This window comes from Loxodonta africana, chromosome 8 (assembly GCF_030014295.1).
Source record: "Loxodonta africana isolate mLoxAfr1 chromosome 8, mLoxAfr1.hap2, whole genome shotgun sequence".
NCBI classification, from domain to species: Eukaryota; Metazoa; Chordata; class Mammalia; order Proboscidea; family Elephantidae; genus Loxodonta; species Loxodonta africana.
In genome coordinates this window covers 278,211-335,172 of record NC_087349.1, presented here as the reverse complement: position 1 = coordinate 335,172, position 56,962 = coordinate 278,211, and the positions used below count along the sequence as shown (strand labels likewise).

Below are 56,962 nucleotides of genomic sequence, written 5' to 3'. Positions count from 1 at the left end.
ATCTAGAAAATAGATTAATAAAGATTCTTTGAGAGGTGATGTCCTAGTGATGCCTGACCTCTGTAGGGATTTACACTTTACAAATGCTTCTATAGACAATAACACATTAGGAATCCTGAAAAATCCTGTAAGGCATGTAGGTAACTAGAGAATTATTAACTGTTTTACAGATGAATATGTCAAAGTCCAGAGACAGTAAAGTGTGTTTTGTAAAAGTTGCACGATGTTAGTGACAAAACAAATTAGAATCTTGGTCCCCCAATTCTTAATATGTTACTGAGGCCTAAATAGAAGCTGGACCTATGGAAAATGCTAATAGGTAGTTGCTGAATAATTAAAATAGGGGCCTCTACTCTGCCATAAGCTTGACAGACATTTTAGGAAGTCTCAGAGAAGGGTCCCGGCCCAGGTTCTGTTTGTGTTAACCTCACATCCCAAAAGTAGTTCCTAAGCTGCTCTGGAGGGAATTCTGTCAGTGGAAGCTGACCCAGCTGTGCCTTCTTTGGGATGGAAGTGTGAGGAATTTCACTGACATGGAGAATTCCTTCCAATCAGGTTCTCTATCCTGAAGGTCTTTGGGAAGAGAAGGCCCTTTTTGGCCGTCTGGACCAGGCTGGCATCTAGGAGAGGACCCCACTCATAAGTAGTGACTCCCTACCTCTAAGTCAGCCCTGAAACTTGGCCATAGCTCAGCCTCCTAGACCGCTGTCTCCTCAACTTGGAAACGAAGGGGTTGAATTTCATGATCTCGAAGGAGTCTTTAAGGGAACCCTAAAATTCTCCTGTAGCGATCCCTAGTGGGTACACCCCACCCACCATCCCCAGGAGGCCTTACACACCCGCTACGTGCCCACTGCTGTCCTGGGTGCTAAGGGGGCACCGCAAGTTCTCTCCCCGCCCACATCCACGCGACGGTCTCTTCACCAACGTGCTCTTCCTGCCGCCACGGGATGCACAGTAACGTGCTGACTGAACAGCAACTCTCAGTGGAAGAACTACCGCCGTGTGAGACGTGCCCCAGCCCGCGCTCGGAGCAGGGGCTCGTGTTCTTCAGCGCACGAAGGAGGGTCGGCGTTCGGGGGTTATCCGGGGGACAGTCGCTTCCAGTGCAATATGCGTCCGACCTCAGAAACGTTTAAACCTTCAAGAGACTCCAGGAGTCCCGGGGACGGAGACCCAGGCGGGCTGCAGCCAGGACCGCGGGCAAAGGAAGACACGTCCCAGCAGCGTTTTAATTCTATTATGAAAACATTCTGCATCCACTCTGAAATGTGGTGTCTGGGGTCTTAAATGCTAACAAGTGGCCACCTAAGATGCAACAATTGGTCTCAACCCACCTGGAGCAAAGGAGAATGAAGAACACCAAGGCCACATGACAACTAAGAGCCCAAGAGACAGAAAGGGCCACATGAACCAGAGACCTACATCATCCTGAGACCAGAAGAACTAGTTGGTGCCCGGCCACAATCGATGACTGCCCTGACAGGGAGCACAGCAGAGGACCCCTGAGGGAGCAGGAGATCAGTGGGATGCAGACCCCAAATTCTCATAAAAAGACCAAACTTAATGGTCTGACTGAGACTGGAGGAACCCCGGCGGCCATGCTCCCCAGACCTTCTGTTGGCACAGGACAGGAACCATCCCCGAGGACAACTCATCAGACATGAAAGGGACTGGTCAGCGGGTGGGAGAGAGACGCTGATGAAGAGTGAGCTAATTATATCAGGTGGACACTCGAGATTGTGTTGGCAACTCTTGTCTGGAGGGGGGATGGGAGGATAGAGAGAGAGGGAAGCCGGCAAAATTGTCAAGAAAGGAGGGACTGAAAGGGCTGACTCAAGAGGGGGAGAGCAAGTGGGGGTAGGGAGTGAGATGTATGTAAACTTACATGTGACAGACTGATTGGATTTGTAAACGTTCACTTGAAGCTTAATAAAAGTTAATAAAAAATAAAAAATAAAAAAAAATTGGAGGCCCGCCCCCCCTTTCGCGCCCGGCGCCGAACGGGTTAATGCCGGCCCCGCCCCGCTCGGCCCGTAGGGGCGGGGTCAGCCCGCCCATTCGACGATTGGCTCTGGAGAACAAAGGGACCGCCCCTCGGGCTTCTCCGACGGGTTCGAACTGGTCATGTGAGCTGTATAGCCAATCAGATGGCCAGAAAGCCCTGGGGATGGCCAGGCCTACCAGCCAATCAGGGGTGTCTTCCCGCCCCACCTGCCCCCGGACTGGCCCGGCCGCGGCGGCGACCGCTGGCGGCTGGTACCGTCGACCTCGGCTCCCAGGCCCAGGTATTTCTTTCCAGGTGTCACTTGCCCCGCCCGCCCAGGCTCTGGGTTTCGGGCTGGGGAGCAGCGGGGCTAGGGCGCGCTGTTGCTGTAGGATCAGTGCCCAGCCGCGCGCCTCGCCCTTGTCCCCCTCAGCCGGGGTGGGGGAGGGTGTTAGGGCAGGGGTCTCCCGGTTCCCTCGCTCCGAACTTTCCCTTGTCCCCCTCTCCCGGAACTCCCCTCCAACCTTCCCACTCCCCCTTCCCGAACCTCCCCTCTCCCCGCTCCAGCCTCCGCACCCTCCTCTCCCGTACCTCCCCACTCTTCACTCTCTCCCCTCCGATCTCCCTGCTTCACCCCAACCTCCCAACTCCGAACCTTCCCACCCTCATTCTCGAACCTCATACCCCAGCTCGAACTTCCAAGCCCCCCAAACCTCCTCCCTATCCTCCCTCCCCCAAACTACTCTGGGGCAGGGACTGGAGCGGGCTGTCGGCAGGGGCATGTGAGGGGGACTGGGAGTCCCCTGAAGGCGGCATGAATTGGGGAAGCGGTGTCCATGCCCTTCCCGAGGTCTGGAAAGGGTGTCGAAGTTGGTTTTCAGGTGTAGTGATGCACATAGAGTTGTTCAGAGGCAGCCGAAGAGCAATCCCCATTTTTCGACAAGCATTCCCGAGGAAGGGAAAGTTGAATGGTAGATTCAGGAGAGATTTGAGGGCTGGAGGCCCGTGGGTGCTCTCTAGGGCTTCCACTGGCCCTTCTATAAACTAAATGGGAGAATGACTGAGGTCCTGGTGGCATCTCGGGGAGATGCTCTGGGCAAGCTGAAATTCAATTCCGTTAAAAAGCACTAAGTCAGATTTGGATATGGTTGTGCCCTGTGGCAAAACTTCGGCATATTCTTTGCCACTCACAATCTGGTTTGGAAGACAAGAAGCGCAAGAGGCAACACCAGGAAAGTAAAACAGGAGATGTAAATATAGGTTCAGCAGCTCAGGCAGACCCTAGCAGGATGTGTGGCCTTGGTGGTGGAAGGTTTTGGGAGGTGGAGATGCCAGAAGAGGCATTCCAGGTGAGTAACAGCTGAAGGACCAAGGACACCCCCCATGGAGGTGGCTAGGGGAACAGGTGGCTGGAGGCCTGATGAAGACCCACTGTATCCCCTGCAGAAGGAAGGGAAGGAGGTGGTCCCGGGTGTGGGTTATGCTGAGAAATCCAAGGGCCAAGCGAGGGTGGCCTGGAGGGAGGAGCGCGGTCAGGGTGGTACATTCTCATCTGCTTTGAGGCAGGGGTATGCCTGCGCTATCAAGGGGGAAACACTCCTTTCCTTTTCCAGGTCCTTTGAATGCAGCAAGGGGGTGGAAAAGTTTATAAATTAAAATGTGACAGCTGTCCAAAGAGTTGTTAGCAGTCAGGGTTGCCCTTCATTTTTAGAGATTATGGGGACCCCCAGGCCCAGCAGATCAGGTGCCCATGAGAAGGAGTCTTGGGAGGAGGTGCCTCAGGACCAGGCTGGGTGAATCCAGGGACCTCCAGGAGGTGGGCAGGCACCAGGGGTGAGGCCATGAGGTGCTGACCTGTGCCATGTTGGCAGTCCCCAGTGAGTGCTGGTGGAGCTGCGCACACCAGGGAGACCCTGAGTTTCAATTCTTAGGATGTAGGGGTGGTGAGAGGATGATGGCAGCACTAACCTGAAAAGAATTTGTCTTGTGCCCTTGTGAACATTTTCCAGAGCACTTTCCCACTCCCCCCCCACCCCACTTATCAATACTATACATAACCCTGGTGGCGTAGTGGTTAAGTGCTATGGCTGTTAACCAAAGGGTTGGCAGTTCAAATCCGCCAGGCGCTCCTTGGAAACTCTACGGGGCAATTCTCTGTCTTATAGGGTTGCTATGAGTTGGAATCAATTCGGCGGCACTGGGTTTGGTTTTGGTTTTATACATAAGAGTAAGAATTATTATTTCAATTTGCAGTTGGGGAAACTGAGGCCCAGAGGAGGAAGGTGACATGCCCAGAGTCACACAGCTAACCAGAAGCAAAGCCAGCCCTGGGTCTTGGGCCTCTCAGTGCTGAGCTTTCCCCTCTACAATGTGTTTTTTTTTTTTTTTGGAGTGATGGGATGCTGTCTCAGGCTTTTACTATTAGGCACTTTAAAACTCTTCCAGCCTCTACCCATATGCAGTTCCCAAACCACTTCCACATTGTAGGTATCTGTTAGAGCAGCACCCCACTCCTGGTACCAAATTCTGTCTTAGTTATCTATTGCTGCTATAACAGAAATTCTGCAAGTGGATGGCTTTAACAAACAGAATTTTATTCTCTCACAGTCTAAGAGGCTGGAAGTCTGAATTCAGGGCACCAGCTCCAGGGGAAGGCTATCTCTCTCTGTCGGCTCTGGTTAAAGGTCTTTGTCATCAATCTTCACCTGGTCTAGGGGTGTCTCAGTACAGGGATCTCATACCACCAAGAAGGAATAGCCTGGAGAAGAGCACATCCTTTGGACCTGGGGTCCCTGCACTCATGCAGGTGGCCTGACAGACCACCATGCCCCTCCAGGCTGACCCTGTCATGGCTGTATGAGTCTGTGGCTTCCATTCCCACTACCCGAGCAGGAGGGCCTTCGGTGGCTGAGTATGAGGACATGTGTGTTGTGCTTTGTGCTCCTGCTCTCATGAGCATGCTGTACTGTCACTATGTTCACGTGGCAACATCCACATGGATGATTCCTTTGTCCTTTGCATGTACAGGTTTGCAGATGTTGTTACATGTAGGTGTGCCTCTGGATGTGTGTGCACTTGGCTTTGATACCAGGTTCTTCCTGCACATTTAGGACTTACAAATCCAGCATCAGCAGCTGCTAACTGACCTGTTTCCCAGGAGAGAATATGATTCCATATGTGGCCAGAAGAGCCACTGCTCCCAAGTCCTCCATTCATCATTTGCTCTGTATTGAGAACCTTCTGCATACCAGGGCAGGGCAGGGCCCCCGTCTTCCTTACAGTCTGGTACCATGCTCTCCAATAGAATATTCTAGGCTTTGGGACTGGGAGTGTCATTCCCACGAGGTGGTCCATGGTTGTGTGCTCGTCCTGGCACAGCATGTCCCGGCCATGTGGCCTGAGCACATGGCTCACTTCTCTGCACCACAGTTCCCTTCACTGTGAAACAGTGACAACATTAGCACGCCTCATTGTGAGGAGAAAGGGTGGTGGTCCTGCTGCCTTCCGTGTCCAGATCTGCAGATAAGCAAGGGTGGGAGCAGTGAGCGCACACTCAGACCTCTGTGGGCAAGCTGCTTGTTTCATTTGGGCTAGACAGCTGCCTCCATCCTGGTTCATCCCTGGAGACATTGTCCTGGGCCCAGCCCTAAGTCCACTTCCTATGAGTGGTCAGGGAGGGCTGAGGAGTGGCAGCCAGCCCAGAGCTGCCATGTGTGACCAGACTCTAGGAGCAGGTGAAACAGGGGCAGAAGTGGCCAAAGTCAGGAAGGAGGTGGCTAGGTAGAAGATGCAGGCCCTCCAGGAAGCACGGGGCCTGCTCCAGTGTGGGTGGGGTAGAGGGGCCAGCCTTGCCTGCCTGTGTTTCCCAGGAGGGGAGCAGTGGCAGAGAGGTGTGGGCTAGTTTGGGGAGGTGTCAGCCCTCAAGACCTCCTGTCCATGTGAAGGCACGGGGCAGCCCCAGCCCCTGTTGCTCCTCATCCCCACCTGTGCCCGAGTCTGTGCATGATGAGAATGTTCCAGAGGCTGAGACTTGGGAGGGTGTGAGGAGACCTGGATATGCCCCAAACTGCTTCTCCATGGCCTGTGCCCCCTTCCTCTGCTAAACCCAACCTCTGCCCCCCCAAGCCTGCCACCTGCCCCAGAGGCTGCGTGTGTGTGGGCACTGTCTGTAGGCATGGCAGCGTGTCCTGGGCCCAGGGCCTTGGGGTGGGCGTGGGGCAGTGACTGCAGGGTGCGTCCTGCTTCCCCCAGACCTTGCTGGGCAGCAGAGGTGGATGAAATGGCCTGCAGAGGTCTGGGTGCTGGGAAGGATGGTGACTCTATCCCCACAAACGCTCTTTTATGATGAGGGCGTGCGTGATGTTTTGCTGGCAGCCTCTGTCTGGTGTCCTCTGGCAGTGCTGTGGGGGACAGGGGGACAAGGAGGGCATGTGGGCAGAGCAAGAGAATGGGGTGTGGGCAGTGCCAGCCAGCAGAGAATTGTCTGCCCGAGGGCATTTCCTGGGCCTGGCTTTTCTCAGCATTCTTGTCCCCAGGACACTGGGCAGCCATTTTCCCCAGTGGAGCATACAGATGGGTATGGGTGCCCCAGGCGTGGCCTGCCCCCTCCCCCATTCCTGTTCCCCTCCATTGCTGCCCCTTTCCTATGCCCTCCATCACTCTTGTGCTCCTGGCCTCTCATTTCCTCTTCCCCTTGCTCTGTTCCCATGTCTCCACTCTGACATGGGCCACGCCCCACCTCCCTGAGCCCCGCCCCCCAGCTGGGCTGTGGCCTGTGGCAGCAGGATGCGTGGGGTGACTGCTCTGGGCAAGTGGCTGGGCATCTGTCACTCTCTGCTGCCAAGACAGGTGCCTCAAGTAGGAGTGTCTCTGCTCTGGCTCCCGGAGCCTCTAGCTTTGTTGTGGGGCGTTCACCCCGACTTCACCCTATGTTTGTAACCTGCACCTCCAAACCCCAGTCTGCACTCCACATTGCAGTGACCTCTGAGCCTGTTCATTGGATATCACACCTCCAGTTCTGTGAGGGGTTCCCTGAGGCACAGAATGACCTGGTGGGAGAGAGGGGTGCAGGGCTCCCTAGCATTCATGGGGCCCTGGTAGGTGGGTGCTGCCCTCTCCTGAGCTGTCCCTGTCCTCAGCAGCCCCACCCACCTCTCATCAGGACTCAGGTCCCCAGTCTTGTCAGAAGGTGGAGGCATCTTGGGCCTCTGCAAGGCTCCCGGGCTGACTGATGGCTGCCTTCACAGCAGGGCATGGGTGCTCACATCTCTAGACAGACAGACAGACAGACAGACAGACAGACAGACAGCCAAATTCAACAGGGGGCTAGGGGATGTGGGTGCCAGACTGTGCAGCCCAGTGTCTGGGCATGTCCTGTCAAGACAGGCCTGATCCAAGCTGACACATGAACACCACGCCAGGTATGCAGTGTTATGTGAGATTGGGGTTGTTCCCTTATACCAGGGCTTCCAACTGGTTTTTATGTATACGTAAGCATCACCTGGGAGTCTTGTAAAAATGTAGATCCTGATTCAGTATATCTGGGATGGAACAATAGCATCACTAGAGGAGTGTGGGGGGTGCAGAGCGCACTGGGTAACGTTATTAGAGGGGTGACAACAGAATGACTGTCTATAAAATTTTTGTACAGTGCTTCAGCAGTGACTTTTTTTTTCCAACATCTGTAGTTATGACAACAAAAATATTTTTCTAAGCCCAGCTCACAAGTATCGGTATACCTACAAGGCTAAAACTCTATGCTAATTTACTTTAGAACCTTTTAACGCTCTCCAGTCAGAGCTGTCATGATATCCAATTAAAATGATGCTTCAGGTCACATGGTCTCATCTGCACAGGTTGTAAGCACTGCTCTTCTTTTGTGGCTGCCGGTGTTTTTTTAGTTGCTGATTTTGTCAAATTTTCTGGTGTTTTAGCCACAATATGGTGGTAATTAGTATTTGTGAACCTGTATCAATAACTTTTTTTGAGAATGAAGTAGAAATTAAAGGAAAAGAAGAAGAAAAATAAAAAAAGACTTCTGCACAGTTACTCATAGTATTGTAACTAATGTTATAATTAAATGTAGAAAGATTTTACAAAGCAGATTTGTTGTTAGTATTCATATAATCTAAGAAATACACATTTAAGCAATTCATCACTTACTATTTTTCACCATATCACATATTATTTTATGATTAAAATTGATAATAAACATTAGTAAGGATTCTGAATGATCTGGTATGGGAGGAGGTCCATGGGGGAGAGTTACCGCACTGGGTGACACCAACCCTAGTGACAGCACTGGGTGGAAATGCAAATTGTCAGCAGGGGTTTGAAATGGAACCAACTGGTTTGAAGCCCTGCTTTATACAGATGGTCGAGGCCTCTGAGAGGGTGATGTTTAGTAAGGGCCCAAGGAGGTGGGAAGCGAGTTACGCAGACATCTGGGGGGAGCATTCCACCAGGGGTCGGCCTGCATGGAAGCCTAAGCAGGAGGATTCTTTAAGCAGCCAGGAACCAGGGGGACAGGCCCTTGCCCAGGGCAGCTTCCCTGTTCCTGGCATGCCTCCTTGCTCAGGGCACCACCCCTGGGCCAGGCAAGTCCCTTGCCTGGGACACCTCCCCTCTGCCCACCACAGCCTTACCATGAAATGTTCAGGAGACATGAGCGTAAAGAGACAAGCCCCAGGTTGGGTAACTAGGGATTAGTTATCGAGTAACCAGAACAGACTAGTCCATGTGGCGTGGGGAGAGCTGGTGTTAGCCCCCATGAAGTTTGTATGGGAATGTGGGAGAGGACTCTGAGGGCATGGAGGCTAGTGGTTGGGCAACCTTCCTTTCTTTGGGTGGCTTTGTGGTTGTGTCTTCACGACCAACCATACCAGTGCCAAACGGACCTCTAAATGTGCTTGCGTTTCCTGGACCCCATATGAGCATCCTGCCAGTGTTCGGGTGTGGGGCTGAAGCACTGGCCTGTGGGTTGGGAGGCCTGGGCTCTTGCCCAGCTCGGCCATCTAATTACCTGTGACTTGGGGCAGGTTAATGGCCTTCTCTAGCCTTAGTTTTCTCTTTATAACACAGGAATTATGCCCACTTGCCTAGTGGTGAGTTGAGTGTGCAATTAAAAACACCTGCAAATTTTCAAATGAGGTACTGGACAGAAAAGCTCTTGGAAGAAGAGTGTGCTGGCTGGGGTGGGATGAGGACTGGGTAACACCATTTTCTTCCTTGTCCCACAGGCCATTGCTCTTTCTTCCACTCCCGTTGCCTACAGGTGCAGGGCAGGGACCCATCCATAGGGGAGGGATCTGCCTGTGGGCACCGTGGGGCTCCAAGGAGCGAGGCCTGGCTGGCAGCAGCACAGGTACAAGGGAGGAGGGGGCAGGCGGAGACCAGGGATGTGGTGCCTCCATGGGGGAAGGACATGGAAGGCCATATCAAAGGGTGGGAAAAAGGCCATGGAGGCCACAATAGGACATGGCAGGGGAGGGGATGGAGAGCCTATGCTGTGCTCATCAGACATCGAAACATGGCATTCAGCTGGTTGAAACCAGCCCTATGGTCCTTGGTCAGAACAGTGTCGCACTTAGGGTCACTCAGAGTTCATTGATGGTCTTTATCAGGAAAGCTGGTGTGGGGCTGATTGTGATGAGATCAGCAGTCAGTCCTTTGCAGTCATGTGACCTTGGTGCAGTCCTCCCCACATTCCTACCCCATGGCCACCAGCCTGGGCCCTCAGAGAGGGTAGGTGCCCCAGAGCAGAGGCCCCATTGCCCTTGTGGGGGTCTTCTACCTAGTCATTTCGATGATCTAAGACAGAGACAACACACAAGCCATGACAGTATGACAAAGTGACACACTGGAGTTCTGCTGCTATTCATAAGGTTTACACTGGCCAGTTTTCAGAAGTAGACTGCCAGGTCTGTCTTCCTAGACTGTTTTAGTCTGGAAGTTCTGCTGAAACCTGTCCAACAAGGGTGACCCTGCTGATATTTGAAATACTGGTGGCAAAGCTTCCAGCAGCATAACGACAAGCAACAGGTTTCAGCAGAGCTTTCAGACAAAGACAGACTAGGATGAAGTACCTGCCAGTCTACTTCTGAAAAAATTGGCCATTAAAAACCTTATGAATAGCAGCAGAACATTGTCTGTGTGGATGCAGTCAAGCATTTGGGACCTTCATTTGCTGATGTGGCAGCACTCAAAATGAGAAGAAACAGCTGCAAACATCCATTATTATTCGGAACTTGGAATGTACGAAGTATGAATCTAGGAAAATTGGAAGTCGTCAAAAATGAAAGGGAACGCATAAAGATTGCTATCCTAGGCTTTAGTGAGCTGAAATGGACCAGTATTGGCCATTTTGAATCAGATAATCATCTGATCTACTATGCCAGGAATGACATATTGAAGATCAATAGTGTTGCGATCATCATCAAAAAGAACATTTTAAGATCTAGCTTGAAGTACAACACTGTTCAGTGATAGGATAATATCCATACACCTACAAAGAAGACAAGTTAATGCAACTATTACTTAAATTTATGCACCAACCACTAAGTCCAAAGGTGAAGAAATTGAAGATTTTTACCAACTTCTGCTGTCTGAAATTGATCGAACATGCAATCAGGATGCATTGATAATTACTGGTGATTGGAATGTGAAAGTTGGAAACAAAGGAGGACCAGTAGTTGGAAAATATGGCCTTGGTGATAGAAATGATGCCAAAGATCACATGATAGAATTTTGCAAGACCAACTAATTCTTCATTTCAAATACCTTTTTTCAGAAACACAAATGGCAACTAAACATGTGGATCTCACCAGATGGAATACACAGGAATCAGTCTCACTACATCTATGGAAAGAGACAGTGGAAAGGCTCAATATCATCAGAACAAGGCCAGGGGTCGGCTGTGGAATAGACCATCAGTTGCTCATGTGCAAGTTGAAGTTGAAGAAAATTAGAACAGTTTCATGAGAGCCAAAGTACGACCTTGAGTCTATCCCACCTGAATTTAGAGATGATCTCAAGAACAGATTTGATGTGTTGAACACAAATGATTGAAGAGCAGACGAGTTGTGGAATGACATCAAGGACATCATCCATGAAGAAAACAAAAGATCATTAAAGACACAGGAAAGACAGGACCAAAATGGATGTCAGAAAAGACTCTGAAAGTTGCTCTTGAACATAGATTAGCTAAAGCAAAAGGAAGAGGTGATGAAAGAGCTGAAGAGAAGATTTCGAAGGGCAGCTCGAGAAGACAAAGTGAAGTATTATGACATGTGCAAAGATCTGGAGTTAGAAAGCCAAAAGAGAAGAACATGCTCAGCATTTTTCAAGCTGAAAGAACTGAAGAAAAAATTCAAGCCTTGGGTTGCAATTTTGAAGAATTTTAGGGGGAAGATATCAAACAATGCAGGAAGCATCAAAAGTAGATGAAAGGAATACACAGAGTCACTGTACCAAGAAGAAATTGTCAACGTTCAACCATTTCAGGAAGTAGCATATGATCAGGAACTGATGGTACTGAAGGAAGAGGTCCAAGCTGCACTGAAGGCATTGGCGAGAAACAAGGCTCCAAGAATTTACAGAATACCAATTGAGATGTTTCAACAAATGGATACAGCGCTGAAAGTGTTCACATGTCTATGCCGAGAAATTTGGAAGACAGCTACCTGGCCAACAGGCTGGAAGAGATCCATATTTTTGCCCATTCCAAAGAAAAAGGTGATCCAACAGAATGTGGAAATTATTGAACAGTATCATTAATATCATACATAAGTAAGATTTTGCTGAAGGTCATTCAGAAGTGGTTGCAGAAGCACATAGACAGGGAACTGCCAGAAATTAAAAGCCAATTCAGAAGAGGATGTGGAACAAGGGATTTCATTGCTGATGTCAGATGGATCCTGGCTGAAAGCAGAGAATACCAGAGAGATGTTTACCGGTGTTTTATTGACTATACAAAAGCATTTGACTGTGTGGATCATAACAAATTATGGATAACATTGTGAAGAATGGGAATTCCAGAACACTTAATTGTGCTCATGAGGAACCTGTACTTAGATCAAGAAACAATCATTCAGACAGAACGAGGGGGTACTGCATGGTTTAAAGTCAGAAAAGGTGTGCTTCAGGGTTGTATCCTTTCACCATTTTTATTCAGTCTATATGCTGAGCAAATAATCTGAGAAGCTGGACTCTAAGAAGAAGAACACAGTATCAGGATTGGAGGAAGACTCATTAACAACCAGTGATATGCAGATGACACAACCTTGCTTGCTGAAAGTGAAGAGGAGTTGAAGCATTTACTGATGGAGATCAAAAACCACAGAAGGTGGAGCCAAGATGGCAGAATAGACAGATGCTTCTGTCAAGCCCTCTTTACAACAAAGACCTGAAAAAACAAGTGAAATGACTATATTTGTAACAAGCTGGGAGCCCTGAGCATCAAAGGCAAGCTTAGACAACGAACTGAGGGGCAGGGGAAGGAAGAGACCATTCAGAAGTGGAGAGGAGTTGCTGGACCTGAATCGCGGGGAGCCCTCAGGCACCACTCTTGGAGCTTTGGCGGCAGCAGGCTGGTCCTAGTGTTGGGCCGCAGTTTCCTCAGGGAGAAGCAGCCAGTCACACAGCCCTCTCACACCTCCAGAACCTGAGGAGAAAGGCGCTCCCGGCAAAAGCTAAGTACTTGCGTATATTTTACCGCGCCCCTCCCCCACCCCCAACCCAGCTTCAGCGGCTGAATCCCTGGAGCTGAGATAGACCCTGGTGAGCACCTGGAGCTGTCCTCCCAGCCTTGGGGAAGGAAAAAAATTCCAACTGGGGGAAAAGATAATTTGCTAGCTCCATTAACTGGGGGAGCTCAGGACAGAAGCGGCTCCTGTCCAGGCATAAACCATCCATGGACCTTGAGCACCTTTCCCTTCTGCATGGACCTGTGTGGACCTATTTCGGGAGAATAGGCCCTTGTTGGCAAACTCCGACCATTTCAGCTGTGAGGTGGAGAGGTGGGTGTTTGACGTTTGACATTGCTTTGCCTATTAAACAAGGTCCTCAGCTACCCACAACAGGGACCTAAGGACTGGTGGCTCCATTTGGGTCGCCCGGCCACCCAAAAGAGGGGCCCAGGGTTAACTGGCACCTCCCAGTCCTTACAACAAAATCTTTGGGTGCCCGTGGTCCCTCTGCAGAGCCCATCCACCAGCACGCTCTAGGGAACGGAGACATGTTTTCCTCAGAGACGTGGGGGATGATTCTCAGCCCCCTGCCTTGTTCAGAGCGTGACCCCCAGCTGCAATCAGATACGGGTATATACGCCAATCACCCCTGCCCCTCTAAGACTGTAGGACAGAGCCTGTACCACACACTTGATATCAGCAACCTGGAAACCTGAGCTGAATTCATACAAGAAAACTGAATGGACTCCTAGACTAATGTACCTGATAACAGCTCTAGCCATCTGGGGACAGGACACCAGAGCTCCAAAGGCAAAAATAAGCTAGCTCACCCAAGCAACCCATAGGGGTATACCAAAACAAAACAAAGCAAGCAGCTACGACACAGTGAGCAAGCATAAACTAATACAATAACTTATAGATGGCTCAGAGACAACAGTCAGTATCAAGTCACATAAAGAAACAGGCCATGATCACCTCAACAGTCTCTCAAAACAAAGAATCCAGGGATCTTTTAGATGAAAGTTCATTCCTGGAAATACCACATGCAGAATACAAAAGTTTAATATACAGAACCCTTCAAGACATCAGGAAGGAAATGAGGCAATATGCAGAACAAGCTAAGGAACACACAGATAGAGCAACTGAAGAACTCAGAAAGATTATTCAGGAACATAATGAAAAGTTTAATAAAGCTGGAAAAACCCATAGACAGACAGCAATCGGAAATTCAGAAGATTAACAATAAAATTACAGAAGTAGACAACTCAACAGAAAGTCAGAGAAGCAGAATAGAGCAAGTAGAAGCTAGAATCTCTGAACTCGAAGATAAATCACTTGGCACTAATATATTTGAAGAAAAATCAGATAAAATAATTGAAAAAAATGAAGAAACCTTAAGAATCATGTGGGACTCTATCAAGAGAAATAACCTATGAGTGATTGGAGTACCAGAACAGGGAGGGATAACAGAAAATACAGAGAAAATTGTTGAGGATTTGTTGGCAGAAAACTTCCCTGATATTGTGAAAGATGAGAAGATATCTATCCAAGGTGCTCATCGAGCTCCACATAAGGTAGATGTTAAAAGAAAGTCACCAAGACATACTATAATCAAACTTGCCAAAACCAAAGATAAGGAGACAATTATAAGAGCAGCGAGGGATAAAAGAAAAGTCACCTACAAGGGAGACCCAATAAGAATAAGCTCGGACTACTCTGCAGAAACCAGGCGGGCAAGAAGGCAATGGGATGACATTTAAAAAATTGAAGGAAAAAAAATTGCCTGCCAAGAATCATATATCCATCAAAACTGTCTCTTAAATATGAAGGTGAAATTAAGACATTTCCAGATAAACACAAGTTGAGGGAATTCGTAGAAACCAAACCCAAACTACAAGAAATACTAAAGGGAGTTCTTCGGTTAGAAAATCAATAATATCAGGTATCGACCCAAGACTAGAACACTGAGCAGAGCAACCAGAAGTCAACCCAGACAGGGAAAAAAAAAAAAAAAAAAAAAAAGCCCAGCACAGGGAAACAGCGATGTTATTATATAAAAGAAGACATCATTAAAATAATAAAGAGGGACTAAGAAATGTAATCATACACCTTCCATATGGAGAGGAAGATACGGCGATACAAAGAAATAAAAGTTATAAATTTAGAAAAATAGGGGTAAATAATAAGGTAACCACAAAGGAGACAAACTATCCTACTCATCAAAATAAAATTCAAGGGAAAAATACAGACTCAGCAGAAACAAAATTAACAAGAAATATGAGGAAAGGACAATATATAAAGAAAATCTCAGCACATAAAATCAAGTGGGAAAAAGAAGCTGTCAACACACACAAAAAAGACATCAAAATGATAGCACTAAATTCATACCTATCCATAATTACCCTGAATGTAAATGGACTAAATGCACCAATAAAGAGACAGAGAGTGGCAGAATGGATTAAAAAACAAGATCCATCTATATGCTGCCTACAAGAGACACACCTTAGAGACACAAACAAACTAAAAGGATGGAAAAAAGTATATCAAGCAAACAACAATCAAAAAAGAGCAGGAGTGGCGATATTAATTTCTGACAAAATAGATTTTAAAGTTAAATCCATCAGAAAGGATAAGGAAGGACACTATAAAATGATTAAAGGGACAATATACCAAGAAGATATAACCATATTAAATATTTATGCACACGGTGACAGGGCTGCAAGATACATAAAACAAAACTCTATCAGCATTGAAAAGTGAGATAGACAGCTCCACAATAATAGTAGGAGACTTCAACGCACCACTTTCGGTGAAGGGCAGGACATCCAGAAAGGAGCTCAATAAAGACACGGAAGATCTAAATGCCACAATCAACCAACTTGACCTTGTAGGCATGTACAGAACACTCCACCCAACAGCAACCAAGTGTACTTTCTTTTCTAGTGCACATGGAACATTCTCTAGAATAGACCACATATTAGGTCATAAAGCAAGCCTTCACAGAATCCAAAACATTGAAATATTACAAAGCATCTTCTCTGACCGTAAGGCCATAAAAGTGGAAATCAGTAACAGGAAAAGCAGGGAAAAGAAATCAAACGCTTGGAAACTGAACAATACCCTGCTCAAAAAAGACTGGCTTATAGAAGACATTAAGGATGGAATAAAGAAATTCATAGAATCCAATAAGAATGAAAACGCTTTCTCTATCAGAACCTTTGGGACACAGTAAAAGTGGTCCTCAGAGGCCAATTTATATCAATAAATGCCCACATCCAAAAAGAAGAAAGGGCCAAAATCAAATAACTATCCCTACAACTTGAACAAATAGAAAGAGAACAACAAAAGAAACCCACAGGCACCAGAAGAAAACAAGTAATAAAAATTAGAGCTGAACTAAATAAAACAGAAAACAGAAAAACAGTTGAAAGAATTAACAAGACCAAAAGCTGGTTTTTTGAAAAACTTAACAAAATTGATAAACCATTGGCCAAACTGACAAAAGAAAAACAGGAGAGGAAGGAAATAACCTGAATAAGAAATGAGATGGGCGATATTACAACACACCAAACTGAAATTAAAAGAATCATATTAGATTGCTATGAAAAACTATACTCAAACCAATTTCAAAACCTAGAAGAAATGGATGAATTCCTAGAAACACTCTACCTACCTAAAGTAACACAAACAGAGGTAAAACAACTAAATGGACCCATAACAAGAGATTGAAAAGGTAATCAAAAAGCCCTGGTCTGGACGGCTTCACTGCAGAGTTCTACCAAACTTTCAGAGAAGAGTTAACACCACTACTACTAAAGGTATTTCAGAGCACAGAAAACAACGGAATACTACCAGACTCATTCTATGAAGCCACCATATCCCTGATACCAAAACCAGGTAAAGACACCACAAGAAAAGAAAATTATAGACCTATATCCCTCATGAATGTAGATGCAAAAATCCTGAACAAAATTCTAGCCAATAGAATTCAACAACGTATCAAAAAAATAATTCACCATGACCAAGTGGGATTCATACCAGGTATGCAGGGATGGCTCAACATTAGAAAAACAATTCATGTAATCCACCACATAAATAAAACAAAAGACAAGAATCACATGATTTTATCAATTGATGCAGAAAAGGCATTTGACAAAGTTCAACACTCATTCATGATAAAAACTCTCAGCAAAATAGGAATAGAAGGAAAATTTCTCAACATAATAAAGGGCATTTATACAAAGCCAACAGCCAACATCACCCTAAATGGAGAGAGCCTGAAAACATTCCGATTAAGATCGGGGACCAGACAAGGATGCCCTTTTATCACCACTCTTATTCAACATTGTGCTGGAAGTCCTAGCCAGAGCAATTAGGCTAGATAAAGAAATAAAGGGCATCCAGATTGGCAAGGAAGAAGTTAAAGTATCTCTATTTGCAGATGACATGATCTTATACACAGAAAACCCTAAGGAATCCTCCAGAAAAGTACTGAAACTAATAGAAGAGTTCAGCAGAATATCGGGATACAAGATAAACATACAAAAATCAGTTGGATTCCTCTACACCAACAAAAAGAACATCGAAGAGGAAATCACCAAATCAATGCCATTTACAGTAGCCCCCAAGAAGATAAAATACTTAGGAATAAATCTTACCAGAGATGTAAAAGACTTATACAAAGAAAACTACAGTACACTTCTGCAAGAAACCAAAAGAGACTTACATACGTGGAAGAACATACCTTGCTCATGGATAGGAAGACTTAACATTATAAAAATGTCTATGCTACCAAAAGCAATCTATACATTTAATGCAATTCCGATCCAAATCCCAACGACATTCCTTAATGAGATGGAGAAACAAATCACTAATTTCATATGGAAGGGAAAGAGGCCCCGGATAAATAAGGCATTATTGAAAAGGAAGAATAAAGTGGGAGACCTTACTTTACCTGATTTTAGAACCTATTATTACACCTCAGTAGCCAAAATAGCCTGGTACTGGTACAACAACAGATACATGGACCAATGTAACAGAATTGAGAATCCAGACATAAATCCATCCACATACGAGCAGCTGATATTTGACAAAGGCCCCAAAACAGTTAAATGGGGAAAACAGAGTGTTTTTAACAAATGGTGCTGGCATAACTGTATATCCATCTGCAAAAAAATGAAAGAAGACCCATACCTCACACCATGCACAAAAACTAACTCAAAATGGATCAAAGACCTAAATATAAAATCTAAAACAATAAAGATCATGGAAGACAAAATAGGGACAACGTTAGGAGCCCTAATACGTGGCATAAACAGGATAGAAAACATTATAAAGAACGTAGAAGAAAAACTAGATAACTGGGAGCTCCTAAAAATCACACTTATGCTCATCCAAAGACTTCACCAAAAGAGTAAAAAGACTACCTACAGACTGGGAAAAAGTTTTTAGCTATGACATTTCTGATCAGTGCCTGATCTCTAAAATCTACATAATACTGCAAAAACTGAACTGCAAAAAGACAACCGAATTAAAAAATGGGCAGAAGACATGAATAGACACTTCACTAAAGAAGACATTCAGGTAGCTAACAGATATATGAGGAATTGTTCATGATCATTAGCCATTAGAGAAATGTAGATCAAAACTACAATGCGATTTCATCTCACTCCAACGGGGCGGGCATTAATCCAAAAAAACACAAAATAATAAATGTTTGAGGTGTTGTGGAGAGATTGGAACACTTCTACACTGCTGGTGGGAATGTCAAATGGTACAACCACTTTGGAAATCGATTTGGCGGTTCCTAAAAAGCTAGAAATAGAACTACCATATGATCCAGCAATCCCACTCCTTGGAATATATCCTAGAGAAATAAGAGCCTTTGCATGAACAGATATATGCACATCCATGTTTATTGCAGCACGGTTTACAATAGGAAAAACATGGAAGCAACCAAGGTGCCCATCAACGGATGAATGGATAAATAAATCATGGTATATTCACAAATGGAATACTACGCATCGATAAAGAACAGTGAGGAATCTGTGAAACATTTCATAACATGGAGGAACCTGGAAGGCATTATGCTGAGTGAAATTAGTCAGATGCAAAAGGACAAATATTGTATAAGACCACTATTATAAGAACTTGAGAAATAGTTTAAACTGAGAAGAAAACATTCTTTTGTGGTTACGAGGCGCGGGGAGGGAGGGTGGGAGAGGGGCATTCACTAATTAGATAGTAGGTAGTTTTAAGAGCTACTTTAGGTGAAGGAAAAGACAGCACACCGTACAGGGGAGGTCAGCACAGTTGGACTAAACCAAAAGCAAAGAAGTTTCCTGAATAAACTGAATGCTTCGAAGGCCAGCGTAGCAGGGGCAGGGATCTGGGGACCATGGTTTCAGGGGACATCTAAGTCAATTGGCATAATAAAATCAATTAACAAAACGTTCTGCATCCCACTTTTAAGGGTGGTGTCTGAGGTCTTAAACACTAGCAAGCGGCCATCCAAGATGCATCAATTGGTCTCAGCCCACCTGGATCAAAGGAGAATGAAGAACACCAAGGACACAAGGTGATTACGAGACCAAGAGACAGAAAGGGCCACATGAACCAGAGACTACATTAGCCTGAGACCAGAAGAACTAGATGGTGCCAGGCTACAACCGATGACTGCCCTGACAGGGAACACAACCGAGAACCCCTGAGGGAGCAGGAGAGCAGTGGGATGCAGACCCCAAATTCTGAAAAGACCAGACTTAATGGTCTGACTGAGACTGGAAGGACCCTGGAGGTCATGGCTCCCAGACCTTCTGTTGTCCCAGGACAGAAACCATTCCTGAAGCCAACTCTTCAGATATGGATTGGACTGGACAATGGGTTGGAGAGGGTTGCTGGTGAGGAGTGAGCTTCTTGGATTAGGTGGACACTTGAGACTATGTTGACATCTCCTGCCTGGAGGGGAGATGAGAGGGTGGAGGGGGTTAGAAGCTGGCGAAGAGGACACGAAAAGAGAGAGTGGAGGGAGAGAGTAGGCTGTCTCATTAGGGGGAGAGTAATTGGGAGTGTGTAGCAAGGTGTGTATGGGTTTTTGTGTGAGAGACTGACTTGATTTGTAAACTTTCACTTAAAGCAAAATAAAAATTATTTTTTAAAAAAGGATCAAAAACCACAGGCTTTCATATGGATTACACCTCAACATAAAACAAAAATCACAACTCGACCAATAAGGAACAATCATGATAAACAGAAAATATTGTACTTGTCAAGGATTTCATTTCACTTGGATCCATAATCAACACCCATGAAAGCAGCAATAGGGAAATCAAAGGACATATTGCATTGGGTGAATCTGCTGCCAAAGACCTCTTCAAAGTGTTATAAAGCAAAGCTGTGACTTTAAGGACTAAAGTTCACCTGATGCGAGCTATGATGTTTTCTATTGCCTCATATGCATGTGAAAGCTGGACAGTGAATAAGGAAGACAGAAGAAGAATTGATATCTTTGAATTATGGCGTTGGTGAAGAATATTGAATATAGCATATAGAATGGACTGCCAGAAGAACGAACAAATCTGCCTTAGAAGAGCTACAGCCAGAATGCTCATTTGAAGTAAGAATGGCGACACTTTGTCTCACATTCTTTGGACATGTTATCAGGAGGGACCAGTCGCTGGAGAAGGATATCATGCTTGCTAAAGTAGAGGGTCGGGGAAAGAGAGGAAGACCCTCGATGAGATGGAGTGACACATTGGCTGCAGCAATGGGCTCAAGCATAACAACCATCATGAGGGTGGCCCAGAACTGGGCAGCGTTTCATTCTGTTGTACATAGGGTAGCTGTGAGTCAGAACTGACTGGACGGCACCTAACAACAACAACCACAACAAGACAGAGACAAAAATCATCCATAGGGCAAAAGAGAAATGAAGCTGTGTGCTCAAAGCAGCAGCATGATGTAGGAGAAACACTCTTGGGTCATGAGGAAGCCTAGGCATTCCTGAAATCTCAAGCGAGCGAAGCCAGGCTACTCCCTAGGCTGGGCCCTTTTCCCCTTGGAGAAGCCAGGGTAGGTGACTGGAACACTGAACGCCCTCTGTATACTCAGACAGGTGACGCAGACATCACAAAGGGCTCCAGACCATTAGTAAAGCAGAAAAACTAAACCCAGTGCCGTCCAGTCGATTCCGACTCATAGCGACCCTAGAGGACAGAGTAGAACCGCCCCATAGGGGTTCTGAGGAGTGCCTGGTGGATTCAAACTGCCGACCTTTTGGTTAGCAGCCGTAGCTCTTAACCACTATGCTACCAGGGTTTCCAGACCATTAGTAGACCATTGATAGACTGTCCTTTTTCCTGATAAGAGCTCCGGGGAGCCCTCACATGGAGCCAGGTGGCTCTGCGTGGGGTGAGACTTGGCTTGGACACTTAGTGGCATGAGGCACATGGGAGCTGGGCCAGAGCATTTAAACCTCCACAGCAGGAGTGATGCCTTGCTGGAGGTCCCCTGCACAGACACTGCCCTGCTGGCTGTAAGGAGTGACTCGTTCTGGATAGTCAGATTCTGTGGACAATTCAGAGTTTACCTCTTTTAAGCACCTTTTTATTTTATCTGAACTATTTTGAATTTGAAAAAAAAAAATCCTTTTTGTGATGACTGAGGCCTTCTCCCAAAGGACAGGTGTGAGGCCTCTTTTCTTGATACTAGCACCTATAGAGTTGCTATGAGTCGGAACCCACTCAATGGCACCTAACATCAGCAACAACAATGGTTAAGGAGCTGTACCCGTGTGACAAACACAAGTTCAGGGGCACCCTTGACAAGGTCAGCACTCAGCATCCCCAGGTTTCAGGGCCCTTGGGAGTGTGCAAGTTTGAAGCCTCACACACAATTCTTTTATCCTCTCCTGGTGCCCTATAGCTGGTGGAGGTGAGAGGACTCTGACCTGGCCTTCTGGGGCATTCAGGCCTGGGGACGGCAGCCTTCCCAGCCATTGACACCTGTGGGGACTCAAGGTGAGTTTAAGCAAGGCAGGCAGTGCCACTCAGGGACAGCCGTACCCTCGTCCTGGAGTAAATTTTGGATTTGCTGCTGACTGCCGATTGGACACTGTAATGGATTGAATTGTGTCCCCCCGAAAACAGGCTTATCAATTTGATTGGGCCATGATTCCCAGTATTGTGTGGTTGTCCTCTCTTTTGTAACTGTAATTTTATGTTAAAGAGGATTAGGGTGGGATTGTAACACCCTTACTAGGATCACATCCCTGATCCAGCGTAAAGGGAGTTTCTCTGAGGTGTGGCCTGCACCACCTTTTATAAAAGGAAAGGGAACAAGCAGACAGTCGGGGGACCTCATACCACCAAGAAAGCAGCATCAGGAGCAGAGCACGTCCTTTGGACCCAGGATTACTGCATGGAGAAGGTCCTAGTCCAGGGAAGTTTGATGACAAGGACCTTCCTCCGGAGCCAACAGAGAAAGCCTTCCTCTGGAGCTGATACCCTGAATTTGGACTTGTAGCCTACTAGACTGTGAGAGAATAAATTTCTTTCTGTGAAAGCCATCCACTCGTGGTATTTCTGTTATAGCAGCACTAGATAACAAAGACAGGCACCTAACCCGAGTGCCATTAAATCCAGTTTTTTACTGCATCTGAAGAAACACAGTTAAACTCATCACACCTGGGTATGCAATTCCTGCCAATATACAATTTAAATCACCACTTCAGAATATATTCTGGATATAATTCACTGTCCATTAAAAATCTGCATTATTTTAGAACTCTGCTGTCCAGTACGGTAGCCACTAGCCACATATGGGTTTTAAATTTAGATTTAGATTTAAGTTATTTTACATTAAATTGAAAATTTAGTTGCTCAGTTGCAGTAGCCACATTTCAAGTGCTTGATAACCACATGTGGCTAGAGGCGACCATACTGGGGAGCTCATTTCCCCTGTTGCAGAAAGTTCTATTGAAAAATACCCTAGACTGTCATTTCTGTTTTACTTATGTTTATGGTATCTTTTTGCATGCGAAACCTGGACAATGAATAAGGAAGACCAAAGAAGCATTGACGCCTTTGAATCGTGGTGTTGGCGAAGAATATTGAATATACCACGGACTGCCAAAAGAATGAACAAATCTGTCTTGGAAGAAGTACAACCAGAATGCTCCTTAGAAGCAAGGATGGCAAGACTATGTCTCACATAGTTCGGACATGTTGTCAGGATGGACAAGTCCCTGGAGAAGGACATCATGCTTGGTAAAGTAGAAGGTCAGCAAAAAACAGGAAGACCCTAAACGAGATGGATTGATACAGTGGCTGCAACAATGGGCCCAAGCACAGCAACAATTGTGAGGATGGCACAGGACTGGGCAGTGTTTCGTTCTGCTGTGCGTAGGGTTGCTGTGAGTCGGAACTGACTTGATGGCACCTAACAACAACAACATAGTGTCTTTTTGTCATACAGGTGTTTTAAATTTACTTTTAAAGTCTGTATCTTGTTTAAGAAGGTTTTATTTTTTCTAGAATCTAAACATTCTTGTGATTCTTCTAATGTGTATTGTCTTTTTCAATTGGCACTTAAATACATCTGGATTTAATTTTTATAAATAGTATTGCCTCAGTGATCTAGTGCAGCTGTAACAAAAAATACCACCCATGGGTGCTTTAAAGAACAGGAATTTATTTTTTGACAGTTTAGGGAGCTAGAAGTTCGGATTCTTGGCATGACTGTAAGGGGAGGACCTTCCTTGTCAGTAGTCCTTCGAGTTCCTTGGCGTTCTTGGCCCCGTGTGTCTCGGTGTCTATTCTGTTCTTTTTATAACCAAGAAGTGATTGGGTTTAGTTCTCACCTGGCTTAGGTACAACCTAATTAACATCACAAAGAAAACCCTATTTCCAAACAGGAGTATATCCACAGGTATACAGGCTACGACTTCAATGCTCCAGAACTTCAATTTTGGAGACACAGCTCAATCCATAACAGGTATGAAGTAGGAATATAACTGTGAAAATGGCACGGCGGGGCTTCTGACCTCTTGTAACTTCACAAGGGGGGAAGAAGAATCAAGATCAACAGCTCAAGGCTGATTCCTATGAGGCAGAGGTCAGACATGCCTCCTCTCTGTGCCGTCTTTACCAGTTCTGACACCTCGCATCCCTCCCACAGCAGTCTCTACTTCTTTGCTGGGTTTGATAATTCATTGCAAGGGCCACACAGAACTCACAGACAATACTGACGATTATGGGGTTTATTAGGGAAGTAACAGTTTACAATTCAGGATCAGGAATGACTCAGGCTGTAGTACTTTGATGAGGACAGCTTCTTCTCAGCCATGCCCACAGGCAGCCATGCCCAGAGGCCCTTGGTCTCTTGGTCCCTCAGCCCCTGCTGTGTCCTAGCAAGTGTTACAAATGCTTTTTCTCTACCAGTAAGTGCCTGGAGGCACCCTACCCTGCCAGGAAGTCTTGGCCCAAAGGCATCTAGCTCTCTCACTTACTTCCTGGGTCCCAAGCCTAGCTCTACCAGGTACCTGGAGGCACTCCACTTCCCAGCAAGCCTCTTGCCTGAATGCTCAGTTCTCTTCTCTGTGGGCTGGCACAAGCACTGCAGTTACCTTACTCGGTGGGCTGGGCCCCCCTTGCCATCTGTGACAGCCTCCTAGTTCTGTTGCGCAGTTTCTCTGCTGCAGCATCTCACTGTCTCTGGTGTTACCACTCTCCATCTCCTGGGTCTAGGAGGCTCTCAGTGCGGGGACCCTGGGTCCAAAGGACGCACTCCACTCCCAGCTCTTTTTCTTGGTGGTAGTGAGGCCTTCCCCTTCTGCCTCTGGGATGACTAATTCTAAGCCTAGCAGGATGGCAAAATTGACCAATCCCCTCGTTAGGGCTCAATATACCTTATCTGTATGGTCCACCTCCCCACAAGGGTGCCATGCACCTTATATGCATTATTAGCAAGCTGTCCAATCCCCTTTGGTGGGCCATAAGCACCTTATTTGCATAGTCCCACCCAGTCATTTGGTGGGAGTTACAAGACCATGATAAGAAAGGCTATATAAAAGCAAGCCATCACACCTCAGCAACTCAAATATTTTTCCCCAAAAGATAGTTGTTCCCCATTGATGAATAGGCCAGCCTTTCCCCAGTGACTTGGGATGCTACATTTTACTATGTATCCAACTACCACAGGTCTGTTTTTTAGCCTCTAGCCTGTTCTATTGGCCTATTTTTCTATTGTGTGTATTCTACAGTATTTTAATTACTGTATTTTAGCTTTTAACATTGTATAAGCCAGATTCCTTTTTTTTTTTTTTTTTAGTTTTCTGGGCGATTTATCTGTATTTACACATTATTTTAGAATGAAGAGCTTCTTTGCCTTCTCATCTAGGAATATGAGATAGTTGTCCTTTTATTCATGTTTTCTTTATCCCTTCAGTAAAGTCTAATAGTTTTCTTTCTATAAGTTTTGCATTTCTATTAGGTTTATTCCTGGTTATATTACAGCTTTTATTCCCATTTTAAAAGAGCTATTAATTTTAGTATGTTTTTGTATCTGACAATCTTGCTGGATGCTTTTAGTTCAGTACTTTGTCGGTGGATTCCCTTGCACATTCTAGGCTCACAATCATTAACAAATGAGAGTTTTCCCTTCCTTTTAAATATATATATATTTATATACACACATATACACACACACACTCACACACACAAGCCCAGGAGCTTCAGAAGCTGAAAGAGACAAGAAAGGGCCTTCTCCCAGAACCAACAGAGACAGAACATAGCCCTGCTGATGCCCTGGATTTGGACGTCTAGCCCCCAGAACTGTGACAAAATGAATTTCTGTTCTTTAAAGCCACTGATTTTGTGGTATTTTATGGCAACTTGTCTTAGTTGGGTTCTGTAGAGGAGCAAAACCAGTTGGACTGCTGTATATAAATATAGAAAGATTTACTTCAAGGAATGGCTCATTCAATCGTGGAGGTTGGGAAGCCCCAAATCCACAGGTCAGGTAGGAGGCTAGAAACCTCTGCTGGGTTATGGGATTGCGGGGGCTGGCGAATCCAAAACCTTTAGGTCAGATGGCAGGCCAGAGACTTCTACAGGCTTATGTCCCAGGATCCAAAGGTTAGGACTGAGAAGAATGCAGGGTTAAGAGAGAGAGAGCTCTGCCAGAATGTCCATATATATTCTGTTGTAGGCCACACCCCCACAGAAACTCCCCTTTCAACTGATGGTTCATCATGTCACATCAGCAAGTCCAGTGACTGGCCAAACCACTGCAAATCATAGCCAAGTCAAGTTGACACATGAAACTAACCATCACACAGCCCTAGGAAACTGAGACAGACTTTTGTGCTGAATCTTGGGGTGTTGCTCTAACAGATACCTAAAAATGTGGAAGTGGGTTTGGAATTGGGTGATGAGTAGAGGCTGGAAATATTTTGAGGTGCTTAACAGTAAAAACCTAGATTGCCTTGAAGAGGCTGTTGGTAGAATTATGGACATTAAGAGCAATTCTGATGAAGGCTCAGAAAGAAACGAGAGCTGTGGGGAAAACTTGTCATTAGCAAAATGTTTCTATAAATGTGAACGTTAAATGTGCTTCTGGTGAAGTCTTAAAAGGAAATGATTAACATGTCATTGGACACTAGAGGAAAGGTGATACTTGTTATAAAGTGACAAAGAACTTGGCTAAACTATGTTTGTTTTGTGAAAAATAGAACTTTTAAGTGATGAACATGGTTATTTAGCTGAAGAGGTTTCTAAGCATCATCTTCAAGATGGAGCCTGGTTTCTCCTTGCTGCTTATAGTAAGATGCAGGCGGAAAGAGATAAATTAGGGAATAAGCTGTGAAAAAAAGAACCAGAACTTGAAGATTTGGAAAATTCTGTTGTAAAATTTTAGAAAGTATGCCCTGGAGATGACACCAAGAGTGTGACTGAACACTTATTTGCTAAAGAAATTAGGCTTGTGACCTTGTAAAAATGGCATGGGGGCGGTGTCTGACCTCCTATAACTTCACAAGGAGGGGAAGGAGAATCAAGATCAATAGCCCAAGGCTGCTTCCTATGAGGTAGAGGTCAGACATGCCTCCTCTCTCTGCCATCCTTACCAATTCTGACACATCCTGTCCCTCCCACAGCAGTATCTACTTCTCTGCTGGGTTTGATAATTCATTGCAAGGGCCACACAGAACTCACAGACAATATTTACAATTATGTGGGTTATTAGGGAAGTAATAGGTTACGATTCAGGCTCGGGAACACTCCAGATACAGTTCTTCCATCAGGACAGCCTCTTTACAGCTGTGCTCGCAGGCACGCCTCTTTGTGGTTCTAGGCCTCTGTTCTGCTCAGGCAAATGTTACAAAGTTCTTTTAGCCCCTGCCAATAAGTGCCCACCAGTAAGTAAGCCTTGGCCCAAAGGCACTCAGCTTTCTTAGTCAGTGGGCCAGGAAGCGCACTGCATGGACTCCAGCCGGTCTCCTGCTGCTGTTTCTCTGCCACCACTTCTCCCCATCTTCAGGGCTACAGCTCACTGTCTGTCTCCTGGGTCCAGGAGCTTCTCAGCACAGGGATCCGGGGTCGAAAATGATGCGCTGTCCACTCCTGGCTGTTCTTCCTTGGTGGTGGCAGGAACCTCTCTCTGCTCTGGAATTGGCTCTCTTTTAAGGCAAAATTGACCAATTCCCTTGGTGGGCCACAGTCCCACCTAATCACTTGGGTGGGAGTTCCAAGACCATGGTGAAAAAGGCCACACGAAAGTAATTGATTGCATCACAGACCTATATATACAATCATCCATCTCAGCAGAAATGTTCCCAGTTTAGACTAAAGGGGACAGAGAAGTGACCAAAGGAAAGAAACTGATTCCTGGAATTCTACTGGTAGGAAGTGGGAGGATGGAGCTACTTGATTGTAAAAATAAGTTGTCCTTCGAGAAATGGAAAGGACAATTCCAGGAGCAGTTCAAAGATCAGCAGGACTCTCTGCACAAGTACGGGGGTAGCGTCACTGTTCCATTGGACCAAGAGAATGAGGCTTCCCAGAGCCGAAGGGCTACCACCTAGATGTGCCTGGGTGACAGAGGATTATTTTCAAGCCTTGGGATCTAATGGAATTTGCCCCTGCTGAATTTCAGACTTCCTCGGCACCCATCGTCCCATCTTTCTCTCCAATTTCTCTGTTTTGGAATGGTTGGAATGCCTTCCCAACCATTGTACTTTGGAAGCCAACCCACCCACTCCTGTCAAGTCGATTCCAAATCATAACGACAGAGTAGGACAGAGTAGAACTGCCCCATAGAGTTTCCAAGGAGCACCTGGTGGATTTGAACTGCTGACTTCTTGGTTAGCAGCTGTAGCACTTAACCACTATGCCACCAGGATTTCCACTTTGGAAGCAGATAACTTATATCTTGGGTTTCACAGGTTCACAGATGGAGAAGAATTTAGCCCCAGGATGGACTATACCCAGAGTCTCACCTATACCTGATTTAGAAGATGAGATTTGGGACTTAGAATTGATGCTGGAATGGGTTAGGACTTTTGGGGACACTGGGATGAGGTGAATGTATTCTGCACACGTGAAGGTCATGAATTTTGAGGGCCAGAGGGCAGAGTGTTATGGATTGAATTGTGTCTCCCAAAAAGACATGTTGAGGTCCTAACCCCTGCATCTGTGAATGTGATCTTGTTTAGGGATATATAGAGTTTCTTTTGTTATCAGTTGGGTCAAACACAGTCATACTGGAGTACGGTAGGTCTCAGTCATCATCCCTTCTGAGTGGTGTCTTATAAAAAGGGAGGCATACACAGGGGAAAGACTGCATGTAAGGAGCCGTCTTCAAGCCAAGGAACAAGAAGAAATGCCTGTGGATGCAGAAGCTGAAAGAGATGAGGAAGGTTTTTCCCCTAGAGCTGACAGTCCTGCTGATGCCCTGAATTTGGACTTCTAACCTCCAGAACTGTGAGAAAATGAATTTCTGTCCTTTAAAGCCATCAACTTATGTGCTATTTTGTTATGGCAGCACTAGGAGACTAAGACACCTTGGAATTTCCTGAGCGATTGGCGGGTCTTTATTATTTATGGTGGGCCTCTTGGATAGTTTATGCCAACTTGAATAGTTTATGCCAACGAAGTGACTCTGGTAGTCTTAGGGTGGGGGCGGGCCACACCAGAAAGACCAGTCATGTGATTAGAGGGTTGGGACTATAAGCCATGTGATATCAGCCCAACCTGAGGAGTTGGGAGGTGGGAGGGCTGGAGATGGAGTTCAAACATGTAGACAGTGATTCCGTCAATCCTGCCTCCATAATGAAGCCTCAGTAAAAACTCATGACACCAACGCTTGAGCGAGCTTCCTGGATTGGCAGTACTCTTTGAATATTGTCATGGTTTGATGCCAGGAAGGTGATGTGTGCCGGGGGGTGACAGAAGCTTTGCATTTGGGACCTTCCCAGACCTCACCCTAAGCGTTGCTCCCTTTGGCTGGTTTTGATTTGTCTCCTTTTGCTAAGTATAGTGCTTTCCTGAGTTCTGAGTCTTCTAGCAGATTATCCAGTCTGAAAGTCAGGGAACCCCAGTGTTTGTAGCCAGCTGGTCAGAAGTCAGGGTGTGCTGGGGACCCTGAACTTGCAGTTGATGTCAGAAGGGAGGCAGTCTTGGGGGACTGTGCCCTCGGACTGTGCAGTGTGGCAGCTCATGGTACTTCAGTTCTGTTTACTCCCCACCACTTCCTTCCCTCGGCCTCCTCTTCGCCATCCCATCATGCAGTGACTGACAGTCTCAAGCAGTGAGTAATCTCTCCCCATCCTCTCTTCCCTTTGCCTCTGGCAGGAGATGGGCTGGGGGTGAAGATGAAGCAGGAGAGGCTGGAGCCCCAAGCCGTGCTCTCAGAGAGAGACAAGGAAAACGTTTTCCAGCAGCACCAGAGCTTCCCACCATGCCAAGCAACGGGGACACCTTGCACCTTGGGGAGAGAGGAAGAGAATGGGGGTCCCAGGTGGGCCCCTGCCCCTGAGCAGGACAGGGGGCGGGCAGGCCAGGCTCCAGCAGCGGTGTCTGCCCCGCCGAACGCCCCGCCCTCTGCCTCTGAGGGCCACTGTGTGTGCCTGGACTGTGGGAAGAGGTTCAGCTGGTGGTCGTCTCTGAAGATCCACCAGCGCACGCACACCGGGGAGAAGCCGTACCTCTGCAGCAAGTGCGGCAAGAGCTTCAGCCAGAAGCCGAACCTGGTGCGGCACCAGAGGCACCACACGGGCGAGCGGCCCTTCTGCTGCCCCGAGTGCGCGCGGCGCTTCAGCCAGAAGCAGCACCTGCTGAAGCACCAGAAGACGCACTCGCGCCCCGCCGCCCACGCCTGTCCCGAGTGCGCTCGCTGTTTCCGCCACAAGGTGGGCCTCCGCACCCACCAGCGCGCCCACGCCCGAGACCGCCAGCTGGCCGGGGCTGCGCGGCAGAAGCTTCTCAGGGGCACAGCGGCCCACCAGGCTCACTGCCTCCGGCCGGCGCCGCAAGGTGCCCCCGAATGGGCCTGGCCGGGGCCGTGTCCAGGGTGGTGGGGCGGGCCGAGGCCCCAGGCCGCAGTCACCGTGACCCCGGGGCCCTGCGAGCCGCGCCAGTTCATCTGCAGTGAGTGTGGCAAGGGCTTCCCGTGGTGGTCCTCCCTGAACATCCACCGGCGCATCCACACGGGCGAGCGCCCCTACCCCTGCCCTGAGTGCGGTCGGCGCTTCAGCCAGAAGCCGAACCTGACGCGGCACCGGCGCAACCACACCGGCGAGCGGCCCCATCGGTGCCTGGACTGCGGCCGCGGCTTTCGCCAGAAGCAGCACCTGCTGAAGCACCAGCGCACACACCTGGCTGCCCCAAAGGCCGCCGTGTGCCCCCGCTGCGGAGAGAGCTGCCCCAGCCGGGGGGCACTCCGGGCCCACCAGCGCGCCCACGCCTCCACTGTAGCGGGTGGGGACCCGGGGCCGGGCTCTGCGCGGCAGTCCGAGGCCCCCCGGGGCCTCTCCGCGCAGCCACAGCGGTCGCGGGGGGCTGGGACGTGGGGCGGGGGGCAAGGGGGCCTGGCCGCGCCTGGCGAGCCGCGCCAGTTCATCTGCAGCGAGTGCGGCAAGAGCTTCTCCTGGTGGTCCGCGCTCACCATCCACCGGCGCATCCACACGGGCGAGCGCCCCTACCCCTGCCCCGAGTGCGGCCGGCGCTTCAGCCAGAAGCCGAACCTGACGCGGCACCGGCGCAACCACACCGGCGAGCGGCCCTACCTGTGCGCTGTCTGCGGCCGGGGCTTCCGTCAGAAGCAGCACCTGCTCAAGCACCAGCGAGTTCACCGGGGAGCCCTGGCCACGGTCCCCCGCTCCAAGGAGGAGGTGCTTTGATAGACAGCAGGATGTGTGGGAAATGGCCAGGGCCTTTCAGAGCCCCAGGGGGTGAGACTCCATCAAAGGCAGCTCCTCAAAGCTCTCAGGCCTGAAAACAGGAACCCAGAGGCCCAGAGAGGAGGCCTGGAAGACCAGGCGTCCTGCCCCCGGAGCCCAGCGTGTTAGGCCCTCCCTCTGCACCCACTCAGGTGGGGTCCCTGGCAAGAAATGGCCCAGGTCTGGGCAGGTAGGATGGCAGTCACATGCCTGCATGCAGGATGCAACTCAGTCAGATGCTACTCAAGTCTAAGACAGACACCAAGGACTGGAAGCCAGAGCTGTCTGGGGAGGGGAAAGCATAGCCCCAGTGCCCGGAGCAGTGTCTGGTGCTTAGTGGCCTCTGGACAGATGCTTTGGGGAGGATGAATGGTTAGGTGGCACTCCAGCCCTGAGTACCCCACTGCCCATTGCCCTGGGTGCTGGGTCTGCTCAGCACTGGTCTGTGTGGTAGGTAGGGCCAGGGCATGAGGGGTGGTCTCAGCTGAGGTTTGGTGGCTTGGGGATTGCCGCCTGTGCCTGCCTGATGGGACCCTCACCAGCCCCAGGGTTTCGGAAAGAAAATGAAGGATTGACTGTTCTGCATAGTCTTGTGGTCCTTTCTAAACCCCCCTTGAACACTGGGTCTTTGTTCTCCCAGGGACCTATTGCCCTAGGACAGGAAAGGTGCCTTTGTGTGAGCATAGTGACTCCTGCCCCAGTTCTTGCTGGGGCCTGGGGACAGTGTTTTCTCCACATCAGCTTTCTGTCTTCTTCCCATGTAGTTCCTCAATTTACAGCTACCCAGAGGTCACCCCTCACACCCTCAAGGTGGTGTCACTGAGGCCCTGGCTACCTAGAGAAAACCCAGGGCTCTAGACCAGGTCATGGCCTTGGACAGGGTCTTCCCAGATGGGAGGAGGGGATGGCAGGTGGGTGTGGGGGCACCAGCATCTGATAGCTGGGAAGTGGGAGGAAGAGGGGCCAGTGTGGCTCTGTAAAAGGAGATCTGCACCACCGGTCCACCCTGTTAGGGGCCAGAATTCTTCTCTGGACTCAGGGCTGCTGTCCCCGGAAGCTGCCGGGGCTCAGCCTGGCTTCCCATCACCTATTCAGATCTTGTTTAATCTTCTCCACCTGATAAAAGCTTTAACTGTTGTGGTCTTCCCAAAGGGCACATGGAAGTGGTGGTGAGGGCCCACAGGCTTCTTTGGCCATCCCAGCATACCTAGGAGACCCAGGACTGGGGCAGGTTAGAACTCAGGGCTCCTGATGCCGTGTTCTACACTTTGTCCTCCGACACCCCATCCCATGCCCTTTCCTCTGATAACCCATCCTCTGACACCCTGTCCCATACCCTGCTCTCCAATACCCCATCTTCTCATGCCCTGCCCAGTTCCCCATCAGGAGCTGAGCTGGGCAAGGTAGGTCAGCACTGGCCCCTGTGGGATAACTCAGCTCTCAGGATGTCTCTGACCCGCTCCACCATGTGTGCCTGCCTAACTCCCTGCAGCCCACCAGCCTGCCTGCCAGGGGGTGAGTGCCCTGGATCTCATCCAGACCCACTTTGACCATGGGGAAGGCTTGGAGCCCAGCAAGCTGCCTCCTTGAGGAGGATTCCTGCGTGCTGCCACTTGTTCTTGGGCTGGAGGGCCGGGACATTTGAGGATAGAGCCCTTTGGAGCCAAGTGCCTGAGTAGGTGGACAGGCAGACACTGCAGAGCTCCATGGGTGTCAGGGTCATCGCCCATAAGTGACCTGTTTAAGGACAAGGTCAATCACACAGCTGTACTGGTGGGACCTGGGGTTAACGGGGCTAATGAGAGTTAATGGGGCAGCTTTTCTCCCCATGCAAATTCATCAAAATGCCATTCCCTGACCCCAGGGACTGGCCTCTAACAAACAGATGTGTTAGGTCACACGGGTGACAGGGTTGAACCTGAGGCCAAGGCGGGTGAGATATGCCCACCCAAGAGCTCATGGGCCTGCATGGAATAAATCATTTTATACACACATGGCCTGGACAGTATATAACCAGGCTTGTCCATTATCTCATCTCATCTGAAAAATCAATACTTGACACCTGAGGAGAGGGGTTGGGGGTGGTATGATGTGTCCACCAAGGTCGTTGAAAATTGGTTGCAGGTCCCAGGTCTCCTGCTGGGCTGAGCTTCTTCTGCTGCCACAGCCACAAGCTTCTCCAAGGCTGGCATTGCATCATCAACATCAGTCTTCTTTCCTTTTCCTTTTAAAATAATGAAACCAGGTCAGAATATTTAGGAGGAGGCATGCCATTAAATCAGAGATGGTCAGACTGGTTATTCTGGTGCTTTACTGTCCACAGTACTCTGGAGCATGGTGCGATTAAGGGGCCTTTTAGGGGAACGGCAAACAGCCACAGATAAAGCAAAATCTTAAAGGATTTGTATCCTTTTTTTTTTTTTTTTGTAGATGGGAGAGACATATTTTATTTCTCCAGTGACATATGACATATGAACAGTTGATTATAAATGAAAATCCTGCTTATACACCAAAACCAAGTCCTTTGGGTGGTTCAATCAGAGGGAAGACTACCAGCTGGCTTACAAGAGAACCGTCCACTTGGCCCAGGTTTTGGAATTTTGCCAGCTTTGAGCCCATCAATGATTTCTTCAAAATCTTTGGGTGTCAGTCCTTCATGTTACTGTTGTTATTGTTTAGTGCTGTCCACTTGGTTCCAACTCATAGCGACCCCATGTACAACAGAACAAAACACTCCCCGGTCCTGTGCCATGCCCACAATAGTTTTTATGTTTGAGCCCATTGTTGCAGCCACTGTGTCAATCCATCTCGTTGAGGGTCTTCCTCTTTTTCGTTGACCCTGTATTTTACCAACCATGACGTCCTTCTCCAGGGACTGATCTCTCCTGACACCATGTCCAAGTATGTAAAACGTAGTCTCAATGTTCTTGCTTCTACAGAGCATTCTGGTTGTACTTCTTCCAAGACAGATTTGTTTGTTCTTCTGGCAGTCCATGGTATATGCAATATTTTTCACCGACATCACAATTCAAAGGCATCAGTTCTTCTGTCTTCCTTATTCATTGTCCAGCTTTCACATGCATACGATGCAATTGAAAATACCATAGCTTGGGTCAGGTGCACCTTTGTCTTTGAGGTGATATCCTTGCTTTTCAACACTTGAAAGAGGTCTTTTGTAGCAGATTTGCCCAATGCAATGCGTCTTTTGATTTCTTGACTGCCGCTTCCATGGGTGTTGATTGTGGATCCAAGTGAAATGAAATCCTTGACAACTTCAATCTTTTCTCCATTTATCATGATGTTGCTTATTGGTCCAGTTGTGAGGATTTTTGTTTTCTTTATGTTGAGATGTAATCCATACTGAAGGCTGTGGTCTTTGATCTTCATCAGTAAGTGCTTCAAGTCCTCTTCACTTTCAGCAAGCGAGATTGTGTCATCTGTATAACACAGGTTGTTAATGAGTCTTCCACCAATCCTGATGGCCCGTTCTTCTTCTTAGAGTCCAGCTTCTCGGATTATTTGCTCAGCATACAGATTGAATAGGTATGGTGAAAGGGTACAACCCTGACACGTACCTTTCCTGATTTTAAAACACGCAGCATCCCCTTGTTCTATCCGAACAACTGCCTCTTGATCTATGTACAGGTTCCTCATGAGCTCAATTAAGTGTTCTGGAATTCCTATTCTTTGCAAAGTTATACATAATTTGTTATGATTCACACAGCCAAATGCCTTTGCACATTCAATAAAACACAGGTAAACATCTTTACTGGTATTCTCTGCTTTCAGCCAGGATCCATCTGACATGTTATGGATTGAATTGTGTTCCCCCCAAAATATGTGTCAACTTGGTTAGGCCATGATTCCCAGTATTGTGTGGCTGTCCTCCATTTTGTGATTGTAATTTTGTGTTAAAGAGGATTAGGGTGGGATTGTAACACCACCCTTACTCAGGTCACCTCCCTGATTCAGGGTAAAGGGAGTTTCCCTGGGGTGTGGTCTGCACCACCTTTTATCTCTCAAGAGATAAAAGGAAACGGAAGCAAGCAGAGAGTTGGGGACCTCATACCAGCAAGAAAGCGGCACCAGGAGCAGAGCGTGTCCTCTGCACCTGGGGTCCCTGTGCCTGAGAAGCTCCTTGACCATGGGAAGATTGAGGACAAGGACCTTCTTCCAGAGCCTTCCGGTGGAGTTGACACCCTGAATTTGGACTTCTAGGCTACTAGTCTGTGAGAAAATAAATTTCTCTTTGTTAAAGCCATCTACTTGTGGTATTTCTGCTGTGGCAGCACTACGTAACTAAAACAGAATTTGGTACCAAGAGAGTGGGATGCTGCTCTAACAGAACCTAAAATGTGGAAGCAGTTTTGAAACTGAATGGATAGAGTTGCGACAGCGGCAGAGCACCAGCGCAGCAGAGAACCTGCAGCGGCAGAGGAGCAGCAACAGCAGAGAATTAGAAGCAGCAGAACCAGGAGACCAGCGTGACAGGGTACTGGAGCCGGCCCACTGAGCGAGAAAGTTGAGTGCCTGTGCGCCTGAGGCTTCCTGGCAGAGCGGGGTGCCTCCAGGCACTTATCAGTGGAGCTAGGCTTGCCGACCCATGGAGCCAGAGAGCTGAGTGCCTGTGTGCAGGAGGCTTCCTGGTGGAGTAGGGTGCCTCTGGGCACTTACTGGTGGAGTTACAGAGCTTTGGAACACTTGCCGCAAGCAGGACAGATGTGGGCATGAGGCCTGAAGAGCTGAGAGGCCAAGAAACCAGGAACCAGAAGCTAAAGAGACAAAGAACACAAGAAGCCGAGCTGCCTCAGTCTCAAAAGGTATGGGCCAGGACCTCTGGGATTTCAAAGGGTGGAGCCGTAGCCTCTGGTGTTCCTAAGAGGGGAGTTACCACTCAGATGGACTAGGAGAATGGTGCACCCAAAGCCGAGGGAGCAGAGTTGCTGTCCCAGTGGGCCTGGAAGGCAGAGGTGAAGCCCAGGGTTGAGGGGCCTCCATTCAGAATCTGGAGAGTATGGCCAATGCCTAGAGTCTGGAGGGCAGGGCCATTGTGTCAATTGTCTCAGAGAACAGAGGATTAGTTTTAAAGCCTTAAGGGCTAATGTAATGTGTTCTGCTGACTTGATTGTTGCCTGTTATACCTTCTTTCCCTTCAGTTTCTCTCATTTGTAATGGAAATGTCTAGCTTGTACCATTGGAAACAGATAACTTGTATACTAGATTTCACAGATGAAGAGGAATTTTTGGATTTAGAGTTAAGAATTTTGCCATAATGCGACGGGGTGAATATGTTTTGCATGTTACAAGGATGTGATTTTTGGGAGGCCGAAGGGTGGAATGTCATGGATTGAATTGCGTCGCCCCCAAAATATGTGTCAACTTGGTTAGGCCATGATTCCCAGTATTGTGTGGTTGTCCTCCATTTTATGATTGCAATGTTATGCTAAAGGCGATTCTGGTGGGATTGTAACACCACCCTTACTCAGGTCACCTTCCTGATTCAAGGTAAAGAGAGTTTCCCAGGGGCGTGGCCTGCATCACCTTTTATCTCTCAAGAGATAAAAGGAAAGGAAAGTAAGCAGACAGTTGGGGACCTCATACCACTAAGAAAGCAGCACCAGGAGCAGAGTGTGTCCTTTGGATACGGGGTCCCTGTGCCTGAGAAGCTTTTCGACCACGGGAAGATTGGGGACAAGGACCTTCTTCCAGAGCCGACAGAGAGAAAGCTTTCCCCTGGAACTGACGCCTTGAATTTGGACTTTTAGCCTACTTTACTGTGAGGAAATAAATTTCCCTTTGTTAAAACCATGCACTTGTGGTATTTCTGTTAGGCAGCACTAGATAACTAAAACACATCAGCTATGATATATATCCCTGGTTCCACATCCTCTTCTGAATCCGGCCTGAATTTCTGGCAGTTCCCTGTTGATATACTGCTACAGCTACTTTTGAATGATCTTCAGCAAAATTTTACTTGCATATGATATTAATGATATTGTTTGATAATTTCCACATTCAGTTGGATCACCTTTCTTGGGAATTGCCATAAATATGGATCTATTCCAGTTTGTTGGCCAGGTAGCTGTCTTCCAAATTTCTTGGCATAGATAAGTGAGCACTTCCGGTGCTGCATCCATTTGTTGAAACATCTCAACCGGTATTCCGTCAATTCGTGGAGCCTTGTTTTTTGCCAATGCCTTCAGGGCAGCTTGGACCTCTTCCTTCAGTACCATTGGTTCCTGATCACGTGGTACCTCCTGAAATGGTTGAACGTCGACCAATTCTTTTTGGTTTAGTGACTCTGTGTTCCTTCCATCTTGTGTTGATGCTTCCTGCATCATCTAATATTTTCCCCGTAGAATCCTTCAATATTGCAACCCGAGGCTTGAAATTTTTCTTCAGTTCTTTCAGCTTGAAAAATGCCAAGCGTGTTCTTCCCTTTTGATTTTCTAACTCCAGGTCTTTGCACAAGTCGTTATAATACTTTACTTTGTCTTCTTGAAATGCCCTTTGGAATCTTCTGTTCAGCTCTTTTACTTCATTTCTTTCACTTGCTTTAGCTACTTGATGTTTAAGGGCAACTTTCAGAGTCTCTTCTGACATCCATTTTGGTCTTTTCTTTCTTTCCTGTCTTTTTAATGACCCCTTAGTTTCTTCATGTAAGATGTCCTTGATGTCATTCCACAGCTTATCGGGTCTTCAGTCATTAGTGTTCAATGCATCAAATCTATTCTTGAGATGGTCGCTAAATTCAGGTGGGATATACTCAAGGTCATACTTAGGCTTTCATGGACTTGTTCTAATTTTCTTCAGTTTCCACTTGAACTTGCATATGAGCAACTGATGGTCCATTCTGCAGTCAACCCTGAGCCTTGTTCTGACTGACGATATTGAGCTTTTCCATCTTCTCTTCCCACAAATGTAGTCAGTTTGATTCCTGTGTATTCCACCTGGTGAGGTCCACGTGTATAGTCGCCGTTTATGTTGGTGAAAAAAGGTATTTGAAATGAAGAAGTCGTTGGTCTTGCAAAATTCTATCACGCAATCTCTGGCATCTTTTCTATCACCAAGGCCATATTTTCCAACTACCAATCTTTCCTTGTTTCAAACTTTTGCATTCCAGTCACCAGTAATTATCAAAGCATCCTGTTTGCATGTTCGATCAATTTCAGGCTATAGAAGTTGGTAAAAATCTCTAATTTCTTCATCTTTATACCAAAAAGAACTGGTTGATGTTCAACCATTTCAGGAGGTAGCATATGATCAGGAACCGATGGTACTGAAGGAAGAGGTCCAAGCTGCCCTGAAGGCATTGGCAAAAAACAAGGCTCCACGAATTGACAGAATACTGGTTGAGATGTTTCAACAAGTGGATGCAGCACCGGAAGTGCTCACTTGTCTATGCCAAGAAATTTGGACAACAGCTACCTGGCCAACAGGCTGGAATAGATCCATATTTATGGCAATTCCCAAGAAAGGTGATCCAACTGAATGTGGAAATTATCAAACAATATCATTAATATCACATACAAGTAAGATTTTGCTGAAGATCATTCAAAAATGGCTGAAGCAGTATATCGACAGAGAACAGCCAGAAATTCAGGCTGGTTTCAGAAGAGGATGTGGAACCAGGGATATCATTGCTGATGTCAGATGGATCCTGGCTGAAAGCAGAGAATACCAGAAAGATGTTTACCTGTGTTTTATCGACTGTGCAAAGACATTTGACTGTGTGGAGCATAACAAATTATGTATAACTTTGCAAAAATAGGAATTCCAGAACACTTAATTGAGTTCATGAGGAACCTGTATATAGATCAAGAGGCAGTTATTCAGATAGAACGAGGGGATACTGTGTGTTTTAAAATCAGGAAAGGTATGTGTCAGGGTTGTATCCTTTCACCATACCTATTCAATCTGTATGCTGAGTAAATAATCCGAGAAGCTGGACTCTAAAAAGAAGAACGGGGCATCAGGATTGGTGGAAGACTCATTAACAACCTGTGTTATGCAGATGATGCAACTTAGCTTGCTGAAAGTGAAGAGGACCTGAAGCACTTACTGATGAAGATCAAAGACCACAGCTTTCAGTATGTATTGCACCTCAGCATAAAGAAAACAAAAATCCACACAACTGGGCCAATAAACAACATCACGATAAATGGAGAAAAGATCGAAGTTGTCAAGGGTTTCATTTTACTTGTATCCACAATCAATACCCATGGCAGCAGCAGTCAGGAAATCGAAAGACCCTTTGCATTGGGCAAACCTGCTGCAAAAGACCTCTCCAAAGATTTCACCTTGAAGACTAAGGTGCACCTGACCCAAGCCACAGTGTTTTCCATCACCTTATATGCTTGTGAAAGCTGGATGATGAACAAGGATGACTGAAGAATTGACACCTTTGAATTGTCATGTTCGTGAAGAATATTGAATATACGGTGATTGGACAGTGCGGTGTTGAAGGAATGATGCTCCCAATGGCAAGAAGCTAGAAATGTTGTCTTCCCCCACACTTCACCCAGGCCCAAAAGCTAGAGAGACCTTCCATCATGAGGGGAATAGTGGCTAGAGTCAGACAGTCCTGGGGTTAAATTATGGCTGTGCCGTTTAAGGCATTGGACCCTGGGCCTATGTATGCCTGTGTAAAGTGTATAGTGTGCCTGGCACACAGCAACACTTGACAAACGGCAGCTAGTCCCATTATTTTCATAAACGTGTGCAGCATTTTTGTCTCCTTGCTTTCACTTCACTGTGCTTGCCCCATATGAAGCTCTGTTCCCATGAAGAGTTAACGTCCTCAGTGTCCAGTAGTTCTACTTCAAGCTTAGGGTTTGGCCGAATTGATGTCGTGGGTCACGTCTGGGTTTTAATTCCAAGGAAAGGGAACTTTGGAGCAGACGCAATCTTGTACCCAGAGCTCTACACCTCCATAGGTCTGTGGCTCCTCCCTCCTTACACACCCGCACACGAGGCGGCTGAGAGGCCATCAGATGCAGCTTGTAGATGTGCTCCCAGTCATCCAACAGACATGTACTGAAGACCTGTTACGCTCTGGATGCTTGGGATCCAGAGATGCTAAATGAAAACAGCCCTGCCCTCTGAAGTGGGGATATGAGGTCAGCACAAGGTGCTTTGGGGATGCATAGTGGGGTCACTGTCCAGCCCCAATGACACCCCCCCCAGACAAGAGGGACATGGGATGGCTTGGCAGGAGGAAGCTGGGGTGGCCAGGCAGCAAGCATGGTCTCTGTATGGGCAGCACTCTGGAGCAGAAAGCAGGAAGGCCCACAGGTCAGGCATTCTGTCCGTTTGTGCTGGGTGAACCCAGAGCCGGACCCCAATGAGCTGTGAGCCCTCTGCCCACTCAGGAGCCAAATCCTAGGCCACAGTTTTGTTAGAGTCCAGCTGTCACATGGGCTTCACAGGGTGTTGACAATAACCGAGCTGGCCATAACTGTGCCTTTGCAGAATATCTCCACCTTCCTACATCTATTGTGTCCCCACAGCACAGGGGGGCAAGGGGATGCATATGAAACCAGAGAAGCCAAGACTCAGCCAAATTGGTGCAGAGAAGAGAATGGAGGCCTCTCAGAGTTTGAGGTTGTCTCTGCCTCCTACCCCATCCCTGAGCTATGTCCTCTCCTTTTGTTTTGGCGCCACCTACCTAGAACCCACTGCGAAACCCACTGCTGTTGAGTTGATTCTGACTCAGCAATCCTGTGGGACAGAGTAGAACCGCCCCATAGGGTTTCCAAGGCTGCCACGTCTTTCTCTCATGGAGTGACTGGTGGGTTCAAACCATTGACCTTTCGGTTAGCAGTTGTCTTAGTTGTCTAGTGCTGCTATAACAGAAATACCACAAGGGGATGGCTTTAACAAACTTATTCTCTCACAGTTTAAGGGGCTAGAAGTCCAAATTCAGGGTGCCAGCTCCGGGAGAACATTTTCTCTCTCTGGCAGCTCTTGAGGAAGGTCCTTGTCATCTGCCTTCCCCTGGTCTAGGAGCTTCTCAGGGCAGAGACCCCGGGGCGGAAGGACACGCTCCGCTCCAGGCTCTTATTGCTTGGTGGTAATGAGGTCCCTTTCCTTTCTACTTGCTTCTCTCTTTTATATCTCAAAAGAGATTGACTCAAGATACAACCTAATTCTGAGAATTGAGTCCTGCCTCATTAACTGCCTCTAATCTTGCCTTGTTAACATCATCCAAAAACCCATTGCTGTTGAGTTGATTCTGACTGATAGCGACCCTACAGGACGGAGTAGAACTGCCCCATAGAGTTTCCAAGGAACAGCAGGTGGATTCGAACTGCAGACATTTTGGCTAGCAGCAGTAGCTTGCTGTAATTCTTAAGCACTGTACCTCAAGGGTTCTATTAACATCATACAAAAAAAAGAAAACCCAGTGCCATTGATTAACGTCATAGAGGTTAGGATTTACAACACATAGGAAAATCACATCAGATCACAAAGTGGTCGACAACCACACAATACTTGGAATCATAGCCTAGCCAAGTTGCCACATATTTTTGGGGGACACAAGGCAATCCATAACAGCAGCTGAGTGCTTAACCACTGTGCCACCAGGGCTCCTGGCCTACATATAAAATGCTGCTAAAAACATGGCTATATCTGACTTTTAGAAAGCTGGTCATTTCTGATTGTCCCATTTCTCTCATGGCTTGCAGAAGAGGGGAAGGCTGGTTGCCCTGGCAGATGACAGCGTCTGCAGGAGCTGGCGAACTGGGGTGTGGCTGCTGTGCCTGTTCCTCGGTCAGACATCCCAGGTCCAGGGGAGGGTTACAACCCATAGCGATGAGGGTCTGATGCCAAAGCCACACTCAGTCTACACTTGGCCCTGGATCGGGGCAAACGTCCATCCTGGTGGTTCGTCCCTCTGGGCTTCCCTGCTGCCCTGTTTTAAACACCAGTGTCCTTTGGGTGTCTGGCTTATGAGTATCACGTAACTGGGTGCAGTCATGTGGGGAGCAGCGTGGGGGGTCCTATCTGGTGGTATTAGAAGCAGGGTCCTGATGTAGGGAGGAAAGAACTGTCCTTCCTGCCCAGCAGACCCCTCTGGGGTTCTGTCCACACAGCTGAGCACCCACAAAGCCTCAGGGGGCCCAAGGTGCTTAGAGCCACCCGTTCATTTGAACCCATTGCTGTCGAGTCGATTCCGACTCATAGCAACCCTACAGGACAGAAGAGAACTGCCCCACCGAGTTTCAAAGGAGCGCCCGGTGGATTCGAACTGCTGACCTTCTGGTTGGCAGTCAGTGCTCTTAACCACTACCCCATCAGGGTTTCCCTTAGAGCCACACCCACCATCTATTGCAGGAGGCCTGCCACGGGAGTCCAACAGCAGTGCTTTGAAAACCCCTTTCCCTCTCAGGCTTATTTCTTCAACTGTAAACGGTGGGACTGGACTGTGTGAATTCTGAGGCACCTTATGGATCATTCCTTGGGGTCCCTGACACCACACCTGGGTCTGCTCTGCAGTGCCTGGCATGCTGGGGGTGGGGTCCAGCCCCGCCTTGGCTCTGGGGAATCACTAGGTGCTCCCCATTTATTTCAGTTTCCCGCCTATAAAATGAGACAATCATACAAGTGATTATCTCTGTGGGAAAGGTGTAATACAGGGGGAGATACTCCAGGTGGAAGCACAGGTAAGGGGCGTTATTACCTGACAGCCTAAGGCTGGCTGGAGTTCAGCCCTGCCCTCTGTGAGCTGGCTGCTTCTCCTGTGACACCAGCTCGTCTATGGGATGCTTCGACTAGAGCTCCCGAGAGGGAGGGGACATTCTACCACGTGGCTCTGCTTCTCTTAAGCAAGGAAAGGCTTTGTACCTCCTGGGAAAACAAACAAACAAAAAAACCTTTGCCATCGAGTCGATTTCGACTCACAGTGACCCTATAGGGCAGAGTAGGACTGCCCCATAGGGTTTCCAAGGAGCAGCTGGTGGATTTGAAGTGCCAACCTTTTGGTTAGCAGCCAACCGCTTAACCACGGTGCCACCAGCGCTTCAGCGCCCCCAAATCCTGTTGCCTAGACGTTGGGGGCAGTTTTGGCCTGACCAGAGTATTCCGGCTTTTGAATGAGCGAGGAGAGGGCGATGCCCCAATTGTGGACTTAAGGCCTCGGGAACCCTGAATGGGAATGACTGGGGTGGGAGGATGGGGGAGGAGGGCGCTGGCCCCCATCCAGCCCCCGCCCGGCCCCACTGCCCGACCTGGGCCGGCCCTGGTGGACCCCATATTCCGTCAGCCGGTTTAGGCGAGTTTAGACTCCCAGCCTCGCGGGGCTGTTGGGCAGCTGCGGCGGGAGGAGCCCTCGGGGGTCTACGGCGGGCGAGGCTGGCCGTTACCGTATTTATCTGGGCCAAAGCTCTGGAACGCGTCACTGCGGCGCTACCGTATTTGCTGGGCGCTGCGCAGGTCCTTTCAGGGGACTGAGTGCCGCGACTAAATTGCGTATTTATCGGGGGTCGTGTGGCTCCGGCGGGGCGCGGGGAAGCAGGAGGTGGACTACGTTATTTCCCCAAGGCAGCCAGGCCTTGCAGAAGGGTGCAGTAGGTTGCGGCAGCCGTATGGGAGGCCTAACGTATTTTCGTGGGGGTGGGGTTGCGACGCAGAGTTTACCATATTTCCTCAGGGTCGCTCCGGCCCCAGGAGTTGGCAAGGTTATGCAGGCTCAGCTCTTTTGATTAATGCAGTTTTTGATAGGAAGAGCGTTGCGGGAGGCTTGCCGTATTTATGGGGGCAGGAAAGAAAGGCCGCGGGAGTCGCTGCGGGAGTGTTACCGTATTTGCTCTGGGCAGCGCAGACTCTTGAGGAAAAAGCCGCCGCTGGAGACCGGAGAGACGGGGGCGCAGCCTGGGCTGTGAGTGTGGGGCGGAAAGGAGGAACTTGGGGAGGGGCGGGGGCCACAGCCGTGGGCCCTTGGCTCAGTGACAGGGCCAAGTAGAGACTGGCCCAGGGGACTATGATGGTCTGTCTTTGCAAATATCAGTGCAGCTGCTTAGGAAAGACTTGTGGGTAGGTTCTGTTGCAAGTGGTGCTTGCCCTTTCACCAGGGCAAGGGTCTGTTCCACCCTGATCTCTGGCTGAGGGCAGGGCAACAAGGAGGCACTTTCTCTGAGATCCCACTCTGCAGACAGGTTGGCTGAGGCTGTGGTGAGCAGTGAGATCTGAAGCCCGGGGAAGGCCGGCATGCAGGGTCGGTGGAGTAGGAAGCGGGAGGCGGCAGGTAGTCCAGCTCTGGCTGGCCTCAGCTCTCTGCCGGAGCAGGAGCCCAAGTCTTGGTGGTGGCGGCGCAGACAGTAGCCCTGTAGGAGCAGGGACCCTTTGGGTATGGCTGGCTCTGGAGGGCTGGGTGTGTGTGTGTGTGTGTTGTGAGGGGTGTTCAGTGGCTGAGCAGCAGCACACTGAAAAGAGGACCAGGCAGAGAGTCAGGAGACCTGGGGTCTATTCCTGGCTCTGGCTCCTGTGTGACCTTGGGCAGGTGTGTGGACTTTGCTGAGTCTGTGTTTCCCCATCGGTACAGCTGGGCTGTTGTGAGGACAATGGGAAGCAACGTAAGAAGAGTGCAGTGCCCTGGGCAAGAGGGACCCTTTGGAGAACCAGCACGAATGGGGGTGTGACGCAGGCTGGCGACCTTGTTGAGCCCTGAGTCGGTTGCTTGGTCTTGGGCCAGGCCTGGCTGTGGGGATACAAAGAAGAGTGACGCGTAGACCCCCTCCCCCCAGCCTCCCTGTTGGCTCAGAGACGAAAACCTTTAAGCTCCTGCCTCGTTTTGATAAATGAGGAGCCGATGATGCCTTTAGTGTTTAATCGAGGTCACTTTCAAGTTTAGAGGGTTTTTGTTTTTTTATTTTAAGCTTTGCAAAAGCTCCTTAAACTAGATGGCCTTACACTTCCCTCCAGATTTGGGGTGTCCGTCCCCACCCCTCCCTGAGAATCTGGTCGGAGAGGTGCCAGCCTCTGAAAGTACCAGTCCGAGTGGGGACAGGCCTGGTTTTTCACCAGTTCCTGGTGGGGGGACCGAGGCGGTCACGGCTGACCACCACGTAGGGTGCTAAGGGCCACAGGGTTGGGCTGCATAGTTTAAGGAAGGGCTCAAGGGGTCAGGGCTTCTAGGAGGAGGTGGCACTTGAGAAAGGAGGAGCAAGACGTGAGTTAGGGGTAGAGGAGAAAATAGTGTATCTTAGCACGGGAAGACTGGCTTGAACAAAATCTTACAGGGTTGGGGGAGGAGGGCAGTCCCTGCCTGATTCCTCTCACTGCTTCTGCCTCCCCAGGGGCTGCTGAGCCGCTGGAAGTGCCCATGACGGAGCCCGTGACCTCCGGAGGCGGGTCCCCCGCCGGGGAAGTGGAGGAGGCCCCGGGGGACGAGCGCGGCCTGGTCATCCACCAGCCCGCGGAGGAACCGCCCCACCGCTGCCCGCTGTGCGGCCAGACCTTCCCCCAGCTGCCCAGCCTGATCCGGCACCAGAAGGCGCACGCGGTCCCGGGCCGCACCGCCTTCGTGTGCCCTGAGTGCGGCAAGGCCTTTGGCGTCAAGCACAACCTGGAGGTGCACCAGCGCACGCACACGGGCGAGAGGCCGTTCGCGTGCCCTGACTGCGGCCGCTGCTTCAGCCTCAAGCAGAACCTGCTGGCGCACCGGCGCATCCACAGCGGCGAGAAGCCGCACGAGTGCGCGCAGTGTGGCCGCCGCTTCCGCGAGCCGCGCTTCCTGCTCAGCCACGCGCGCATCCACGCGCGCGCTCCGCCGCCGCACCCGCGCCGCCCTGGGGTCTTCGGGGAGCGGCGGCCCTTCTGCTGCGCGCGCTGCGGCAAGAGCTTCGCCCGCGAAGGCGCCCTCAAGACGCATCAGCGCAGCCACGGCCATGGCGCCGACGGCACCGCGACGCATAGGGCCTGCGCGCTGTGACCCGCGGCCCCGGGGTGGGGGCGCGTCCGGAAGCGGACGGGGGCCTCCGGGGGCCACCCACTCCTCACCCAGGAGCCCGTTTGCAGGAGTGCGCTGCTTCGAGCCGGGTTTTGGCTTCCTTCTCTAGCTCGCCCAGAGCAGGTGAGCCCTACTGGCAGCGCTAGAGCCCTTCTTCTTGAATGGGGAGGGGCAGCTGTATCGAGACTAGCAGGCAGGGGTGGGGGGCTCCATAGAGAACTTCTTACTGGCTGTTCTTTCCCAGAACGCTCTTGGGGAGGGCCCAGTGCCTCAGCCTCAGGCCCAGCTTCAGACCCCAGGGTCTTCACGTTTCTGGTCACTCTTTTGTTCTTCTCCACCCTGGGACACTGTGAGGGCATCCTTGCCATCCTGCAGGTAAGGGAGGGCAACGTCATTGTCCAAAAAGCTCCCTGGAGCTCTCCTGAGTGCAGGCCCGAGGTTGTGTCCAGCTCTGGGGAGGCGCAGAGGAGGTCAGGGTCTTTGTCCCTGGGCGCTCACGCAGGAGTGTGTATGGGGGGTGTGGACAAGTGATGCTCACTCCCTGGTGATAGGTGCTGTAACAGGGTGATTAGGTGTCCTTGGAAGAGCAGAGTGTGGAAGGACAGGTCCGATTGTGGAGGCTCTTACGTCACGACCGTCACATGTGAGGAAAGTGAGCCACACTGGTACCCAGGACCTCTGACCCCAGGTTGCACGTGGTACTTAGTGCTGCAGCCGATGCAGGACCGGGCCGTGGATTCTGGGGCCGCAGACCCTTTCGGCTGCGCCTCCTGTCCTCAAGAGTGGCTCTCACCGGTGGGCAAGTGGAGCTGGTGGGTACAGGAGTAGGACTGTAGGCCATATGGTAGGAGTGGGGGCATTGCTCCTTGGTCTGGGTGCCTGAGGGGATGTGGTATGTCCACCAGAGGTTCAGAAGGAAGCCTGCAGGCTGCAGGTCTGGAACCAGTGCTTCGAGAGGCACCCAAGGGTCACCCCTCTCCTGTCCCAGGGGGAGCAGTCAGGCCTCAGCTCAGAGTGCCAGTTCCTTCCCTCCCTGCTCTTCCTCGGTGCTTCGAGGTCATGAAGACCAGTCCTTTGTTGCAGAAGATAAGAGCTTAAACTGGGGCCTGGGAAAGCCCTGTTGACTTACCTGCAAAGGGATTGACTGTCCATGTAGTTCTTGGTGGGGGCCTAGAGGACTGCATTGACCCAGGGTGAACCAGCTGACTGCCCCCTCCTGGTTCCTGACCTGACCCTTCATTTCTCTTTTTTTTTTCTGTGAACAGATATGGAGTAGGCAGGACCTCAGAGCCCAGTGGGTTCCAGATGGGGCCTGGCCAGCACTTGGTATGAGGACACTTCCTACCACAGAAAGGCCAGAAGGAGCTGGAGCTGGGAGGCGGTTCTGTGCCCTGTGGGGTCCCCATTCCTGTGTGGGGTACACAGCCTTGCAGCAGAACTGGGCAGAGGCAGAGCCTCCTGAACATGAACTTGAGCTTGAAGTCTTCGTTTTCTTTCAAATCAAGGCTCTCAGCACCTTCAGGGTCACAAAGCCCTTTGAAAATCTGACGAAGGCTAGAGCCTTCTCCCCAGAAAAAGGCACACTCCTTTACATTCAAAATTTACAAGCAATTTCATGAATGAAGCCCTGTTGTGTCTTCCCTTTCACTCCCCCGGTTCAGGAATAAAGAATCCGAGGAGGGAACCCTTTTCACCAGTCCCCTCTACCAGAGCCAACTATCAACACGCCAGGTTTCTGGAACCTTAGTTCCCTCCTGCAAACACTGCTGGAGGTTCCTGAGCTGAGTTGCTCTTCTCTGGCTTTGTGATCCTTTTTCTGCTTGACTACTCCCTGGTCTGGGCTTTGGTGAGAGATGGCAGGGAAGCTGGGATGTCTGAGAATGCTGCAGGGAGGCTCGAGCTTGGTCTGAGTGGGGAGGGACCCTTCATTTCTAGCAGCTCAGCCCAGATCCGTGCCACCAGGGTGGGAAGACCATGGGGGCTTCTCTTCTCCCTGCTGGGTCCTGGGCAGGGAGGGAAAGGCTGCCGGGGGTAGCTTCCCTGTGTCCCTGGGGTGCACGTGGCCAACAGCAGGGCCAAGTTACCTCTGTCTTCACACCTGAGAGCCCACCTGCCTCCCCATCAGAAAAGGTGTCAGTGCTGGGGCTGGGCCAGATCTTTGATGACAAACAGATTTTCTGAAGTTAATTGTACTTACCGAGACCCTTGGGTAAGTACACATCCCAGTCAGGCATCGTGTGGGCAGGGAGGAGCTGTGTGTCCATGTGGTAGATACCATCTGGACTGGGCTTTTGCCAGGATTGTCTGTCGCTCCCTGCCCTGGGATCTTTGCTTGTCGTGTTTTTTGTAGGTTCCTACTGGTACTTGCACATGCCTACGCTAGAGGAAACCAGGCCCCATCTGGTTGCAGAGCGTTCGCTCTGGCTCTGAGCCTTGTCAGTGAAGAGGAAGTCTCCCAGGATGCACCTCCTCTGCTCGTCATCCCGCCTGCCTCCTCAGCCCACTGGGCAGCGTGCCTCTACCCCAAGCCTGCCCTGAGCTCTGTGATGCCGTCTTCCTCCTGCACCCAGCCAAGCCTGAGCCAGCCTCATTCCCATCCCTCTCTACATAGCCCATCTGTAATGCATCCTTGCACACAAGCATGTGTGGGCCATCTTGTCTTAGCTCCAGCCTCCTGTGTGCGTGTGTGTATGTGTCTTGAACCTTCAACTAGACTGTGAGCTCCCTGAGGACCACAGAGTCTAGCCCAGGGCTAGTTTTGTAACATTCAGGAAATACTTGTTGACTGACTGGTGAATCAAGTGTTGGAGGTTGTGGGGTGATTGAAAACAGGGGTCAATCAGGAAGGGGGGAGGTACAAGGGGTAGCTCATGGGTGCATTTTGCTGGGTGAGATGTGGCTGCCCCAGGGCCTGGGTGGACACGGGAGCCTCAGGTCCCCCTGCTTGGGGAGGAGGAGCAGGTGGCCTCGTGGCTGAGCAGGGAGATGGGAATGGTTGTCTGAGCTGGATTCTTCTGTGGGTCACTGACGGTTGCCGGAGCCGACCAAGCTGAATAAATGCTCTGTCCACATCCACCTTCATAGGGTGTGGTCATTTGGAGGTAGCTGGGACCAGGGTGGTGGCTGCTGTCTCTTCCTCCATCTTTTTCTGAGGAGTCATAGTCAAAGTAACATGGTGGCAGAGACACTTTCCCCCACCTGGGTGATGATTGCTGTTTGGGAGTAATTGATTTGGGGTTCCTCAAGTCACCCTGTAGCCCCAGCTGCCTGCCCAGTCACAGAAAGTTGAGGCCTGCTGCGAACCTTCCCTGTGGGCCCATCAGCACCAGAGAGGGGGCGCAATGGAAGACCAGGTGTGTACCTCTCTGGACTCCATGGGGGAAATAACATCTGCTCCTCTTGCCTCCTGGTGCAGTAAGGACCCAGTGTGCATCAGCATGAGCCTTGCAGAGACAACGTAGGGCAGGGGTTACCATGACTTACCATGCCGCGTGAAGGTTGCTGGGGACTGAGGCAGGGTGCTGTGGGCTGTGGACTTGGTAAGTCCTTTCCCATCTCTGGGTGGCCATTTCCCTACTTGTGAGGGACTGGAGGATGATGGCCCCTGCTCCTTCCAGCACCTTCCTCGTTGTCTGACTTGGGTTTGGGGCTAGATCAGTTGCCTCTGTCATTGTGTCCCTTGGGCCAGCAGCTATGGTGTACCCTGGGAGCTGGTCATAAATGCAGAGCCACAGCCTGCTCCAGGTTCTGGACCCCCAGTGGTTTGTGTGTGTGTTAGAACTCCCGACCTGCCCAGTGAACTTTCCCCCTCTCTGAGGAGGGCCTTTGGTCAGGCCTTCCCCTGACCCTTGACCCCTGTGCTTAAGGGTGCTTCTCTTAGGCAAGGCTGAGGGTTGTGTGCACAAGGCACCATCTCCACATGGTCGGGGAGGCACTCCCCATCACACCCAGGAATGTGTCACTCATCCAACCCAACACAGGGAGGTGGGAGGCCAGGACAAGGGCCACCCTGGGCCAGGAGCAGGGGCTACCTCAGAGCAGCTCTGCCCCACCATGCCCCTATCCTGCCCACCTGCCAGAGTGTCTCAGGGTCACTGACATCTTCCCCAGCCCCACAGTCCTAACAGTCTCAGATTCGGCATCAGGATCACCTGGAGGGCTCATTAAAACTCAGGTAGCCCACCCGAGAGATCCAGGGTAGGGCCCCAAATTTGCATTCTAATAAGCTCCCAGGGGATTATGACATGCTGGCTGGGAGTCATACTTTGAGAGCCCCTGACCACTACCCTTATCTCATAATGTGTGCTACCGAGACTTCTGCCCAGACAGACCCCTTCCCCAGCCCTCTGGCCAGCAGGGCAGCCAGGGCCACCCATTTGAGGGACTGGCTCTGCCGGGGGGAGAAGACAGGCCCATCTCCAGCTGAGACCGCAGCCTCACTTGGCTTTTCCCCTTTCCCTTCCTGCTTCCACCTCTCCCCATCCCCAGAGAGCATCCCCCCAAGTCAGTCCCTTGAACAGGAACCCTCCTCAGACTCTGCCTGTAGGGGGTGTGGCTGAAGGCAATGTCTCTGATGAGCATAGTGTCCCCATGAAGTTGTCACTGTTGTCCCCATCTGGGTGGTGCTGGTTAGCTGAGAGGCCTTTGGTGAACAGCCAAGATTCTGATGGCTAGATGCAAGCACCTCCTCTGGGGAAGGCCAGGCCAGAGGCAGCCCTCACCTGGAACCAGGTACAATCCTTTAGGGTCTAGTCTGGAGTCAAGGGCTGGGCTCTTGTCTGACTGTGGGCCCTTGGCCAAAGTCCTGCCACTGCAGCCTCAATTTCTCTATCATAAACAAATGCTTTGGACTTGGTTGACCTCAAAGGTTTCTCTCAGGTCTAGAAATCTTATGTGGTAAGGAGCAGAGACCCTGCGGGCCAGGACGGTGATGGCTACACAGCAGGGCCAGCTTGATGCACGGAGCTCAGCTTCCTAAAAAGGAGATACCAGTAAGAAAGCCATGAGCCCTCTGTGGCGGAGGGGACGTCCCTGAAGAGCGTACTTTTCTGTCTCCAGACTCAGTGTGCAGTGTGTCTTCTTTAAGCAGGAGAACTGTGGCTACGAGTAGCTTCTAGCAGCAGAGACAAAGTCACCTTGGAGCAGACAGTCTTTGTTCTGTAAGGCCCCAGGCTCTCCTTTAAATGTCATTAGTGCTGTCCTTGAACTTCCAGGGACTCATGCAGATGCATCCAACCACTTCTGCTTAATAGCAGTACTTTTTAAAAGGCTGTTGTTAGGCAGAGCTGCTGGGGACAGGGACCTCTGAGATGTGGGGAGGGTTGATTCCTCTTGCTTGTGAGGATCTGAGCTGAACTCCCCCACTACGTGGAGATCCGCCGGGGCTACACAGTCCCCAGGGTTGGTTCAGGGCATGTGGGCCCCAGAGAACCTCTGTTTTTAGGAGCAGTGGGGCTGGCCTATGCGGGCAAGAAAGGCCCTGGGGAAGTGGCAGGGGACAGCACATGGGGTCCTGAGAGGGTGCTGGTCACCAGCCAGCAGACAAGTGGAGGGACAAGGAGCTATGGTACCGTAACCCCCAGAAACCATGGGGGCCTTGAGGAAAAGGACTGGAATCCAGGGACTGAGGAGTGTTCGGTCTTCATCTGAGCGCCACTCTGTCCACCGCCCATCTGTTACCACCTCCTGGCTCCCTCCTGGCTGCTGCCACCTCCTGGCTCCCTCCGCCTGTGCTCTGTGGGCCTCCCACTGATTCCCACTGACATCCCAGAGATATGGGCTGGTGCTACTGGTCATCAGAGAGTGCTGTCCTGAAACCACCTGTGCTGTGCTGCCTTGGCCAGCTCCTCGGCTGACAAGGCCCTATATGATAGTGGGCTGGAGCAGAGGCCCAAGGTGCACATCTGGAACTTATCACAGGGCAGCGAGGCTGTCTGCTCTGAAAGGGAGGTGTGTGCCAACAGGCGCTTGAAGTTCCTTGGGTTTCTCCCTCCGCAAAGCCCCTCACTTCTCCTCCACTGAAGACATGTCGCACTTGCATGCCAGTCTCTTGTGGATGAGCCCTCAAGGGCTTGAATGCCACCCAGTCCAGTGTCCAACTCCGGAGGTTCCCAGGGGACAGGGCTGGACTCTTGATCTTGGTAAATTACTGGTAATTTGGAGAAAAATATTATTCTTGGAACTTCTCTCAGTTGCATTGCCTTTGATGGTCAGTGTATATTTATAGTTGCTTCTCCCTGATGCCTGGAGGTGTACAGAATAGGGTTAGGGTTTAGGGTCAGGGTTTTTGTGTTAGGGGTAGGGTTAGGGTTTTAGGGTTAGGGTCAGGGTTTACAGTCAGGGTCAGGGTTAGGGGGCTAGGGGGTGAGGGGGTTAGGGTTTTAGGGTTAGGCTTAAAGTATTAGCGTTAGGGTTTAGGGGTTAGGGTTGGGACTGGGCCTAGGGCCGGGGTGTCAGGTTCAGGGTTTAAGGTTTTCTATCTGGGTCATTAAACAAATAATTTATTTTATAAGGATCAGCACAAAGTTGGTTCCTATGAGTTGTAGGCTAAAGATGTCCCAAATGTCTAACTTTTCCAGACTGGTGTACCACTCCATCATCTCTACCAACTACTCCCCCTTACCTCGGTACCTTCCTTTCCATCTTTACGTTCTGTAGTTGGCTGCAATGTTTCACAGAACTCACGAACCATACTTACAGTTCAGTGGTTCATTAGGTAAGTAACGGGGTACAGTTCACAATCAAGAAGAGAAACGAACTCAGGATACAGTTCTTCAATCAAAACAGCTTCTTCTTGACCTCTGCCACGGGGCCCTGCTGGGTGCCTTCTTGGGCAAGTGTGACAAGTCTTAGCTCTGTGGGTTGGCAAGCCCCCCCACAGCCATCTGGCACTGGTCTCCTGGGTTCTGCCTTCTGGCACTGTCTCTTTTGCTGTCTTCGTGTTACAGCTCCTCTCTCCTCTCTGTGTCTCCCTTTAAGCCCAGGAGGATGGCAAAACTGAGCAATCCCCTCATTAGGGTTTCATGCACCTTATTTGCACGGTCCTAGCCCCACAAGGGTGCTATGCACCTTATTTACATTATTAGCAAGCTATCTAATCTCCTTGGTGGGCCACAAGCACCTCATTTGCATTGTCCCACCCAGTCATTTAGTGGAAGTGACAAAGACTATGGCCAGAAGGGCCATATTAAGTAATTCACTGCACTGCAGTCAGGTTTAGGGTCAGGGTCAAGGTCAGGGGAAGGTGTAGTGGTAGGGGTAGGGTTAGGGGTAGGGTATTTAAGTGACATTAATTACATTCTTTGAATTGTGCAACCATACTCACCCTCCTTTTCTGAGTTGTTCCTTCCCCACTGATATGCACTCATGCCCCATAAAGCTCCTATCTAACCTCTCGAGTTGCTGCTGTCAATTTGATCCCATGTAGACAGATCTTAAAGGGCATGGTGCAGATATTCTTCACTAGTTAAGATGAACTTCGGGGGAAGTAATGTGACCTTCCTATAGGGATGCTATGAGTTGGAGTCTTAAAGGGCATGGTGCAGATATTCTTCACTAGTTAAGATGAACTTCAGGGGAAGTAATGTGACCTTCCTATAGGGATGCTATGAGTTGGAGTCTTAAAGGGCATGGTGCAGATATTCTTCACTAGTTAAGATGAACTTCGGGGGAAGTAATGTGACTTTCCTATAGGGATGCTATGAGTTGGAGTCTTAAAGGGCATGGTGCAGATATTCTTCACTAGTTAAGATGAACTTCGGGGGAAGTAATGTGACTTTCCTATAGGGATGCTATGAGTTGGAGTCTTAAAGGGCATGGTGCAGATATTCTTCACTAGTTAAGATGAACTTCGGGGGAAGTGATGTGACTTTCCTGTAGGGATGCTATGAGTTGGAGTCTTAAAGGGCATGGTGCAGATATTCTTCACTAGTTAAGATGAACTTCGGGGGAAGTGATGTGACCTTCCTATAGGGATGCTATGAGTTGGAGTCAACTGGATGGCAATTTGGTTGCTGGTTTTCTTTTTCTTTGTTTTATTTGTAAAGTTTTCAATTTTTGTTCAACTAGTTTAATATTGTAGGGAAAAATAACCATTAAAAATTTTAACAAAAGCATGTGTCTAAGGACACCCATGTCCAATTTCTCCCTGAGTTTCTGGGTAGGGCTCACGCTGGCGCTGGTGACTGGAAGGTCCCAGTACTTTGTACACTCGTGTTATGACTGTATATGCTCTTCCCCTCTCTCTGAATCCGTGGAGTTTCCACCCAGCAACAATGCTGATGCCATAAAAAATACTAGAGTATGCTATGGTTTCAACCCACCAAAACCATCAACAAATGGATACTTTTGTAAAACAAACAAAAACAAAAGGACACAAACCAGTGGGTGTCTAGTGGATTCCAACTCATGGTGATCCCACGTGTTACAGGGTAGAACTGTGCTCCGGTGGGTTTTCTTGGCTTTAATCTTTATGGAAGCAGATCTCTGGGCCCTTCTTCCTTGGTGCCACAGGGTGGGATGGAATCACCAACCTTCAGGCTTGTAGTCGAGTGCAAACTGTTTACGGAAGTCTCGCTAAAATATTTTATGAGAAAGTAGAGAACACAACACACGGAAACAGTCTAGAAATTGGACGGTTTTGTGCTCAGTGCTGAAGAAAATTGTTTCCTGAGAAGCCGCAGCCAAGCTCCCACTTGTGCAGTCCGGGTGGCGAAGAGGGAACGCTGCCCTCACTGCTGACCCGGTTCGGCCCCGAAGCGGCCGCGGCGCCCTTCCCGGGCCGGTGGGTCCCGCGCGAGGGAAAGCGCCTCCTCTCGCCGTGGGAGCGGCGCCCACGTCCGTTCCCGCCGAGCCCAGGCAGTTCCCACGCTCTGGGGGCCGGGGCGTGGAGCCGGCTGTTCGCGCGCCCTCTCGTGGCTGTCGGCGGAATCGCTGAAGTTCAGTATCAGGTGGAAGTGGAAACTGAAGCGGAGCGCACCGTCCCCTGCCTTGCTGGGAGCCGTGGAGACAGGCACGAGCTCAATACTCAAAAGTCCGTCGGCTGTGAGCACGACACGGAGGGAACAGGCGGAGAGCGCGGGGGCCCAGGGATGGAGAAGGCCGGTCCTCCTCTGGCCTGAACTCTTGTCATCTTTGAGCTCCACACACCCACCTCCCCACCAGAGCCAGGTCAGTCAACTGCTGAGCCTTCCGAAAATCTTCTAACCCTCCATCAGGCTGCCCAGACCAGCAATAGCCTGCGGGGGATGCCGTAGCGGGTAGGTCGTTATTAGGTGTGGTGGTGATCACAATCCTTGATTCATAGAGATTTACTGTACATGATGACAGGGTCCGCTGTACACATACACACACCCAGGGCCCAGGCTCCTGCCTGCTCCTTGGATGAGGCTCTGGAAATTTTCCAAGTCCCGGGCTGGTGTCTGGGACGGGTCTGTGCCTGCCTCAGGGTCTTGGGAGAGCAGCAGTGGTCTGCCTGAGCCGAAGGTAATTTTTCTAAGTCTGCTCGGGGACCTGGCAATCACCTGAGCCTCCTGGAAACTTTTCTTAGTGCACTGAGGTGCCCGGAGACCACGTGTGCAGGCAGGGCAGTGGGTCAGGGAATGAGATAAAAATGGTGCTCTCATAACATGTTTACCAAATTAGTCCAGCCTCAATATGGCCAGGTATTCACAGAGGAAACAAGTGGTTATTTTTTCTTCAATTACAGTTGATGAAGGGAGAATAATTCACACTTCAACCAAGTAAGTGGGTGCAATGTGTGTAGACACGTAGTGAACCCAGGGTACAGAGACAAGTAAGAGTTCAGAAGCTGTGACTCTGGCTTTTCTCACTTAATATATATTGTAAATTTAAATCATAGTAGATTAGTAAATATGTAAACAGTTTCCTGACTCTCTTTATACAGTTGGAAATTATTCTATAGTGAATATAGCATTCTACCCCTAGGCAGTCTTAGCTTATTATGTTGTTGTAAGTGCCATCCAGTCAGTTCCAGCTCAAAACTACCCTATGTACACCAGAACAAAACACTGCCCAGTTCAGCACCATCCTGGCAATCATTGCTATGTTTGAGCCCATTGTTGCAGCTCCTGTGTCAATCCATCTTGAGGGTCTTCCTCTTTTTTGCTGACCCTCTATTTCACCAAGCATGATATCCTTCTCCAGAGACTGGTTCTGCCTGATAACATGTCCAAAGTATGTGGGATGAAGTCTCACCATCCTTCTTTCTAAGGAGCATTCCGGCTCCTCAGTACTTCCTCCAAGACAAATTGGTTCGTTCTTCTGGCAGTCCATGGCATATTCAACATTCTTCGCCAACATCATAATTCAAAGGCATCCATTCTTCTTCGGTCTTCCTTATTCATTGTCCAGCTTTCACAGGCATATGAGGCGATTAAAAACACCATGGCTTGGGTCAGGCACACCTTAGCCCTCAAAGTGACATCTTTGTTTCTCAATAGTTTAAAGAGGTCTTTTGCAGCAGATTTGCTCAGTGCAATATGTCCTTCAATCTCTTGACTGCTGCTTCCACGGACGTTGATTGTGGATCCAAATAAAATTAAATCTTTGACAACTTCAGTCTCTTCTCCATTTATCGTGGTGTTGCTTATTGGTGCAGTTGTGAGAATTTTTTTTTTTATATTGAGGTGTAATGCATAGTGAAGGCTGAAGTCTTTGATCTTCAGCAGTAAGTAGTTCAAATCTTTCTCGCTTTCAGTAAGCAAAGTTGTGTCATCTGCATATTGCAGGTTGTTAATAAGTCTTCCTCCAATCTTGATGTCATGATCTTCATATAGCCCGGGTTCTCAAATTATTTGCTCAGCAATTATTTGCTCAGAAACACCTTCCCCCTTTTTGTCCGGCTGCCTCAGTCAGGTGCCTTTCATATTTGTGGTGCCTCAGAAGTC

The 56,962-nt window shown here is 49.3% G+C and overlaps 2 protein-coding genes across 6 annotated transcripts; both read left to right on the top strand.

Moving 5' to 3' along the window:
- Positions 1-2,225: 2,225 nt before the first annotated feature.
- ZNF775 (zinc finger protein 775) lies at positions 2,226-31,690 on the top strand. Of its 5 annotated transcripts, XR_010322558.1 has the most exons (3): positions 2,226-2,288; positions 21,595-21,689; positions 22,730-29,510. XR_010322558.1 is itself a non-coding variant. In XM_064289553.1 (2 exons), exon 2 carries the CDS (start codon positions 29,540-29,542, stop codon positions 31,064-31,066), a length of 1,527 nt encoding a protein of 508 aa, XP_064145623.1. In that variant the 5' UTR covers positions 2,230-2,288; positions 29,520-29,539; the 3' UTR covers positions 31,067-31,690. The 5 variants fall into 5 exon arrangements, 1 of the variants encoding a protein (XP_064145623.1); XR_010322556.1 differs by having other exon boundaries at positions 21,595-29,510; XM_064289553.1 differs by lacking the exons at positions 21,595-21,689; positions 22,730-29,510 and adding an exon at positions 29,520-31,690 and having other exon boundaries at positions 2,230-2,288.
- Positions 31,691-45,428: 13,738 nt separating this feature from the next.
- Positions 45,429-46,037, top strand: LOC135232280 (gastrula zinc finger protein XlCGF49.1). Its single transcript, XM_064290348.1, has one exon. The coding sequence runs from the start codon at positions 45,429-45,431 to the stop codon at positions 46,035-46,037; it is 609 nt and encodes a 202-aa protein (XP_064146418.1).
- The last annotated feature ends 10,925 nt before the right edge of the window (positions 46,038-56,962 follow it).

Excerpts from the sequence above, each read along its gene's own strand:
- ZNF775 (XM_064289553.1), top strand. The coding sequence starts at position 29,540 with ATGAAGCAGGAGAGGCTGGAGCCCCAAGCCGTGCTCTCAGAGAGAGAC.
- LOC135232280 (XM_064290348.1), top strand. The coding sequence starts at position 45,429 with ATGACGGAGCCCGTGACCTCCGGAGGCGGGTCCCCCGCCGGGGAAGTG.